This window comes from Pieris brassicae, chromosome 8 (assembly GCF_905147105.1).
Source record: "Pieris brassicae chromosome 8, ilPieBrab1.1, whole genome shotgun sequence".
Taxonomy (NCBI): Eukaryota; Metazoa; Arthropoda; class Insecta; order Lepidoptera; family Pieridae; genus Pieris; species Pieris brassicae.
The window spans coordinates 3,928,508-3,986,655 of NC_059672.1; the positions used below are offsets into that span (position 1 = coordinate 3,928,508).

A 58,148-nucleotide genomic window follows, 5' to 3' on the forward strand; every position below is an offset into this window, starting at 1 on the left:
TGTAAAAGCTATTTTAACAAAAGACAATAATATGATAATAGTGCATACTAGACATTTATGTAAGAATATTATTGCATTCGTCCTTCAATAACTGTTTTCCTTGAAAATTGTCCGACATATCGTACTGCAGTAGAACGCAACCCCTTCACCTCACCCTTAAGGCTGCGAGATGTGGATCACGTGGTCGATGTCATCGGAAAGTTAGGGGTCACCTCAGCCGCCCAGGATGGCGTAGTCAAATAGTCACAGTGCCCTTATAACAGGATGTAACTTTAAGGCTTCTATGTCATTACAATTCTGGTTCACGCACTTAACAATTATCATTATAGTCATCTATTTATTTTAGTGGAAAGTCTACTAAGTCGGACTACATTTTTGTTATAACAAAAGTATAATTATACTTAGTTTTCAATAACTTCCTTTCAGATTATTAGATATACCCTTACATTCGTAATCTAATCAATATACAGATTTTACTTTACAGCGAATATTCTGATACATTTTTAAATTCGTAACATCATTTAAGTATGTTCGACATTCAAAATACTCTATTACAATTAAATACTCTATTGGAAAATTCTTATGAAAGTATTTTTTTAATCAGGGCAGGAATTTTTGGCTTGATTATAAATAAAAACAAAACACTCTTGTATAATTTTAGAGAAGATTTATTTGTAGAATTTCAGTTATACAACATTTGACAAAGTTTTGTTTTGTAGCAGCAAAGTAATTTCATGTTTTGGAGTTCCGACTCGGGATAGTCAAACATACAATTGCCAATTGTAAAACATTCTTCTTCTGTAGATATTGATACGTTACTATATAACATTTTTTGTTCTAACGACAATAGTCCACAGCGCATGCGATGAAAGACTTTTTATGGATAATTTATTCACACCCTGGGTTATATTATTGCATTTTTTTTTGATATCCCTATTTGTTAGAAGATGGCATATAGCCTATGCCAGCCAGTGAAGATGCAGCTTTCTAATGGTGAAAGAATTTTTGATTCCCGTCCGACTGTTTTTTTAGTAAAGGGATCAATGAACTACCTATGAGATGGCAAAAGTGCATAGAAAACAATGGTTCATACTTTGATTAATTAAATATAAATATATTTAAAAATATTCGACTTTTTTTCCCTCGCATACAAAACGCCAATTTCATATGTAAGGACCTAATATTAACATTTAGGTAGTTAAGCTGTCATAAAAAATATTTTCTACAACATTGTTGTAACGTACAGAAATGATAAAATGTGTACAAATGCAGTTAATGACATCCTCTTTACCGTCATTTTATCTTGGAAAGGAAATTAATTTAGCGTAAGTGTCATAAAACTCAGACATAACTGTTAATTATTGCTTGTACAGAAGAGAAATATGTATTTAATTACAAGATGTTTTATTATAACTATGGTATACTTTCTTATCATAAAGCAAATGAGCGCGATAAAGTCAAAACCTAATGAACGGCCTAATATGAATTTACGATATGTGGTGTGTTTGATTTTGTGTTATTGGTACATTATATCTATATACATTGGCTAAAATATAAGGATCACAGAATATGTTAAGTGATACCGCCACATTGCCCGAAGGCCTGCAAGTGCGTTGCCGGCTTTTTAAGAAATGGTACGCTATTTTCTTGGAAGACCCTTAGTCGAATTGGTTCGGAAATACTCCAGTGGGCAGCTGGTTTGACGGAAATAATTATTTAAACCGGTAATCGAACCTCCTGACAGTAAGTGTTAACTAAAGAAAAATTGAAACGATATATATATATGTCGCAGCCAACTAGCTTAATTAGCCGTTCAATTAACAGCTTAGCCTTTTAACTAAACGGCGCCGTTTAACTAACGGCCTGAAAGATATTCAGCCGTAGCGTACATTTAATAAACTAGACGCCTAATGCTTAGGCCATTCGTACGATGTAGTCATTACTTGGCATCAATAAAGAAAATGAAACATGGCATTAAAAAATATTTCTTTTAAAATTAAATTGCTTAAGTCAAATTGTCGCTACACTCTTTAATTGTATTTGTTGTTTTTCATGATACTTTGGAAAACATCATCAAAGTTGTGGTTTGACGACGCCATATTGACAGTTTAAATTAACAGGCTAGGCAAGTAATGAAACGTCATCGATCCAAGTCATTTGACTAGCTGTTTTATCAAATGGCTACATATCATTCAGGCCGCTAGTTAAACGGCGCCGTTTAGCTAAAAAGCTAAGCTGTTAATTGAACGGCTAATTAAGCTAGTTGGCTGCGACATATATATACTTCGGAAACAACGTAAATGGCGAGAACGTTGAGGTATTTGCTACCGCGGCTAATAAATGGACTGTTCGGTCAGTTATTAGACAGCCTGACGTTAACCAACATAAACAGTAAATTAAAAAACTATTTTTATATGTATTTGTCGGGTTCCTAAACAAGACTGCTATGGTTTAATTTATACAAACACAGCGGTGTAACATATTACGATTTTATTAAATTAATCTGTAAAATAAATAAATTATAAAAAAGAAATTTGTTTAAAAAAATTATGGACAATGTTTGGATTAAATAAACTTACAACAGTAACAATATCACAATTGACTTATAGCCGTTATAGAGGTTTTTTTTTCAATAAATTTAAAAATACAACACACAAAAATACTCTCAGTTACGCATGCGTTGTGTTCGTGTTGTCTTCGCGAGTCATCTGAGCTTCTTAAAATAGGACGTAACGACAGTTAGTAGATCACACTCTTTGATGACAATTATGAAATAACACTATAAAAAATTCATTTAAAATCTACGTAATAATTAACTCGTGATATGCAATATAATTATTGTGCTTAAGAGTTGTTATGTTAATGCATTAAATTTTAATTATACCAAATTTTACTAATTAAATTATTCACACTTGATGAGTTTTTGAATAATTTATTGCTTTTATCAACCTGTGTTAAAAAATACAAACCTTAAGCTGAAACGGTGTAAGTTTTAAGACTCGTTAGTTAAGAAGTTTAGTAAAGAAACATTTTTGTTTAGAGGTACGTATTCCTTCTGTGTATTTCGAAATCTTAATATGTTTCTCTGCATATTATACGTTTGATGAGTGAGTCAGTATATTAATGTACTATAAATCTCTGTTAGTAAAAAAATAAAGTATGACTTGACTGACTATGAAAATTTTTCTATTTAATATTTTATTATTTAATAAATCTGACTTCAACTATGTAATTTCGTTTTATTTAAATTTTAGCTAATAATATTTTAAATCACACACTTGCGCGAGCTAGTTGCCATCAACTGATCTGGGTCCATCAGGTTAAACAAGTGAATCACTTGCACACTTGTTAAGAACAAGATTCCATGTTATAATGCCAAGTCCTTTCGAATGTAATCACCATGGCAAGCCTGATTTTGGATGAACTTGTTGAACTTGTGAACAATGTTTTGGTGCTATGACCAAACCTTTACCAAAGATTCTTTCTCGTATTTTCGCAATTATGTACGTGTCTGAAATATTCAAGTTTCGTTTACTAACTCATCATAAGCCGGGTAACTCGACACTTTGCACGGGCGTCAATAACAGGCTCCTACAGTCGCTTTGTACCTAACATTGTAATATTGTACACCAATTATCGTGCCATTTTTTAAGGAAATAATTATGTATTTGGTGGACGGAAAAATTGTAAACAATTTGAGTTTTTTATAAATAAATAACTACTTCTTTGTTTTAGTTGGTATTAAACAATTGATTCTTCAAATTTTGCATATTTGTTTCGAATTTAATGGTGGACTGTACCAAGCATTGTACAATCGATTTATAATAACCACAAAACGTTGATATAAAAACACTAAAAGGCAGTATCCGTCTAATAAAATAAAAGTTTACGATGAGCACCCAACTTTTACGGCATCTGTTTGTTTTATTTTTCATAAAAAAACAAAGGTGATTTATGATTTCTTGGCTAGGCTAAAATAGAAGATTTATTAAATACTAGCGGCTCGCACATCGTAAATGCGGACGCGGTATTTATTTTAACGTAGAGTTATTTTAAACTATTTTCTTAGATATTCATTGAAATCAAATGATGATTAGAATAAAATTCTGGTTTTTTTAATAATTTAATTTAATTTTAATTGCTTTGCCGTAGTTGTGAGATTTTATATAATTTTCCTTAATAAATATAATATAATATCTATCAATAGGGGTTTTCAATTCTATGAAGTTGTTACTATAATGAGCGAGTTTAACCGAACAAACTTTATAAATAAATTTGTTAATCGGCCTTTTTGTGTGATTTTTACGTGTTATGTTAAGTGTATTGTGCCGCATTGATGGGCACACCGGTCCAGCATATGCCTATTTAGCCGCCATTTGAATAAACCCATGTGAAACCCGTGTGTCTAGAGAAGGGAATTTAACTTCTTTTTTGACGTTCATAAGTGTTCTAGGTAAACACCTATATGAATAAAGTTATTTTGAGTTTGAGTTTAAAGTTTGCGGTTTTTACAAGAACCGTCGATCCAAATCAGTCGTCATTTAGTAGTGCGGTACCTGAGGATGTCAAGAACGAAGTTGTGTAGTTCCATGAAGCATTCTTCGGAGTGCAATCTATAGAAGACTGTAAGGCAACTATACTAGAAGGAAATAAATGTCTATGGACCTCCTCTTCATCGTTTATGTGTATGCATATAAATAAGCATACTCTTTTTTACCAGCTGTCCAGCATTTCCCTTAGGTACATTTGTAAAAAATGATCTGAAAAACTCGGTCAAAAACAGCTCCCTCAATTGAATTAACATTCATTCATTCAGTCACTCCATGGTCAAGTAATTAAACGGATGAAAACATTGAATGGAAATTATTATTTTTGTCATCTAAAATTTCGTTTTATTTAGCAAAAATATGAAGGTGAGGAAAATATAATTCAAAGTTACTCATAAAAGATGCCACACTCCAAGTGCGCCTATAGATTGGATGATTACAAGACCTGGGATGTACGCTTACGTATCGACCCAATATGAGTTTTCCTGAAAAACTTGCAAAGATACGTGATTGCAAACATTTTTTATAGCAAAATCGAAGTACCAGGGAGTGTTTCCATGGAAATATTTTTCTTTTGAATTGAAATATTGCGAGTTAAATTGAAAGGAAACGATAAAGGGTCACGTCCAACTATTCAGTTTCGTGTTCGAAAATGATATCGTTTTCCGAATGCTTTTCATGAAAATATTTCGCGCCTTTGTTACAGCTTTATTTGTGTAACACAACTCAAAGGTCTAAATTATTGGAGAATATTACCAAAGCCGTAATATATTTGACTTTAACGAAGGTGTTTCAGTAATCTGAGAGAAATATTACGTTATCAGAATGGTATATTCATTTAGTTATACACAATATTATTGAAGTGAAACTTCTTTATCGGCGTTGGAAAGAAAATTACCGTCACATTTTTCCGTTACGCGTTTTCTTGTCCCTACCATGGTTGATTCGAAGAGATTCGATGCCATTAATAACAAAAATATATAATAGTAATAATTCTTTTGTTTTTTGAATTCCAGTCGTCTAATTTTGTTTGCATTTTCCAGTCCGTACTGCTGCACATAGTATTGTCTTTTGTTAACATAGCTTTTACACATTAAGAAAACACTTTTTAAATGGATTGAATCTATGTATTATTATTATAAACTTTTAATTATTTACATAATTTTAAATTTAATTTTTTTTTTCGACGTCACGCATGCTTTACAGCGTGTGTGACCACGTAATAGTAATAAATCTCTTACAATTAAAGAAATTCTGTAATAATCTTAGTAGTAATGAGGTAAAATGAAATAATTGTATTATTTGTATTCATGTCTATGATAATAAAAGCCTTTTGTTAAACTTTATCTTATTTAACTTTATTTAACCAATTTCTGTAAATAATTAAATAGATAATTTTTCGACAAATAAGGTCATAAAGAAGTTTCACTTCGTACACTAGTACACGCACACATATTTTTTTTTTTATCACACATATTAACTTTCACATTCATACTATATCAGTTACAAATTCTAATAACTGTCTGCCAAATTGTGCTTAATACTTACCATTGTTAAATTAAATTGTGTACTATAAAACATTGATGTGATAGTTAAAAAAGTGTAAGACAGTTTACGATTATATAACGACAGGTTAAGCCATGAGTTAACTTTCGCAAGAGAAAAAGGAAACATGTCAGACATTTGTATGGTATTAAACTATTTAATGTTTCGAAGTTTTCATTTCAAATTCTCTATTTTGAACGAAGAACTACCGTAATATACTTCGGTATAATACAAACATAAACATTGTTAGAAGTAACGGCATCTTTATAATGCCGTAAACAACCGCGAAGTTGCCCAAAAGTGCTATTAAATTGAAAAAGTGCAGAATTTGAGACTCCATTTTTATATTAAACCGAAAGCTAAGGATTTTATCGTATTGTTATGTTTCGAGATTATTTCAGAAAATGAAATGAAATTATCTTTCTTGGTTATTCGTGAGGCGAATGTTATAATCGAAATAAATTGACATTAAGAATAAAATTTAGGTTGAAATCCAGTCTTATTATACATAGTCTTACATCAATACATTTTTGACGCACGGGAGTCAGATTTAGATTTACTGCTAATTATGACTCCCGAAGATTTCAAGGATTTTTACATACATGTCCCAACTATTTTTAATTTTATGATCTTTAAGGGTTAAATAACTATACATTAAATTATAACATTAAAAACTAACTAAATTAATAATAACATTAGCTTTGACAAATGCAATAATGCATAGAACATTAGAATATTGACTTTTCATGCATTTTATGATGATTTTATTCATTTATTGGTAGGTACACTAAACAATCAGTAAACTTTGAGCATTTGCCAAAGTTGTATCTTATATAACCACGGCTCATAACATTTAAAGGTTTGGAACCGATGATGTAATTTATACAAATTAGTTTTCTTTTGTTTATTATGTGCAAGCGAACTATTTTGCCAACGATGTTGCCAATATCTAACCGGAAATTACACGCTAATCATTGGCGCCCATAAACCTACGGCCATAATTAAAAAGCCTTAGCGGGTGTCGCTTAACTATGGGCATTATTCTATAAACACATATTGACCCATAAGCACTGTGTGCAACCAACACATGGACGTAAGGTAAATAATTGTTCCATTTTAACTGACATAAAACCTATCTTGAAAATAATTTTAACTATCAGCATCTTGTATTTGTATAACAAGATCAATCGAGATATTCTTCAATAACAAGATTTTTTAGTGTCTGTTTAAAAGAAAAAATTGTCGAAAGATTACATTCGACTAATTCTGTTAAATTAAGGTAACGCTGTGATACATAAGGTAAAACAGCGTAGGATCTTTTATTTATTATAAATATGTATACATTTTAGATCCAGGCACCAAAAACCAGTCAGAGGTCCTAGAACCTTGGTGTTTACTGCCTGAAGATACTCGTAATATCCAATTGTTTAAAAATAAAGACAAGAAAAGAAAAAAATACAGGAACACAGATTCAATAATATTATTCGGGTTTTATTAATTTATATGGATATAAAAGCGATAATTTGGAACATTTTTATCGGTTAGATTTTAGAAGAGGGAGGGAGGAGTTGTTTAAAAAATACAATTTATTCTCTAACGATTTGCCTTCAAACGTGCCTTTACCAAAGCAAATAATCATACTACTTTTTTAAAAACTCAACTTATAATTCTACGAAGATTACTACTTGTGTAGGTTATTGACGGCGAACATAAATGTTAGCATAGCTATATATCACGAAATTGTAATTGAAAAATGTCTATTTCGGCACAAAACTTGGAAATATGTGTATATCAGTTTACTTACCAGTTAGATTGTTTAAAACAGATTAAAGTTTTATTTACGTAAATATCGACGCCTACCATTGATCCTCTTCATGACCTCATCTTGCGGTATAAACACAGTCCGAGAGGCCATCTTAATTTCTTAGATTTATTACTAAACACAAAATTTTATTAAAAACATTTTTACGAAATGCCTGGCGATTGACTTAAAATTTTAATAATTAAAACAGGCATTCAATGAGTACAAGAGATTGTTTATAATAGACTACGCTATATCAAAATCCAAATAAGATTTTCACAAACGGGTGTCGTGTGTACTCTCCACTCGTGGCACAAAATTTGTGATTTATATTCGGAAACTTTTATTTTGATAATTCACTAGATTAAATCGCTATGGCAATATGGTAATAAAATTCTTACTGTTGCTCATAAGCGATGTTATCACTTTGGGAAAGCTATTCTCAATTTGAGGACTCCAATGTACGTTAATAATGGACAAGCGCGTTTATTTTAAAAACTTACTTGTACGATTAAGATAAATTATCCTAAGCATGGCTGTTATTAGAGTTAAAAATAGCCAATGCCCGTTAGACTCTAAACCAAGTATTACGTCATCTGATTTACTACAATTTATTCCCCCCCAGCCCCCTTAATTTTTAGTAGGAGTCCTCGAAAATGCATTTCATTTTCAAGCATAGACAATGCTGCTGTGTAAAAATTTAAATTATTATTACTAATAACGTAATCGGCAAATAAGAATATCATAGAACAAACCCCCCCCCCCCCCCCGCCCCTAGTGCTTACGTAATACTCGAACGGCCCCATGTCCAAAAGCAATAAAGGGTTTTCACCATATCTCACATACACATATAAAAAAACAACATAAGACAATTAATACTTTATTAATGGCGCGTTTACATATTCACGAGCTAATCTACAAAGGAAACACCATATAGCAATTGGTTTCAACAGTAAAACTCGTTAAGGAATGTAATTTTAGCGTTGGGGGAATATAATTTATATATTTCTAACATCGTATTTACATAATTTTCACACTGACAATAAATATTTCCATTGTTGTATGTACAGTGTACTTGTAATTCTAGATAACAATAACAATTAATATCTTCTTTTTAAGATTTAGCTCCAACCGCAGTCCCGCCGGCCTGCTTGTCGATCTGTTCTTTCTCCAATTGTTTGCCAAGGTATTCCCTGTGAAAATGATTTGTTTATACAGTGAAAACTCCATAAAGCGAAATCAATTCACTTTACGATACATATGATATACAATGATACACACTACATACCATTACACCCTATATAATTGAGTAATAAAGTATTTTTTAAGTTGCTAAAATTAGGAAAAAACTGCGCAGCTGTGTACATTATTTTATCAGTATTTATATAAACTGTTGTTGATTTGATTGATTGTTTGCATGTGTAGACTATTGTTGACTAAGAGTCATGGATTACCTATACGTATTTCTTCCCTCCATTTAACTCTATAACGCCATAAAATGCATTCCCTAAGTCATTATATATTTATTTATTTATTCATTTAAGAAACAAAACAGATAAATATCTAAAAGTATAAAACAAAAAAGACATAAAATTAACACTTTGGATGTATCCACAAAGTTTCACTGATAAAAAATAAGATATAAAGCAAAACAAAACATGACGGCAGAATGTTACTTAAGTGGACAATACAATACAAAATATTTAAGTAGACAATACAATACAAAGTTTATAAATTTAGGAGAAAGACAAACATACTAGTAGCCATAATAAAGAAGAAACATTCAAGGTTTAGGACTTTAATAGTGGTTTTAACCTATTCTCAAATGAATCAGTAAATGTTATACTGTATTATAATGAATTAAAGCTGATTTTACAAATTCACGACTTATTTTTGTATAAGAGGAGAATATTGCATATACCAACTTTGAGCAATAGATGAGGTAATCGTGAGTTTAGTGTACAGACTAAAATATTTATATAAAGTTTGCTGAAAATTGCCAAAAGATGGTGCTATTACACGTTTAGTTGCCGACTAAATTGCTTTACGAAAAAGGTAGAATATTACCTATAATAAATACCAATGTCAATATGATTGTGTATATGTCGCAGTAAAGTAGTTAAATCAGAGAGTTAATTGAATCTCTAGACAGTTAATTAAAGATTCAATCAAGTCGCTAGAATTTTGATTCGAAAACGTTTAACCATCTATCTGGCCGAAAGCCAGCGTGTTGATTAACAATGTAAAGCAAGACTCCGCCATGATTATTGTATTTGTTATTGTTATTTCGGTGTGATCGTGAAGAACTGAGAGCTTGGAAATTCCGTGTTTTGCTTTATTGTAAATGTATAGGTTAGTCTTCGCCCTTGGCGATCTAAAGGCATCTGTCGGGTTTTAGTGGCTTGAGTTTATTAAGTCTGAGTCCCACATTATACCTGCTGGAGTAAAATACCGCAGGTATATGCGTAAAAGCATTTCCTGACGTTAAAAAAAAAGGTTAGTCTTGTTGCCTAGGAACGTTTAGGAAACTCGTTAAACGTTTCGTTCGCTCACTTGTATAAAGGAACTTTAGCGACTTGATTGAATATCGATCTTTAATTATCTGTCTAGAGATTGAACCAACTCTCTGATTTAACTACTTTACTGCGACATATACATATATTACAACTGTTCATAATTATCATCATATCAATTAACCACTAACCAGTTGTGCACCATCAGTTTCTGTACAGCGAGCAGAGCTTCATAGCGGACATTGGGATCTTCGTGACTCAGGAGAAACATCACACGCTGTTTGCCTCCAAGTTGTTCCAAGACACTGAAACAAAAACACTATATATAGTCCGCTTTAGAAAAATAAGAAAAAAATTATCCATACATATTTTTTTTAAACAAATAAATTTATAGATATTGTGTTATTCCTAGTGGGCGCCTTTCAACGGCGGTTCAGCACTTAGAAGTGAAGAATTTATTATTTATTTATGTATTCACACTTATACTGGCCCGGTAAAATAAGTTTTTTTTTTTGTTAAAGACGCTTGTTAGAAAAAAACATTTCAAGAATCCTTTTCGGATTAAAGTTAAAATAAAAAAGTATTTTCTAAAGTCTAAGTAAATAAAATTTATGTCTTAGAATGAAATATGGTATACGCACTGTTTTCCCCTGGGATAGTGTCGCACGTATTCTCCCACATCGTAACAGGCCACGGCGAGCACCACTGGGTCCCGGCTCTTCTCCAAGAGATGCACCAGGGTACGGAGCAGCTCTTGGCCGCGCTCGTTCAGCCGGGCTGCGTTCTCGCGCCAGAACTTGGCGGACTTGTGCACCGGAGACCATTCCAGACTGTAATATTAATTAGGATATAAATATCTATTTTTCATTCATCATTTTTTTTTTTTTTTTTTTTAAGTAATTTGTAAAATATTGTATATATAATTGTTGAGTTTATTCCTTACTAACAAATATAGAAATTGCAGTAAGGAATCCCTTGTTTCTAATTATTAAAACTAATCATAAAAATCACTATAAGTTTTATTTGAAGGTATATATCTAAGTATATAAACAATTGCTTTCGTAGTTTGAGATATGCGTGATTCAGACATTTTTGGAGAGAATATATATATTAATATCTTTATTATTTAGGATATTATATGTTAAAAGTCTCACCGGCCACTCTTAACTTCCGTAGCATACTGGTCAAAGGAGCTAAGGTCCTGAACGGAAGCCTGGAGTCGCTCGTTGAGGAACTCTACATCATTCATGATGTCTTCATCGTCAGACCTCTTCTGCTCCAGGATGAACAGCTGCTTTAGCACCTTGCATTGCACCATTGCGATGCAGTGCTCTTTAGCCACCTAAAATATTACATAACTAAATAATTTAAATGGATAAAACTTTTCAAATATTGTGCTAAGTGAAACAAAACCAACACACGGGAGTATGGGGCCGTTCAAGTATTATGTAAGCAGATTTACTGCAATTTATCCCCCCTAGTATAAAAAAAACCTATAAAAAACATAAATCAATGGCGTTACAACCTTTTTAAGTCTTGGCCTCAGATTTCTGTATCTGTTTCATGATCATTTGTTAATCTAATAGGCAAGTAGGTGAGCAGCCTTCTGTGCCTGACGTACGCCGTCGACTTTTTGGGTCTAAGGCAAGCCGGTTTCTTCACCATGTTTTCCTTCACCGTTCGAGCTGATGTTAAATGCGCATATAGAAAGAAAATCCATTGGTGCACAGCAAGGGATCGAACCTACGACCTCAGGGATTAGAGTCGCACGCTGAAGCCACTAGGCCAACACTGCTCTACTAATAATAATAATAATAAATAAATAATAATATATATAATAAAAATAAAAACTAATAATGATAATAATAATCACTGAAAATCAAAGACCCCCTCCCTATAGTGCTTAAGTAATACTTGAACGGCCCCTATTCTCACTTTAATAGTGACTGTAAGTAGTGATATCGGAAACTTGTTATTGTTGAATCTTGAATCTTAAAATATTGTTATTATTGAATTAAATTAATTTTCAAGAGACAGTTGAAAAAAATCATTTTAGTCTTGAATACTTAATGACACACGATAACTTAATGTAAGTACATTGTTAAGTTATGAGCCTAATATGTCATACATTCAATACTCTTCTTTGTATTCAAATGAAAAAATTGTATTCAAACAAACTAGACATTTAATACATATAGTAATAAATGTCTAGTTTGTTTCCTTCACGGCACAATTAACTTCTTTTTTAAACTTGTTAAACAAATATAAAATGGCACACCTGATGATCTTCGGGCTTCTCAATCAGGTTCCTGAAGACGGCCAATACGATGCGTGTGACCTTCTCCTTCACGGAGTCGCTCAAGATATCAGCCAAGATCGGAATGGCATTGAACTTGTTCATCTTCTCGGCAAGAAGTGGGTTGAATGTCAAAACCCAGAGGCAGAATACAAGTTGGTATTGCACCTACGATGAAAATTATTATATTACTCTTTAAGTTGGCCTTTTTAGTAGCATTTCTTTTTTCGATTTAAAGAATATTATTTATAAATAAAGAAAATTATTAAGTGAAGACCTATTTAATATAATTTAAAATTAACCAATTTATCAAATTAGCTGATGCTAAGCATAGATAGGGCAATTTGCACAAGACATTAATTTTAATTTCTATTATCCATATAGCGTAATATTATATATATTAGTAATATTATATTAGCCATTCAAACATTACATTATTAATACTAATTTATCAGAATGTATGAAACGATAATTAACTAGATATTCAAATCATATGAAGTTATTATTCTTATTATGCATGTTAAACCATTATTAACCAAAACTCCTTAAGTTCCATTAATTCTAATAATTGCTATTTACATTAATTAATCAAACAAAAAGTATTTTAAGTGGAAGGTTGATTGCTTCAAAAAAATTAAAGATATGGTATCAACAATACCATAAACTATTTTTATATAGACTACTTTTTTAATATTGTTTATATAATATATAAAAAATGAATCTTAACAAAAGTTTATAAACTACTTAAAAAAAATAGATATTGTAATTTATCAGAAGCCATCTACTAAGTTTTTTCAGTGTTCAAGTGTACATATTTTTAGTAGATAAACATACCTGGAAGTTAACGCGAGAAGCCAAAATGGAGAGCAAAGTAGAAATGCCATCTACCGAGAGGAAAGCGAAACGGTATTCGTCCACACGAAGCATCATTTGGAGACAGCGCGCCACAGATTGAATGTAGTCGTTGTTCTGAAAATATTACATGAAAAATTAATCTTTATGTAAATTTTATTGTTTAATTATTGCGCAGAAGATGTTATTAAAACTTATAATAGATTTGATGTTACAATGATGGTCTAAGTAATTATAAATATAACAAATTTATAGCACATTACACAGAAGCATTATTTGATATACACAAAAAGCTAAGCCTGACAAATTTACTTATTTAATTTACATTATATGAGTAGAAAATGACAAAGAATAACATTTCATATACATTACTTATATGTTGCAGCGTCACACTATAAGATAATTTTTTTATACAATATTTACATATGTACAATATTCAGACATATATATTTCTTAGATAATTATTACGCAAAATTAGCATTTATTAGTATGACAGTTAAAATTGATAATGCAAGCCTACTAAGAGGTTGTTATTACACAGATTAGTTACACAGTTTTCAGCTCAATCTTCATGTTAGTGACTCATCTTTGTAGTTACATTCACGTCGGGCGTCAACACAGAATACCTTGTGGAGGCCATGTAGCAAATCCTCATGCGGTTTCAGAACATCAAAAGAGCTGTATAGGCTCGAATACTTTTCACTGTCAGCCTTGTCAATCTTCTCCTTGTGCTTATTGTGTTTATCGGAGAAATGTTGCTTTTCGTGCTCCAACATAACCTGCTCAGCATGCGCTAACTCGGCAGACATATTCTCCGCCTTGCCAGAAAACAAACCTCACGGTGATAAAATGCAAACCAATGCCTTATTATCCCAATGATGCATGATGCTTTTCAGATGCCAAGTACAGTGTGAATGTGCTGTTACGTGACTTAGGAAGGGCCAAGCTCGTTAAAAATTCGTTACATTTATAATAGTACACAAACGTTTTTGTGCAATTTGTATATAATACAAATCAACTCATAATTTATTAACAAATTTCTAGCATGCATGATATATCATATTATAACCATACCATTTTTTTAACATATTTCTGTATTAGTGATAAAAAGATAAAAAATATTGGAGATACTTATCACTTTTCACTGTCATGATCTAATCATAGAATAAACTTGTGAAGAAAATATCTTGCCAAAAGCTAATTATATTAATAAGAAAACCATGTTATAATAAATCGTAATACATTAAATGTTTAGATGAAAACATGTCAAGCCAATATGCATGCATTTAGAGACAACACTAATAAAAATATTTAATTACCAAACACTTATAACTTTCATTAATCATATTAAATACAAAAGATACTAGAAAGAGTTGCTAGTTTACATAACATATGCAATTTTTATACACCGGAATTTTCTCTTTCTAATAACTCCAATAATTTTTAAAGACCAGTGTAAACTCCATGTAGTGTCAAACACACAAAAAATCACACAACTTTGGTTGATGTTCCTTCATATCCATACCATAAAACACCAATTTCCTATAATGTCAGATAACATACTGCAGCAATATAGAGTTTACACTGAATAAAATATTACCAAAAACTTAGAAGCAATTTATTTTGAAGTAACTTACATTAGACTTGAGTTGGTCCTTCAACCAGGAAAGATAGAAGTGCAGGTCACTTTTCTCCATGAGCTGAGGGTGCCAGCATGCTAACTTTGCAATGATGCGTGCCGTCATGTGCTGCACAAACTCATCCTGGCGATTCAGCAGGTTCAAGAATGGTTGCCAGACATTACCATGTCTTGATTGACGGAAGATCTTCACTCTAGACTTGTCTTCCTAAAATAGGGATTGTTTTTACAAAAAAGTAATGTAGCAGTTAGATGCATTGCACAAATTAACATTTCTTTTAATAAGTTTTGATTTTACAATAATATTTATGTTTAGTTAGTTATGTAGTGTAAGTGTAAGCTTGTAAGATATTCGGTTCAAGGGTAGGGCTTGGTTCTGAGTCTTCATAAAACAACATTTGAATTTGTTTAGAAGCTAAAAATGGCAGATCACGAGACAAGTATAGAAATGTGTTTCCCCTTACTTCTTAAATAATTCACATATTAACAAGTATACTTGAACTTACAGATAAAATGTCATCAATCAGTACAAGCACATACTGAATAGTGTTATCTTTGCTGATGTGAGTTATTAGGTTTAAGAAGACATCAGCACAGGATTCTGGGTTCTTGTCTGGCAAATCCTTTTGCCCACGTTGATCCAAGTTAACAATGAAGTCATGATCACGCTGTGTGATCATCTGTGACCTGGAAATAAAAAAAAAACCATTAATTTTCACATATGAATTTGAGTATTAAGACTGGATAGAAGTCTTTAAACACTTACTGCAGATAAGATTGCCAATTAATTTGGCTTTGTCTAATCTCACTAGCCCTTATTTGTAGCACGCTAGTAGCAGCAATCATATCTGAAAATAATTCGTATATTCTATAATAAACCAAATAAACTGATTATTACTTACAAAAATACGAAATATGATATACGAAATAACTTACCAATTTTATCATCACCAAGTGTGGGAATAAGTTTGCTAACATTTTCATCAATAATGTTAGCCATTTTGGCTAATTTATTTTAAAAAGAAAATGCCACCCAGGGGAGAATTAAAATTTTACGGAGAACAGTTTTCCGAAAACACAAAAATGGAAAATCGAAAGCTCAGCTGAGAGGTCTTGTGACTTTTGAAAGTGAATTTGTCTCTGATTTAATTGTCTATGATTACACTAAAATATCGCTTACCTTCTCTTATGTATACTTGTCGAGCTGAAAAAAAGAGACAGAAATATATGATATTATGTTGTCACCACTGATTATTATAATATTTTATCTGAATGTTGTAAGTTTTAAATAAAATATATTGTAGTGACAAATAGTCAAAATATTAAAGAAATGCTCCTGTTACCCAAATTTATCTGTGGATTTTTTAAATATTATAATAAATAATAGAAAATTTATACTTGTAAGAAAGAGCCATCTGGCGAGGCAAATATTAATATTTTACAATATGTAATAAAAAATATAAAGTAATCGAGAGATGAGATATTTGTATGGTATTTATTGTTACCAACGTAAACAATAAATTGCCAAAGTAAAACATATGAAAAATGTCTAAATAGTGCTTACACCTTACAGACGGAACTATTTCATTGTGTGTTAGGTGAATTTGATTGTATATTATGTTGAAAATAAACCTAATAAAATGAGCAGAAAATAAAACAGCTAATGTGGCTGCAAGCAGTAGCAGGTACTTTCGGAAAGACATAAAAAGGTTACTTACGATTGTACTTTACTTCCTCCTTTTTTTGTATTGTTGTTTCCATTTTTTTAACTTTAACAATTTTGGGAACTAAACAAATGCTATAATTTAGTGTCGTAATTCATAATAAAAGTTTTAATATTTTTACAAATTGACTTTTGTTACAGATTCATATCCATTTGGACCTGTGACACATTGTGCTAAAAATAAAATTTGGGTACTGGCCAGTTTCTTTGTCATGAATAGTTTACAAACAGATGACCATTGTCAAATTTATGACCCAAATGGACAAATTCCCCTAGAAACTGAGTCATCACTACGATTACCTCTAGACAGTTCAATGAGAATAATTTTCACTGGCCATTACAATGGGTTTGGAGTTGAAGTAAGGGGTATAGAGGAAATGTCAATGTTGTACCATATGGGTTGTTTTGGCAAGGGATCTAAATCTCGATCAAAGCCAAAACCAATCAAAAATGATAGTAGTCCTTCTATTATTAGGAAAAGGCAGTATTTGAAAAGAATTTATTGGTATAAAAAGTTTGATTCCATTAATAAATATCCAGAAACTGATAGTTATTTTAAACATGTTGAAGATTTAAGGAAAAAGATAAAGAAAGATTCTCAACATCTCAAAAAGAATGTTATAGATTTGGTGTCCAGTGAAGATGAGGTTTGTGAAGATAACCAATATAATGCATTAGGCCCTCAATGTGATTTCAGCAACAAACAAGATATTGTAGTTATTGTTCCTAATAGTGACTCTGAGGATGATGATTATTTTGCTAACATGAAGCCTAAATGTTGTATTAACAAAATTAAACTAGAGGAAAAGTTAGTACTCACTAAACAAGAAGCTTTCTTTCTTGTGTATGGCTTGGGCTGCTTACAAGTATTCAATGAAAATAAATTACTAACTGTTAAAGACTGCTGGAATCTCTTTCTTGAGGGTGATACTAACTTTATTTCCAAGTACATTGTGTATCATTATTATAGATCTAAAGGTTATATTGTCAAGCCTGGCATAAAATTTGGAGGTGATTTTTGTAAGTATTCCAAGACCTATAATAACTTAAATTTAAAAAGTGTTACTTAATAATTTATAAAAGAGAATGAAAAAGTATATTTAAAATTTACAATTTTTTAGTAATCTATAAAGAAGGTCCAGGAATCAATCATTCAGACTACATTGTAGTTATAAAACATAACCATGTGGATTATAATAGCTGGCTGACTATTTTAGGGCATGTCAGAATGTCTGCTACTACTGTTAAGGTAATATTTTAATTACCGTCAATAAGAATTACTACTGTAATATATTATACATTAATATAGATTTTTTTCCATTAATTGTAATAATTTTACAGGAAATTCTGATCATAGAAGTGATTGAACCAAAAACAGAAAATCTTAACCTACCTAAAGAGTTAAATGCATATACTGTTAAGGAATTAATTCTATCACGAAATCTTCCCGTAACAATAAATGATGACAGAGACTAATAAATTTTATTTTTCTTATTTCAACATTGTACACATATTTTATGCCCTCTTTATTGGTTTTTTACTTCCTGTTCTTCGATATTCACTACGTTCTTTTAGATATTCTTCTGTGCATATTTTTTTGAACTCTTCATTTTTATACCAATTTCCTAAGCATGTTTTCATTGTATTGTTTTCATTTCGACACTTATAAACCATTAATATTGAAGAATTTTTGCAACATTCATTAAATTGTGAGACTTCTTCTACACACTTTTCAGCTTTTGCTTTTTCCCTCATAAGTTTTGGTATTAGGACTTCTGTTTCTACTTTCCTTAAACTAGTATCATTAGGATCACCTGCAGAAAATGGACGTTATAGTAGTCATAAATAGCTTAAATATACCATAACTATGTTTGGGTCTACTTACCCACACCTTTAGGTCCCGCTGAAAACTTAGATGGTAGTACAGAATGATCTGTTGTAGTTTGCATAGCGGCTACTTTTTATAATCTTTTACTTTTAAAAATAAAAGCCTCTCATTTAATTAGAATTAATAAAGGATACCTTTCCTGTCTTTTGAAAAAATAATCATTATCAAAAAATACGGAAACAATTCCTACACCAATTACAGTAATCAGCTGTGAAATTCACAGACTTGTCAACATATTTAGCAGAGTGAGACTGATAAAATATCGTGCACAGACATCTAAAGATTTATTTCTATAACTAACGGCCAGTGGAAATTATGCATTATCATACAATAATTTCAGGCAATGACATTTTCAAGTATTTCCGCTTTCAAGTCTTATTTTCCTTCATCTTTTGCCTTTTATTAATACAGTTAAGTATGAAAACGGTGCGAGAGAATGAGTGAAAGAGGAAGAAAGATAGCCTATGTTATGTTCATAATTCGTGTCAACTTCCTTCAAAAAAAAAAACATTCTTTCGAAATTTTTTTTGATGATTTTTGAATTTCATTTGATTATTGAAATGCAAACTTTTCTCCATGTAAGTGACTTACCTTACTCAAGTCTTTGTAACAGTCAATTTGATAACTTTTGACCTTATGTCTAGGGTTTCGGTTTGGTGGGAATACTTCGCAAGGTACAAGGTTTTGCCCTTTATGCCATACTGCTTTTCTGCTGCGCTCGAGTTAATCCGGAAGTCCACACATGGGCTCCCCTTTTATATTAAAAAAAGTGATATTTGATACACTCGATCATGTTGATCTTAATCGTAAAGAATTAAAAAAAAATTGACAAAATGTGACCCTGAAACGAGACAGTTACTCCGTCCGCTAATACAGTCATCTCGACCTTAAGGTCCACCGCCGCAGTCACCGAGAACGACATGACGGCCGATTTAGCGATACATACATTTAATATGGCCATTTGTCCACCGCACACCCGTCACCCTAGCGCCGTCACCCCGGCCGCAGAGCTTTCGAGTAGATCGGCGTGACCGCTAGAACTCGTCCCGGTTTTATGACGGGCCCATGTGCCGGCTATACAAAACACGTTTGTTCTTGTCCACACGTGTTGTTCACACTTGTTTCCGTGTTTTTCCCACGAAAATGTAAGTGCGTGCTCCTATTTCACCATGCCTCCGGCTGATAGAGGACGTATCTTTGTTATCGTAATAGCGGACGAATCCAAAATTCTTTGCATCACCTACGCCTTCGAACGTACAAAAGCAGAAGAAGCAATTATCGCCGGTTGAAACTAGCCATCCTCCTAATTTGTTTTATTTCTACTAAAAACAGATATATCGGCGCGGTGAACACACGATCGCCGTCACATCATTTTAAACTCGGCCCGAAATAATCTCGTTCTCGGTGACGTCCCGGTGACGGCGGGGGTGGACAAATGGTCTAACTCTCCCTTTAAGTCGGAGCAAAAGTAGGAAATTTCTTCCTTCACTGTTCACAGAAGTAACATTTTCTAAAATATCAGCAGCACAAAACATTTAAAATAAGAGATTGTGTTACTGACTACTTTTATAAGGAAACATTAATTCTAAAAAAATAATAGTATTCATTTTTAGGTAAAAACTTGTTTTATCCCATTTTTTTAATGGCCCGCACGGTTTGTGTTATCTCTTTTCTATACATGAGAATGGTCTAAGAAAACAAAGGACCACTAACTTAGTTCTCGTTCTTAGGGATCTGTGGAGAACATACGGTCTCCACAAACTAATTTTCTCTTTATTCAGTATTAATTTAACAGTTTTAGTTATCTGTATGTATATTGTCTATATTACTACCAAGTATCAAGTCAATTGTCAATAGTCATGTTTTAATTTTTAATTCATCATCCTTTCAAATCTCAATAGCTTATGTTGAAATAACTTTTAAACATTTGTGTGGAAACTGCAAATTCATATTATTTAAATTCTATTTTCAATATCAATCCAGATAATTTACAGAAAAGTAGGTTTTACCAATTATATATGTCAATTAATAAGGATTTCATTATTATATGTGCGGCTTTTAAAATGCCAACGCTGTGACTTGCAAATTTTATTTATTTTGTTGTTATTTCAGAATAATATTGAAACATGGATCGCTTGTTACGTCTTGGTGGTGGTATGGCGGGCCTGTCTCAACCACCGCCACCTACTGATGCTCCAGTTGTAGATACGGCTGAGCAGGTGTATATTTCCTCGCTGGCTCTCTTAAAAATGCTTAAACATGGCCGAGCTGGAGTGCCCATGGAAGTTATGGGTTTGATGCTAGGTAAATAGATATTTTTATTTATTTTTAAACTGTTTGTGTAACGCAGGCTTTATATTAGACGTGTTATTATGTTTACAGGCGAGTTCGTCGATGACTACACAGTACGCGTTATCGATGTATTTGCTATGCCTCAAACTGGAACTGGTGTTTCAGTAGAAGCAGTAGATCCAGTTTTTCAAGCAAAAATGTTGGATATGTTGAAACAAACTGGGCGACCTGAGATGGTTGTTGGATGGTAAGATTTAAATATATAATTAATTTCTTTATAAAACTGCTAAGTGTTATACCAACAGAATTATGAATGAAATTTAAACAAGTTTCTTTGTTGCATATTCGCTTAAAAATTAAATTGCATCATAAATTTAAAATTTATGATAGTTTCCTTAGTTTTTAAAAATTAAAGTTAGTTTGAAAAGATTTATTGAATGAAGTTGCACAATTTAAGTAATTTCCTTTTTTTAGGTACCATTCTCATCCTGGATTTGGTTGTTGGTTGTCTGGTGTTGATATAAACACACAGCAATCATTTGAAGCTCTTTCTGAGAGAGCTGTTGCTGTTGTTGTTGATCCTATTCAATCAGTAAAGGGAAAAGTAGTCATTGATGCATTCCGTCTTATTAACCCCAATATGATGGTTCTTGGACAGGAGCCCAGGCAAACAACCTCTAACCTCGGTCACTTACAAAAGCCTTCTGTGCAAGCTCTGATCCACGGACTTAACAGACATTATTACTCAATCAGTATAAACTATAGGAAGAATGAGTTGGAACAAAAAATGCTTTTAAACCTCCACAAAAAGTCTTGGATGGATGGTCTTACACTTTCAGATTATAAAGAGCATTGTAAAATCAATGAAACAACAGTAACAGACATGTTGGAACTTGCTAAGAACTACAACAAAGCTCTGGAGGATGAAGAAAAGATGACCCCAGAACAGTTGGCTATCAAGAATGTCGGCAAACAAGACCCTAAGAGACATTTAGAAGAGAAAGTTGATGTATTAATGGCAAACAACATTGTTCAATGCTTAGGTGCCATGCTTGATACAATGGTGTTCAAATGATTATTATAAGATATTTTGTATTTAAGATCTAAAGGCAAATAATGCATTGGCACAGTAAGGAATACACTATACAGCCTCATTTATTTTTATTTCTTTAATGTTTTTCACAGAATATTTACTTATGTATTAAAACTTAAGAACCTTACAGAAGTAAAATAAATTCAATTTTAAAATGGATTTTATTAATAGAAAAGCCTCTGAGGTGCTATTTGTCTAGAAATTGCAGTCAATTTTTCTTCCATATTTGGATAATTAGTCAAGTTAGAAAAATCTATATCGAAAAGTGGCTTTAATTGATTCTGAGAGTTCACAATTTCTTTTATAATCCTTTTGGTTTTTGCAAATGCTACTTCACTGTTGTCCGTGTTCACCTATAAAAAAGACGAAAAAACATTCTGTTTATTTTTGAACTGCAAGGTTAATAAAGTTTTATGGAGGTACTTGGGTCATTTTGTATTAGATTTTGTAAGAGAGGCCCTCTTCAATCGGCAGCTCATGTCTGAGCATCGTGGTCAGCAACAAAGCATATCTGCCACAGATGTTGCCAGAAGAACTGTGTCGACGGCATACCGTAAGTTAGCTATTCCCTATCCGCCCTCTAGAAAACATTTCTACTAATTGTCCATTGTCTTCCGAATAACGTATTCTCCATATATGTTAAAAGTGCAGATGACGGGATGCAACCCTGACGAACGCCTTTTTTGGTTTGGAACATATTGGAGTATTCATTCATTTACATGTACAAATTCTGTAATAAAGTTACGACATATTCAGGAACTGAGGTTATTTAATATTTCGGCTGTAACAGCATATTTAGCTGGTGATTTATTGCACTTGAGAGCCTTGATGACATGCTCAATTTCAGATGACAGAATATCAGGCTCTTCGGTTGCCCATGAGTTTCTCCTGCTAATCCCTTTGGCGTCATATAGCTCCGCGCAGCGATTCTTCCAGCGGTCTAACACTTGAGCCACATCAGTAATTAGGCATCCACCTGTACCTTCAATAGCACACGTTCTTGGTTTACGGGTTCCAGTCAGTTCTCTTACTTTTTGAAAAAGATATCTGGATAATGAAGTCGTTTTAAATGAGTGCTGTTCGATTTCGAGACAGATTTCCTTTAGTTCTTCATGTCTCTAAGATGTCTTTGGTGTTATAAAATCTTTCATTACCGGTTTCGCTATCTTTATTCACATCGATCTCCCTTTTGGGACACTCCCATTTGCAGTTGCTATCTCTCTCTTCACTTTAAAACTCACATTCTCTGAGCCATCGGCGTTTAGATGTTGCATATATGGAGCCTGCTAAGATTTACCTATTCTCTTAAAACGCACTTGGACAGTTGCCAAAAGGAGCTAATGATCAGATCCACAGTCAGCACCCGGGTAAGTGAATATTCTTTCTATGCATTTCGTTTTCTACTCTTCTCAGTTTGCCTGATTGATTAAGGCCGCGGAAATTCCACGTTCCGATGAGATGGGGAATTACGAATCGATTTGTATAGGTTAATTTCATCAATAGCTGAATTTATTATGTAAATTTATATATAAATTTATATAGTAATATTTCACACCCCCTCTCCCGGGAAGATGGCACCGGGAGTCATCCGGATCGCAAGACATACCGTTTACTTTTCTTAGACCTTTCATGCTGACTCTGTTGGGAAACTAGGAGTGGTGGTTTCTCGTTGCCTTCCAGTCCCAGACATTTTTGAAGTTATTTATAATTCAAGGCCACTGCTGCTTCTTCGTTTGGTTGCCCAGCTGTAGTTGTATACATATACCGCCGTTGCATGGTCGCCAGAACCTCGTCCGTTATATAGCAGGGTGAACCACCGCCAGTCCCGCTGTCGGCTATTCATAACGGCTACCAACGCGTGCATGTGAGATTAACGTTGGGCCGGTTAATATGTTATTTCCGTTCTCCCCTTATCCCCCAGTATTAGACCTAAATTAGTAAATTTTTCATACTGATGAGTTGACAGAATTTAATTACACAGAATAATACAAAATATATTATTTATACCCTTGATTACTTACGGTATTCCAAAAAAGACCAGGACATGTCCGATTTATCTCATCATAATCATCTTTAAGCGTTGTTGTAAATGTTTCTATTGGTATCTAAAAAGAGTAACTGTGATGAAGTTTAAATCATCAGTAAAAATTGATGTCAAGTACGTGATATAGCAGTATCATGGCTTCTTCAGACCTGATTTTTCTTAAATGTACATGCTAAAATCATTATCGGTAACCTAACCTCCTAGACTGAGAAAGACCACGCTGCCGGAATATCTCTGACGCAGTAAAGTTCCGTCAGACAAGTTAGTGTCTTGTTTTACATTATTAATCAACACGCTGACTTTCCGTCAGACACATAGTTAAACGTTTACGACGCTGCTTTATTTTAATCAAAATTCTAGGGACTTGATTGAATAACGATCTATAATTATCTGTCTAGAGATTCAATTAACTATCTGATATAACTACTTTACTGCGGCATCTCTATACTAAGCGCCATTTGCAACTAGCTAGTTAGTTATCAACGTCAGTGTGTCTAACAAAAATAATACGTATTGTTTTTGTAAAAGAATATTTATAATTGCTTGTTAATTGAAGTTGTATGAGGTATTTTTGAGAGGCCATGATGTTAGAGGGCTGGTTGTCTGAGATTATCAGCCTGTACCAACCTAATAAAATAAACGTTTCGCCAATTTTTTTTACGATTTATTATTTTTTTTCCTTATTTCCCATTTTTACAGTAACTTAATGCACAAAAAATTAAAACCTAAACCTATTTATATCTTATTATAAATAATGCAATTCTTGTGAATTCAGCCAGCGTACAACGAAGTACATCCGTCTCACAAGCAATTAAGATGCGCAAGACACGCGTCAACGGTGTTTCTCTGAGTAGATTCGTACGCGCCCGAGGCACTGCCAGCAATTGCGACCGCTTACCACTCCGAGTGTGCATATTTGGCACACGCAGCCCCAGTCCCTCCAACATTTCCGCATTATATATTTTACCTCTAAGGACCTCAACAAATCGATAGTAAGGTCACCCCTTATTGCCATATATACCATACCCAAGACAAACAAAGTTGGATACATCACTGTATACTGTATATAACACTCCATACATCCTCATGTATTTCGTAAATTTATTCTGAATACGCTCCACCATTAGAGAATATTTTTTGTCTTGTAGGGCCCAAATAATAGAGTTACATTCTTAGCATTCTAACAAGTGCATTATGCAATGCAAATATCGCTTTACATTTGAAAAACATTTGGCCATACGCAAAATAAACCCTTGATTCCTATAAGCTTTTGTACAAAATATTTTTATATAATATATATACCCGACGTTATATTATTACCTCCTTATAATTATCCAATTGAATTTTGAAGAAATCGCCTTCGTCTAACCTACTCTCACGCTTCTTTGCATTATCTGAAATAATGAAATGAACTTTAAATTTGTATATACATGATAAGGCAAATAGGTATCGAACCATCACTTTAGTAAAAAAGCAACATAGGAAATAGTATTGTCTTTTGTTGAAATAGCTTTTACACATTAAGAAAAACACTTTTTGAACGGATAACCAGCGTGCGTGGTCACGGAGACTGAAGACAAAAGGTGTTAAATATGAAAAGTATCACAGCTGAAAAGCACGCGAAACGTCGAAAAAAATTTAAAATTATGTATGTAATAATAATACATAGCTTTAATCCGTTCAAGAAGTGTTTTTCTTAACATAGGAAATGTTTTATTTTGTCTTACCTACATTCTTGGTTTACGGCCGCTTTCTATGTTCAATTCATTTTTTACTACTAGAGATAGACATTTCAATCCTCATATACATAAATATAGCAAACATTGGGTGATGATTAATTATAAACTTTAACAGTATAATTACGAATAATAATAAAGAATACCATAAAGAAACAATATGAAACAAGTAGAAATGCTCTATGTTTAACAATATAAAAGGTAAAAAACTTACGTGCTTCTGAAAATATTTCGCTCGCTTGTGCCAAACCATTTTCGGCGAGAAATGCCAACCATAAATCCGAAGCTTGTGAATCGTTTTCGCCATGGGATCGCCCCACGCTAGCGCTTATAGATTTCGTTAGTAAAACATTTTCCACTGAAGATATGTAAAAAATAGGTCAATTACAAAGAGGACGCTAGTAAAGAAGGTCCTATTAGTTAGTAGATTTAGTTTTTATTAATAAAGGGATATTCAATTATTTTTTTTGACTAGTGCTAGTAAGATAACGAATACATAGATGTCGCTATTTTAATTTTTATCAACAATTGTGTGGTTTATAAAAATAATTTACTTCCTGTTGCATAGCTTCGCGATTTAAAAGAGAGTGCCGAAGAGTTTATTGCCAGTTCTTCTCTTCCGTTCTACGCCTCTGATTTGAGAACTGGCAGTAAATGTAAAATTAGATTTCTGTTTTTGACGTTCATAAGTGTACATTGTGTCACCTATATGAATAAATGACTTTGAATTTTATTTAATTGTAAAATACTTCTCTATAATAATTCTCGTAATATCACTTCTGTTATTGTGTAGAGATTTTATTGCTAAATTCGTACTTTCCTTCTGAGCCACAGGTTCGACAAACAATCCTGATGGGTCCGATTCTTCAGTGTTCTCCGGTGACATAAATGCAACTGATTTTGAAGACTTTCTACTTCCAGCTGAAAGTAATGATTATTGAGAAGTATTCATTATGAGGTAACGAATAAGTTAATGATGTAAAAAGTTTTCTTATGCATTTCTGTGGCATGGGGATCAAGTAGCAGATTTTGCCTCTAATATGTAACTCAATTTAAGTGACATATATAGTGACAGACATGTATGAGTCATTCCCGACTATTATTTCGATAAACATTCGATCCATTTTAATTTCATAGAATAGCGTTATGAAGTGTCTAAACTTAAACACAGGCGTGACCCATTACCGCGAAAGGAATTTGTATATGAATGACATAAGCTCACGCTTAGGCATATGGCCATTTTCATATAAATTCGTATGGCGTGTCACGAATTCGTCGGCCTGATTTTCGCTCAATACCCAGGTAACAACAATAATCCTTTATCTAACCTTTCCAATTTCTATGATATCTTATGTTCTCAAAACTTTTTGGTCTATTAGTCTGTTTCTTAGGTCTTCTGAAACAAGAAAATTTCAAATAATTTATTTGTTTAAACCTTAAGCAACCATTAAAGCAACTTCACAGTGTTGGATACCTACGTTTTCTAAATTACAAGGTATAAAAATGATGTTTTTATAAGTAATCAGACTTAGATTATGTATTATAGAACCATTTTTAACAGAATGGTTTAATATAATATATGCTATAACTTTAGTATGCAATGTAAAGAACTTAAATACAATTCATGTATTTCAGTCATTTTCTGAACGAAAAGGGTTATTATTACGAAACAATCATTGCTAAACACTCCGAATCGAACTCTAAACCCGTGACCGGTGACCGTATGAAGTTAGTGGGTTTACGTACGTTTTGGGATGTCCACGTTCTGCCGATTGTGTGCCATAGACATCGCTCGTGTACTCATCAATAGGCTGGGATTCTTTATACAAAGAGTACATGCTGGAGCCCATAATACTGTTTTTATCCTGTTCACTCTTACAGGCATCTCCTATGGTTGAGCTACTCTACAATAAAAATGTTATAAATTCTAAATAAAGCGATTTTTCATTTTCATTAGATACATATGAGGGATTTTTTTTCAACTGTTATTATATTAATGCTTCACATATTGTGGCAATTGTTGTGTGAGAATTGACATGTGATTTAAAAGAAAACCTCAGTTCACAGATACATTTTACAGGTACATAGGTGTCGTTCCTCTAAAGTCTGTTTCGATTGGCACGAAAAATATAGTAATAAAATGATCGTGACCATTATTACATATTTAAAAAATTCTTTGTAACGCACTTCATACAGATGTACTCGGATAAGGTGAAATTTATCATACAAAACCCGGATTTCTGAACAACATTCACAAGTTTAGTTTTTTCTTATAAACGAACATTCGCGATAGTGGCCACACTTTCCGTGCTCTCACATAATGAGGTATACTCACTGGCGTCAACACAGTCAGTCTATTCACATTCTTGTTATATTTACGGGCGTGTCTGGGCTCGCTTTCCATCAAGAGGGAACACTCTGATTCGATTATGAATTCACTTTGGCTTTTGCCCTCGGGTATCGCCTAAATTGGGGAAATTTAATAGAAAAATTACAAAATACTGTTGATGGCAGACAGCGACATGAACTAGACAAACAACTTTGTGTGACGTCAGTTTTACATGCTACAACTACGACTGCTACGACATTGTATGAACGTATTAGAGTGGAAAATGTGTTTTTCAGTCACAAAGGGCTGATCGACAAAACTGTAAATTGTAATAATTAATAATTTCAATTGGAAATTTACCGATTAAGTTTTGATAAATGAAGTAGTCTTATACATAAGATATTAAAAAACACAGGCGCTGTAGCGCTACAAACTCTGCTCTTGGCCTCAGAATCCTGTATCTGCGTATTTATTCATTTTTAGTTTCATCAATAAAAATAAACTTAATTCATACCCAGTCCTGTCGCTACTCCTTCCATTTGACAGGTTAACGGTACTTGGCATAATAATTTCTACATAACTCTTACATTTTATAATTAAACTGATGTTGCACAATAAGAATATTTTCCGTTTCGAGCTGGACAGGTTGAGAAGATGTTGCTTAAGATTTTTAGTGATTGTATAAAGTTTAGAAACGATAGAGAACATTTTTTTAAAAGTAAGTTTTTAAAGGGCCTCTGACGGAGAAAAAGGGTTGAGTGAAGAATGAGCGTTTTTTGGGTAGCTTCTATGTAGGTTTGCGTCGGTGATCGGTGTTTGTTTCCAACTATTATATGTATAATTGTCTAACCGTTAAAATATTATTTTATTACAATTTTGAAGTTGAGAAGCGAAAAAAGTTTGCACAGAGTATCTTAAGAATGGCGCGTTGAGCACGCTTAATTTTTAGGATTGATTGAAAGAAAGAAAAGTTTATTAATGCACAGCCAGGCCTCAGACCTCTGACGAATGGAATGGAATGACGAATCTCGGTCAAGCCACTTGGCCAATACTGCTGTGTTGTACAATGATAACCATATAAATTGTTCAGATATGTCAGCGATCACAACGTGGAATTTTAAAGGCAAAACAAGTGATTCACCAAACCTGTAATATTTCATTAATGATTCCATTAATAATTATTCGTCCAGAAAGTAAAACTTGTAGAGTTGATATTTCCATCATATTAGTTGATATTATGTCATCAGTTGCTAAATCTCTCGCCCTAAAAAAATTCATACGATATCATCACGAAGCCGAACGTTCAGACATCTTACGTGTTAAGACTATTTTACAGTATTATAACAGATTTCTTTACAAAACATTAAAATAGATTAATGAGCCCAATTACAGAGACCTCTGTAACTTCCAGTAGCGAAAACTACATTTTTGTATGCAAGTTAGATTTAGTTCTCTCTATCGCGCTAGGGTCGTAACATTGGGTTCGGGTAGTAAAAATCCCATTATTGAGATTGGGATCGCTGTCGGTATCGCTGAAGAAGTTACATAGTAGGTGCCTGATGTTTTAACAATAAAAAAAAACTAATATCAATTGCAAAGATTACTCAAAGGTCCACTAGTTTGCATCTCAAGTAACATTCTCGTCTAGTGCTAGCAAATACGTCAAACTTCATACAGAAAGCAGGTTTTCAAACGGACCCGAGTGTTTATTACATTAAGCTTAAGTTTTGTTTTAAAAAGAATAATTTTTTCTGGGCAAAATTATAAAAATACAATGTTACATACATTTTCCGTTCAAGTTGCCTTGCAGCTAGCGACCGTTTATCCGAACAAGTCATTAATATCAAGTAGGGTTGCCAGCCTCGCAATTTCAGCATTAAAGCGCCTAGAAGGTCCATTGTGACAACCCTAACTTTGCCATCTCTTACAAATGCCTCCGCGCGACCTGTACAGGACGTTGTCCCACAATTTTGTGCTTAGTTAAACATTAAGTACGCTACTTTTAGCCATATTATACCCAGTTTGGAGCACTTTGGTACCGTTTTTATAGGTATCAATTAGATCTTACATGAATATATTTTTTGTCTATTACTATTATATAGTATTAGTCATCAGCCCGGTCATTCAAGAGTGTCCTGTTATATTTGCCAGATAGACACGTTAAAATTCAATTATCACAATTCTATGATTTTGAAGTCATTTATCGTGCCACAAGTAAAACTGTATTTAATATTAACTGTAACTAAGTGCAAAGATTCTTGACGTTGACTTCTAACATTAGTGTCATATGTCAATCGATGGCACGCTAACCGCCTTTATGTATATTTTAAATACAACTAGTAATTATTCGGCAAGACATGTTTTAAAAGGCTCCAACTGTTTCATAAGTTTGACAAATACTTATGTAGCAGCGCCTTTGGGGTTATGTGCTAACCTTAGATTTTTCATACAAAGATTTGATGCAGGTATATTGTCATTATTTTATCAAACAGATGTTAAAGCTACAGGGGCATTAGTCAAGATGCGTTACAAAAAATGACAGTTCGTGTCGACAAATTTTTCTCTTTCGACTTTCTACATACTACTACTACTGTTAACGCATCTTGACTAAGGCCCCAGTTTACAGAACTCTATGGTAGTGATGATAATTTGGGGATTTTCCCCAAAATTTAGGGGGATTAAAATGTCGTAGGAGGTTTTTAGGCGGTAAATTTATTAAGAGGGATTTTATAGAGTGACAAACTAAACCAAATAAAGCTCCAAGCTGGGCCATAACTCAAGTATCATAAATTAGAAAGAAATACTACAAGATCGATGTTTTATACTACTTGTATGCATTTTTTATACATATATAATATTAACTCTCAATTCGAGTGTACAACAAAACTTTAATTTTACGGGTTTTATTTATAGGTAATTGATTTGATCACTGCTCTAAGGATATGATTCAAAGTGAAGACAGCGCTAATTGTGACTACCGTAAGAAAATAAATATATCAATAATTTTACGTCGTAAGAACGTCTAAGCCTCAGATTTGAAGGGGAGACTTACTGCTAAGTATGAGTCTCATATGTTCAATATTGTTTTTATTATTTGACATAGTTCACGCCTTATCTTGACTCTAAATCTTATCCTTAGTACTAAAAACGGCAATTGCATTTAACAGTGTTGCCACTGTTTTCCAAATATCTTTTTCGTTTTCCTTGTAAAAAACATTTATTCCACACTATATCTCCAATCGAATCGCAAACTGTAGAAAAAGGTAGAAACGATAAAAAGCGAGACTGAATACTCCAGAGTCGAAGAATTAAGTTATTTGATTAGCTATCAACTCGAAGTTTAAGTTAAAACGGACCTAAAACTCGATTACGGAATACGTATTAATTCAGCGACGATAGTGCAGTATTTCAGCTCAATTTAAGTTTTTACAGTTCGTTGGGCTCTCTTAACTTTCAAATAATGATAAAATGTCCGTAACATCACGGTAAAAGTATAATTATATTTTTAAATTAACACTTATTTGCGTAATATAATTTAGGAATGTCGCATTTATCACAAATCTTATTTGCAATTTCTAAGTGGGAAAATCTTCTTAATAGAGATTATAACGTGAGTGTTTATTGGATACTTTCTAATGTTAAATATCCTTGTAAATTAGGTTGGACTCAAATTACTTTAATTCTTAAGTTAGGCTAGTTAAATGACGTTTTAGTGCAGAATATTTTAATAAAAAACTTACATTGTCTTAATAAGACGTTAAACATAAAATTAACCACTACATATTAAATTCATAAAACACTTACTTAGACCATATGACTCTCCATCCATCTCACTGTACGTTAGAAATTGGCCATCCAACAACATATCATCAAACTGTTTTCTCGTAACTTGCTTATAATGTTCCGAGAAATGGTAGAATGCTGTTGTGTGCATCATAGATAATTCTACATGCGAACTGCATTCTGCTGCTATGCGACGAGCCAACGAGCCTACGAAATAAACTTTTGGGAATTGGAATCTAACAAGCGTGAACCTGTCCTAGACAGTTGGGTTCCATATTACTTATCTTATGGGGCAAATTTCTCCCATACTTTAACATTTCGTCTATTAAATCTATATGTTGGTGACTATGTAAACTCATTATTACATTATTTTTACGGCAAGTTTTAGTGTACAAGGAACTGGTATCATTACGCCATGCTTCACTTGAAAAATTGTAATAAAATATTAGGAGATCAATAGTTAATATTTTTTTTGTATTACGAATGTATTTTTACTTGATTTTGTAGTCTATATAAATACGCGGATGGAAACTAAGTTCTAGTTTAGTTGTTTATAACGTCTACAGAACAACATACTCGGAGACCGACTTTATATACTTTAAATACACCTTGGGGCATAGTGAAGATGTTGGTGTTGTCGACACAAACTGCCATGTTCATACAAATTGAGTTTTCGAATTTCTACGTACGCTACTCTTACGTCATATTGGCTAAATCCCCTTGAATAATAGTACATAATAGATATACGCGTGCAACTCGGCTATACAATTGGGCGATTAGGTAAAATCAAATAAGCATAGGACAGCGGAAGTTCTTTTATTTTTCGTTTAGATATATAGAGAACATATTTATATTTCTATTAATTAATGGCTTAATTCAGGGGTTAATGGATAACTTGAATACTCAGTACCAACATAACAATGACGTTATGACATCTATCAGACGCTTACATAGAAACCTTATTCTACAAATATTGAAAAAAAAAGTACTGATAAAGTGTTCTATTAAAAAAACATCGGTTTTTAGGATTGTGAAATGAATGTTATTTAAAGCATAATGGTATATTGCTATGGACCATTAAAATTTAGTAGTGAAGTTAAAATAACGCAACAGTATCGGCTACATTGTTTATTGAGTTATCAGGCGATAAATTATAGTTACGGTCACTGTTCGGCGTGATGCCAAACACTATCTTAAAGCTGTATCAGAACCCCGGGTGTCCAAGTCTATCTTTGAAAAGATATAAAGCTTTATGCTAACCTGGCAAGGTTGCTTCTGAATTTCAATTCTAAATTTAAAATACCTTTTATCTGTGGTTTTGGTGGCATGTAAATATAGTTATTAAGTATTTTTTATTCTATAATACATATGTTTCGTTTCCCAGATTAACCAGCCTCTGTCCTCATTTTCCTCACACTACCTCTAACCTAAATTATATGAATTAGTTATGACGTAAATGATATGTTATCATTCGTTAGGCATTTTTATTTGTGGGTTGAAACTCTAAAAATTTGTATGCTGTGTGACAAGTTTTTTTACTTGCTAGGAAGAAGGTGCTATATTACTGTTATTTTGTAGTGAAGTACTTTGTCTATTGTCTGTGGTTGTGCACTCCTCGCTGACTATGAATACATTAGATTAAGACAATTTTAAACATTTTCTTATATCCAATCTCATTTATTATTATCTATTTTTTGTGTTAAGATTTAATAATAAACACTTGTATTCGCTAATATTTCTTTTTTCTTCTTTATATTTCGTTATAGGAGCTTACCTTTACCAACGGCTTCGTAGCCAACCAAAACTATCAAGGGAACATCGGTGGTGTCAGCTGGAGGGTTGTAAGGTGACACCCGTGAACGAGACAGCTGTTCTATGTATAACAGCCGCAACAGGCGACGAGAGGCGAACGTAATCACATTGGGATTCATGTTCATCTTACGTGTCCTCTGAAAATCAAATTGTCTATACATTTTCCTTATATTATTACCAGCTGTTTCTAGCCATTTCCGTTCCGCGTCAATAAATACCCGTTCAGATTATACGCTCGCAGGATTATTGAACATTATTTTGTTGCAAGGTTAGTATTAATTAAACGATGTCAAGGGCCTCTACTGGAGAAGGGGTTCCGATCAATGGTACTAAATGAAGTTGCGACATACATAAATACACAAAAAACTAAAAAAAATCTTTCGCAAATAGTGGCCACTAGTCAACTGCTAGTGGTCTGGTTCTATAAACTTTTATTTAATAATAATAATTATCAATGGCGCCATAATCTTTTTAGGTCTGGGCCTCAGATTTCTGTATCTGTTTCATGATCATGGAGGTTAATGGAATAGGCAAGTAGGTGATCAGCCTTCTGTGCCTGACACACGCCGTCGACTATTTGGGTCTAAGCCAAGCCGGTTTCCTCACGATATTTTCCTTCACCGTTCGAGCTGATGTTAAATGCGCACATAGAAAGAAAATCCATTGGTGCACAGCCGGGGATCGAACCTCAGGCATGAGAGACCCACGCTGGAGCCACTAGGCCAACACTGCTCATAAACTTTTAATTAACTTAAAAATAACCGTGGTGCTACAAATGTTGGTCTTGCCCTCAATTTTAACGTGTCTGTGTCAAGATCCTTTGTTTATTCCAATAGGCAAGTAGGTGATCAGCCTTTTCGCCTGACCAACGGTCAAAGTTCACGCTAAATCTTACCCTAAACTTAATAGGATGCACCATTCTTTAGATATTTAAATGATTAACTAAAATTTATTTAACGACTAAGTTAAAATCAATTAGTGCAAACGTATAATATATAAGTTTTCACAGCTACCTGTTCAATAGGATCGAGTTCTATGTCATCTAAGCAAAGCAAAAGAGGAAATGTATTGATGACAACATCTTTATAGCCAGGTACAGAGCAGATGGGGTTGGACCGGAAGTCAAGGAGGGTCAGGCGGCGCAACTTGTTCATGTATACTGCCAGTTCCAATAAGGAACTTAGTCTGTTATTTCTAGCGTGAATTTCCCGGAGTCTATGGAAAAGATTTAGGAACAATATCTAAAAAATATTGAATTATCAAAATGATTTTGCAGTTTTCTAACCTGGTACATCCCGAGAAAAGCTTCATAGACGTTAGGCTGTTTTCATTAATGTTCAAGTATTCCAAGTGGAGTAACGTCCAAAGTCCAGAGTTATCGTCGAATTCAAAATCAGAAATATTATTGTAGGAAAGATCCATCCATGTCAAGCGGAGATGATTTAAGTTTTCGATTTTCTGTATATGGTTGAAGGACAGGTCTAGTCGGCGAAGATATCTATGTTGAAATTTGTACTTTTTAATGAATAGCATATTGTAGGAAAAAGAAGAATAATTATTATAATAGATTGCTGACACTAGCTATGCAACGTTATTATTTAGCCGTTGTCAATTTTATTTATTTATTGTTCAGCTAATAGGAGTATACATACCGGCAAACTTCTCGAGCATTAAACAAGGGAGTGGGGGAAAGTTTGCGCATCGTACACAGCGCGGGGCACAAACGACAACTGATATACCAATCACGCGATCGACGCGTCACTCTAACCCCCTCCCAATACTACCTAAAAATCGCTTCTAAAGGCAATGATATTTGCTAAAGATGTTTGCCGGTATCTATAACTGATAGCTAAGTATCTTGCTTACAATATATATAAAAGAAATTAAAATAAGATACAAAAGCCAAATTTTAATTTAATTATTTAAATGAAGGCGAATACCACGAAACTGCGTCAAGGAAACAAAACTAAATATATCAATCGTCAACTTATGTTCATGTTGACACAAAAGAAATACCGAGACTAACGCTGAACGCGTAGGATTTTAACAGACTCAGCCTCAAACTGCTTTGATGTAAAATGAAATGGAGCTACCAGAGCATTCTGCATGGACACAACCAATATTATATTTCTTATAATTATATTATATCAATTGTGACTCATTTTATGTACTTTTTTATGCACTTCCGGTACTTCTGTAGGCGTTTCTTTTTTATTGTTCTTACTAGGGTTGCCTGGGAGAAATCGCTTGTTAGCGATAAGGCCGCCCGTTGCCTAATAACTTATGTAGCCTGCTTTTTTATATGTATGTTTCCGTATAAGGTAACGAAGTATAAACCAATGAATAAATAATCTATATACAAGTTACTTAATATGTTACCTAAGTGTTTCCAATCCAGTTATAGCTTTTATATTGTTATGAGACAGGTCAATGACCGTTATTGACCAGAAAGCTTGTAAATCACGTATTTTCATAACATAATTATATCTATACTGCACTTCGGTTAAAAACCATTGGGCTGAAAAAATATTATTTATAATAAAGTATTGGTAAAAACTTAATCCTTATATACATTAAATTTACATACGTGTTTCATAATCCAATACAGATTTAAAATTATTGAAGGATACATTAAGGAATTGTATATAAGGAAGAAAGGAGAGGACGCTAAGGTCTTCTAAAATATTGGACGATAAATCCAAATAAACCAAATATTTGTAATGTTTCAATACGTCGATGTTGGTAAGAAACTGCAATACAAAGTGAGATTAACATCTTACAATAATTTTAACTACTAGTAATATATATTTTTATACATATTATATATTGTGATTTCACAAAAAAATACTTTAATATTTCTAAAGCGAATTGTATTACGTAAAACTGATGACGCACTTATATCATTAGTATATTATGGTAGTATAGTACATACTACATACTGTACTAACATGGATTTTAAATTTGGGCGCCTCATTAACCGCAGCATACAAAGCTACAGGTGTGTAGATGTGCAGAGAAAGATCGATGAAACGATGTATGACAACTTAGAAGGTGGCAACTCTGTGGCAACCACAAAGTGGCACAGTGCAGAGAGGAAAAGCGGGATTTGGGGGAGGCCTTTTCTAAGAAAGGGCACACAGATACACTAGAACATAATTGAAATGTGTTTAAATGTAAATGTATGTGAATTAAAGGCTATTATTAGTCATCTCTAAAATATTTAACAATTTCCCGCGTTCGTGGAAAAATACTGTGTAGTTTTAAATTGATGACACTGCAGTGGGAAATTATTGTTTATTAATGTATCTTAATAATAACTATTAATAACTATTGCGTATCATACGTTCATAATATTCTAAGAGTCTTAACTAAGTATGAGTCCCAAATTGAAGAAAGTTATTGGGTTTTGATATACTAGCATATTTAGTGCTAATCCTTGACTGAATTTATTTTATACGGAAAGAAAAATTCTGCATCAACGCACTAGGGATGCTCTTGGATAATTATAAAATATTGATACGTCTGTTTAAATTACAATTTGTTAAAAATAACAAAGTTCTAAGCCTCGTTACGTCATAGTCGCTCAGACATAACTAGAAAATCTATTTGTCTATAGCTTAGACGTTTTAGTGTCCACATATTCTCCTCAAGCCTTAATATGCACAATAATTAATTTCAGAGTTAGAACTTAAGGTTCTTAAAACTATTTATAAACTTCTACCTAATTAAGCTAATAAAGCAATGTATTGTTTCAAAACTTACATTGGACGACAAATCCAATTTAATACAAACGTAGTCGCCTAAAATAGGCGATCGTTTTAAATAGCTTAAGCAACCGCAAACAAGGTCCCTTGTAAGCACACCACCCTCAATATCGGGAATATCATCTATATGCCTCACGCGTACAAGAGGCGAATACATCTCGTCATATAACTCCGGAAAGTTGTAGAAACAACCCCACAGCTTGTCCTCGTTCATAAGCGTTGTCACGTTTAATGGAAACTGTGGATTATATAAAAATATCTACTCTGGGCTTTTAATTGTTAAAGTGAATTTATTTGATAACCGGATACAAAAAATATCACAAAGCAAGACATATATATTAAGGATATATAAACCCTATTTCACGACTCATAAAATTATCAGTATCTATGCTTGCTATACGGCATAGTTGATAAAAAAGGAAAATACTGATTAAAAAAAAATGGTATTGTAAAAGACAATAAATGTAATATGGCACGCAAAACTGGTAAAATGTTAGACACATATTTGATATTAATACGAAGTAATTTTTCATATCATTATTTTTACTAATTAAAGGGACGGAGAGTTTCGAATTCGAAAAAAACGAACTGTTTTGAAAACTATCGAAATATAAAATCAAGTAATGTCTAAACAAAGACACGCTGAAATTGTAATTGTAAAACATTAATTTCTTTACATTTAACAAAGTTACGAGTTTTAAAAATAAATTTTTAAATGAAAGTTTTAGTCCGAGATGTTTGATTTTCAAAATTATTTCATTTTCACGTCACATAAAAATACAGATTATAAGGGCGTGTTTAGAGTTAAACTCAATTGGCTTTAAGAAAGTAAGTTATTGTTCTTCTTGATACAATATTAATGAGCAGAAGACCCGGAGGACTATTTTTTTTTGTAAGGAATCTCGCTGTTGGCCTTTACAGTTCAGCTCGCGCTATTTTAGCGAGCATAGCTCGCGGGGTGGTCAATCGCCGAAAGGGCAGGACTGGAGCAGATGTAGGCAATAAGCCTTCCCCGGTGAAGGTGGTTTGTTACCCTAAGATACCCTTTGGCTAATTTTATTATTGGCTGCGCTTTTAATTTGTCATTGGCTATCGTGATTGGATTGTCCGGATCCGTTAAAACATGTTCATTCGGGCCTTTTTGTCGGGAATATGTAATAATTGATGCTTTTACGCACCAACGGGTTGGGATGGTGTTTAGCCTTGTCGAAGTGGCGTGTGGATGCCAAATACATCCATTGGTCTATGGTAGGGAGCTCCAAGTCGTGGTGGAGGTCGACGTTTCTCACGTAGAATGGCGCACCAGTCGCGATTCTCATGAATCACGACTGAAGCACCTTTAGCCAGTGGATATGGGCGGGGAACAATGCGCAAAGACTACACTAGCGTATGTCATTCACGGTCGGATGCAGTGCCACAAGCTTGGTGAGACTTCGCATAAAATAGGAGCCGCGCTCTTCTATGTTGCGTTGCGTGTACGCGTCTTAGTGTAACATTGTTTATGCCAACGCGAATCTATCTATCTACAATACAAAATACTCATAAGAAAAAAGTTATAAAAAAATTCTTATTTTACATAAATCTTCTTTTGTCCCAACAATAATCCCAAAAAACAATGGAACATTATCAAAACAGGGTCCTAATTAAAATATTTTAACGAAAAAACTTTTGGGAATTTTTCTTACCTGTTCAATTAGTTCGCTTTCCTCGTCTTTATTCTGAAACTTGGACGGATCAAATACCGGCACCGATATTTTCTTTAATGGTAAAGAAAAACTTTTGAATCGTTGATCTAAAATAAAATAAATGTTCATTCGTTGATGGTCCGTCGCGGCCAACGACAACAGACAACGGTTGCGTAGTCTGTGGTAGCTTTCAAAAAAATAATTGGTGTTAGTTGTCAAACCCTATCTATTAAGATAGCTAAAAGATAATCAGATATTGTCTTTGTTTGCCTTTTTAAATTGTCAAAATAGTGTTAGTAAATATATATGATGCAGAATCTACCTGGAAATAGAACGGGCTGTTAAGGGATCTAATACAATTCTTATTTACGTCGTTTTCTTTAGCAACAAAAGTATAAAAAAGTACTCAAATTATATTGTTTAGATTGGCTCTTTGTTATCTAAAAATAAAACACAGAACGTTAATCTGCACGGTGAAGTGGAAACTTGGGAATGCATACCTAGCGTTCATTCACGGTTCAATAACAGTAGTTAGAAATTACCAATTATATTGGTAATATAAATAAATACACATTTCAGTCTTAGTACATAATTTTTTGTCATTACGTATTTCATTAAATTTATTTTACTACACGATTAACAGCAATATTAGCGCAAGCCTTTCACAACTCTTAATATGTTAATAAGTAGTTTTAATGTATGTTTAGATAATTATCATCAATAAGCAAATGGGGCTTCGTAAAACATTACGTGAAAATATAACTCTCGAAACTTGGGTTGTAAACGGACGAATGAACATACAAAATTTAATTACGTCAATCTAATTAGTTGAAACTCGATAGCCGGGATCCTGACAAACAGCTTTAATCATATAAACTACTGCGATACGGCATGTTCTCGCCAATATGGATGGCTAATTGCCAAAATTGTAGTGCCTTCGTAGCTCAGTCATAACTACGGTTTATTTGATGTTGTGTATTTGATTTATACAAGAGTGCTAGAGAGTTAGACTTACAGCTAACTTTAATGAAATAAACACACATTATAGCCGTAAAACTCGTGGTCTGTGTTAACCAGATAGATAATGAAACAAAGAGAAACGCGACTATTCATTTAGACTATCCAACGTATTCTTTGTATGGAGTTTGTGTAACCTTTGTTTATACTATTTAAAAATATGTGAAGAATTCCCGATTTTATAATTTTAATTAGTAACATTTTAACTATATATATAATATTAGCTTAACCGCTCACAGATTCGTCCGCGCCGATTTCGTGTATTGAAACGTTTTCGTGTTTGAAAAATGTTTACATTTACTCATACAGGAACCATATTTACATATTTATATTTATTGCATATGATACATTTCTCATATTTATTTTAGGTTGTACATTAAACCGTAAGAGTCACTAAGACCACTGTTTCTTAAATCAAATTTAATAAATATTACTCATGATAACTTTTGAATTGTTCGCAAGGAGTAATACAAAAATAAACTTATTGATGGAGGAAGATGATTGTATTGTACACATTGTATATGTGGCCAAGTTTGTAGCGGTGTTATTGCACTTAACACGATGTATCATGAAATAACTGTAAGTAAGACGGACTTTTTGCTGATATTGATGTCTTCTATAAAACTGTAGCCATCACTTTGCTCTATTGTTAATAGTTTCCGCATCAAACGCGATACAGGGATTGTTATTGGTATTTTTTTACAACTTCGATATTGTAACCCAAGAATATCGAAGTTTTATACAAAACTTTCACCCTAACTTTTTAAAGCATATTCCCTCTTATATATCCGCTTCTCTAAGTTTCCGAATCTGTCCGAATTTTTGAGCCTATGAGCAAAAATATCCTCTCATAGCACACATAACAAACTAATGCATTAACAAGATTTTTCAACGAACTTCCAAACGCTCCAGCTACATATTTTTCACGGCTAGCGTTATTATTTCCTTAAATAATACAATACATTCGGGGGCTATTCATATCTCACTTACTTCTTTTATATGGACGCGTGAAATGGGTCTGAAAGGATTCGCTTTGACAATCTAGTCGTTATTAGACTAGGCGTTGCCTCACACCTTTCCACTAAGCCATTATATAGCCAATATGCAATTCTAGTTTGAAGCGACACTTTCCTTTAAAGCATACGGTTTACGTTATAATTGGGACACGTTCGCTCATTTAAAAATAAAAATGTGTTATTTTAAAATCGAAGTTAACTTTTAATGAAAGAATGAAAAAAATCTTTATTGCGGTTTTATTTATCAAAGATGATGTATCTTTTAAGCAAAATAACATTAGTGGTAACTATTTAGCGATCCTTATATATTATACTAGCGAGCTACGCAGCCCGTACTCTTCACTCTTACATATTCTTAAAAAAAATGAATGAATCATTCTAGATATTGCTGAAAAACGCAATAAATTCCGTGTGTTTTTAAACTTATCGCGAAAAGACAGACACAAGATCTGTCTGTTTTTTATGTGGAGGACTTGTTTTTATATAATATAAAAGTAACACATATGTAGCTGACGTTTTTGTATTTAACTAACCTCTAGAACTCAGTCATATACCTATTAACGTTAAGGCAGCGTTCGTAATAAACATTCTCGTTCGACCGTTCTCCAACTGACTTTGCAAATCCGTCTATCACAAAAAAGATTCTGAATTTGTCGAGTTATATCACAATAGCCTATGTCACTCATTTGAATTTTGAATTTATATTGGTAACATAGATTACCCCCTAAAACGTCGCAAACTTTTCCTGTATAATATTATTATGGTATAATTTGCATATTTTTGTATTTTAACACACATTCCGTTTCATAATTTATACTATATAATATATACTATGTTACAGGTATGTATTACATGGTTACAGAGTAGCGACCTTTGACAATTTATTTTGGAAGTCTAACCATCTCTTATTGGCAGCATTATAACAGGTGCTGTATTCATTTCTGTCAACTGAATTTTTTTTTTTATTTAAAAAAAAAGACAATTTAGGCATGATAAAATAATATTATTAAATCGCTAGTTCGGGTTATGTTTATATAAGTTTTTATTTACCTCTAGACATTATCTCATCAATAGCCATCGTAGACATATAGTTTATTCTGGAGACCTCTGTCCATGTCTTCAGTAAACTCCCGAAAGGTATAAATCTCATTGAGCTCGACATCTTCCTTTCGTCAAGTGTTGAGCTTTCTGAACTCATCTTTACCTTAGTTTTAGACTTTAATAATGTTTAAATTATACTCCAAAAATAATGTCTAACATTGAGTTTGACAAAGTCAGAAGCTGTCAGATATTTCTACCTTTAATTGTCTTTGCCTATAGTCTTTGATATAGTCGAAATTCAGAGATAGCAGAGTGTTCTAATTAACAAAGTAAAAAAATATCATCTCTAAATTATCATGCTAGAATAAAGGAATAAATAAGTAAGAATGGAATAGATTTTTATTAAATCAAGTTATAAATAATTACAAACGATACCTAAAAATATATAGATATAGATACAGATGACACAGACAAATAACCAATTACACAGACAATAAGGAACTTTTAACTGTAAACAACTGTAACTGTAAACATTATAACTATGTGGCACTAAGTAGGTACACCATTTTTCTAAATATGTACAATACATATGAATTATTACTTTAATATTAACGTTCAGTAAGAGTGTTATCTATTATGTGGTGAGTCAGAAATACGCAATTGAAATGCGTGGTGGTTGTTGATGTTTTGATTGGTTGACAACAGCTGAACCTATGCTACGCGCTAATAACTACATAACTTTTTGGGAGCCCATAACTATAGCTTGCGCTCTTCCGAAAACTATATCCTTGAAATCCCAACTAATAACTACTCCTGTATTGGCGAATCCTTTAAGGTCTCTGCAGTTAGGCTTTGGAATTCACTTCCCCTCCCTATACGCATGGCTCCTTCTCTATTTTCCTTTAAATTTCTTCCGTACAAACATTACCTGTCCAAATCGTATCTCTAACTTTTGTACTAACTACTAACTGACGTGAGACTGATCTTAAATTATCGTGATTCATTTGCACTTTTGCATGTTTCCTGTTTCCACTTTTTATGTTTATGTTATGAGTTTAGTTTGTTGTTTTGTTCCTGTTTAGTTTTGTCTTAATAATATTTTTAATATGTATTTTTGCACATCACTTGCCTACCTTATCTAATTAAATGCATATTTTTTCTCTTCTCACAGCCTTGAAGATATCGCTCGAAAGCGATAAGGCCGCCAGTTGTCCTCCTTTTCATTTAATTATGTTTAATTTTTATATTGTAATGCAACGAAGTGTAAATGAATAAATAAATAACTATACAGTATATATACAATGACGCCACATTACTATACGTCATCAAAAATAACGATCTATGTCACACAATATACTGAGTCTACGGCTAACAGTGTGTAGCCGTAGTCTCGGTATTTGGTATGTATAAATACTGTCGTGACTTCATTAACTCAACGCCTGAATAACAAGGCAGTTGAAGTTTAAAAAAAAAGTTTTGGAAGAATAGACACTGAAAAACTATTTATAAGCCAGACGAAATACCTACCTATAATTGACATACCAATTTGTAGTGCCTACTGACCTTCGTTTCATTTTCACGTGTAACAAGAGTTTTAGATTTGCTGTCAATTCACAAAAACAAATGACAATCGAATGCAATATACTACATTAGGTTATCCAAGAGTTCTTAAATAGGAATTAAAAAAAAAGTTTTCATTAGCAATGTTTCTAACTGGCCGGTTCTAAACATTTTCAGTGTTACCCACGTATATTGCATCTGTAATATTCGGGGACCTGAAAAAACCTTGTTAACATTGATTCACAGTTCACAATACACACAAAAATAATGACTACGTTGATTTATAACTCATAACCATAAATACATTTGAATTACGGAACACTTACTTTGTTTAATGCTAATGGACTAGTAACTGAAACAATGGCGGAAAAGGTAATTTATATGATTTGATAATTACAATGATCAAACAAAAACAATACGATTACGATATGAATTTTAAGCTTCTTATAAAAATAACTGACCAATAATAACTAACCTTTTTGAAATCGTTTTGTTAATATTCCTTTATTTCCTTTTAGTTAGCAGTTGGCGGGAGGTAGCACAGCGCCGGAAGATTCTTATTTCGTAGGCTAAGAAACTTTGTGGTTCTCAGTGCCAGCTAGTACTTTAATTATATTATAAGAGTATGATATTTAATTATATTTAACTTTTATAAATGTTCTACTTTACTGTGAGTATGATTAATTAACGAGATTACACAACACGTATTTAAACGTCGCGACACATTTGTAAACATGCGTGATTGATTTACTGACATGTGTTTAATTACATTATATTAAACATACAAATAACGGTTAATGATTTGTATGGCTTACGCCTAGGCGGACAGATAATGATAATTACTGATGCTATACCTGTATATGCGCAATTTTGCGTTTCTGAAGGCAGTTTTGCCTGCCTAAAATATTTCTGAACTAATTCGACATAGGGTCATTTAAGAAAAGAGCGTACCAATTCTTAAAAGGCCGGCAACATACTTGTGTGGCAATGTGGGCGGCGGTATCAGATGAACCTCATGACCGTTTGCCGCCTATTACATAGAAAACATAATAAACTCAGTTATTTTGCTACTTCGATGTATAAAGTAAAATATTATGTTTAAAAAACTTTTTCTCATTACAAAAAATTACAGATTTTTACAAGATAAACTACATAATACGAACGAGTTGCACGTAAGCAAGAGTGCAGTAAATGTAAAATTAGAAGCATTTAATGTATAATTCTTTTGTATTGATGTTCATTAGTGTACATTGTGTTACCTGTATGAATAAATGATTTTTGACTTTGACAGAAGAATACGTTTCTTTTACCGTACGACCTAGTAGACACACATAATTATTAAGGACTTGAAGGAGGCTTCGCCACTTTGAGAAGAAGCGAGAAATTAATAAGACAGAGCTTTTGTATAAACTTAATTTATTTTATAATTAATATTACCTTACTTTTAACGCTTTTATACATTTTGTTCATACGTGTTAATTTTTGCGGTGATAACAATACAAACATTGCAGATTGTTCTGGTTTATTGCGTGTTTTAGATTGGGGTTGTTTGCTTTCGGACATACCCTTTATTATTCTCCATGTTTATGGCTTTGCTGAAATTGGCAGTGCTTTATGGCTCCTATTTTAACGCCGATAAGTGCTTAAGATAACACAGAAGGAAAGGAGTTTTTAACTTAATGGAAGAAGGAAGTAGTTAAGAACAGTGTTGGTCTAGTGGCTTGAGCGCTTCTCAACCCTGAGGTCGAGCGTTTGATCGGCTGTGCACCAATGTATGTTTCTAAGTGTGAGTTTGACAAGAAAGATATTGTGAGGATACCGCCATCACATATCCTAGGATATGCCGCTTTCCTTAAAATTTTCCACAACGTCAAGCACAGCAGGCTAATGAACTATTAGAAAACAACAAATAATCACGAAACAGATACAGAAACCTGAGGCCCAGACCTAAAAGGTTGTAAGTAGACGCAGACTTTTGCGACATCCTAATATTAGTACCGTGAGCAACAGATGTTAACAATAATAATGAAAAGTGACAGCACATAGGGTATGGTTGGCGCTATATCTAGCAACTAAAACTTGACAGACGTACGTAGTAGTTTTAGTAATCGATTGACATAAATAATAATTTATTTTGAGAATATGGTACAAAACTGTTATGATGGTAATTGTACCACGTTACATTGCTAAAGTTCGCATATCCTGCCGCACAATGGCGTGCTGGTGTCTTTATAATTAACTATTACTTCGTGAAAGATTAATTGAAGTGAAACTTCAAAAAAAAAATTACGGTCATATTTTTCGGTTACGCGCCATCTTTTTCTTGTCCCTACCACGGTTGATTTGAAGCCATTAATAACAAAAATGTATAATAACGATAACAATGATACTAATAATTCTATTTAAATTAATGAAATTCAGTAATAATCATAGTAGTAATAAGGTAAAATGAAATATCTGTATTTATGTCTATGATAATAAAAGCCTTTTGTTATTGCATATAGTAGACCTTTTTTAGAAAAATAAGGTCATAAAGACTTTTCACTTCTTACTTGTGCACACTAGTACACCCACACATGTTTTTTTGATTCCAGAACTTTGCTAAGAGCGATAAAGTATGGCACGAATATTATTTGACATGCGGAATAAATTAGCTTCAGAGTAATTTCCGTTTCAAAAATCGTCTAATATATAAATGCTATTAAATAAAGTATAAACTTCCTGTAACGTTCCTCGATTTAACGATGAACTCCCTAAAGTGTCGAAATCAATTGGCTTTGGTTGGTTTAGCTGGTCTTCCATACAATTATATACTCTACATTACACCCACACTCAATAACGACAACAATTGAGTAATAATGTAAACTTTTTGAGTTGCTAAAATTAGTAAAAACTGCGCAGCTGTGTACGTTCTTTTGTCGCTTTATTATCCCAGCCCGCAATAAACTCGACTGTCGGCATCATGCATACTTTCTCAGAAATTCGTTCTTTTGTTTATAAATTGGGATTGCTTGCACGTGTAGACTGTTGTTGACCACGAATAACAAGTGAAGAAAGAATCATGGATTATCAATAAGTTTTCCTTCTCTCCATTTGACGACAAATATCGATAACGCCATAAAATGCACAGGCCTTTCAGTGGCGTTATATAGAGTTTACATTGTATTTAGAAATTTTTAATTTAAGAATTTTGGTTTTATTTTTCCATGTACTGTTTTATTGCCTTTCCTATATTTCTCGACCAAACTGTATATTTAGAACATACTAACAGGTAATAGCCTCATCTGATGTTTAGTAATACCGTTGTCCACGCTCAAATTTCCAAATTAGTCGCGAGTCTTCTTTCTCTTCTAGCCTATTAAGTATCTGTACGCTCCAGAAGGACATAAGTCGAATTAGTTTTAAAACATTCCGATGGATAATAATTAAGTGCCTTATCGATAAAAGCTTAGATGGTTTCTCTCAACTCTAATTTCAAGTCAAATCTGAAGGCAGCTTTCATCAACAAGTACGTATTTAAATTTTAAATTTGTTAAGTGCGATCGTAAATATCATTATAAAGTCATTAAAAGTTCGCCAACTTTTAACTGATTGAGATGCTTTCAAAGTAAAATGGTAATAGGTAAAAGTTTAAAAAAGTATAAGTCTTCTGATCCCACTTCGACAAAGTCAATTCAAACGTATCCAAAGTTAACTATGACTCTTTTATGTCAAATTACAATACATTTTTGACATACGAGAATCGCTGATCGCTCAGTATCGTTACTGAATTTAAAGACCTGTATTCACTTTGAATAGTGTTTAGTGCAGGTGATTAGTGATTAGGAGAAAACAAGTGTGGGCAGCGACTGATCATTGCAGGTGATTAGGTGGCTGCGTAGTAACGTGATTAGAAGTGTGAACGAGAACGAGTGAACTGCAAGTAGCCATGTCCCGTGCGCCTCCCTTCCCCTCACTCGCAGCCAGGCCAGGCAGCAGGACTCTTTGGCCAACCTGAGAGCAAAGTAATAATATTCCGTCGTATCAGGCAGCAGGACTCTTCAAAGTAATATACCGTCGTATCTTTAGCAGCCAATTCCTTAAAGAATTGGTATCTTGCGCCATGATTGAGGCTTCTATTAATCCATTTCCGAACCCATTTTTTCATTGGTCTTGCAAGGTCAGCTTCCTAAACTTCCTCGGTTACAGATAGCACCGCGTTTAATACTCCTTCCAATTGCAAACGCGCTTCTCGATGTTCGTCCAAACTTGCTAATCGACAACTGTACTTTACTCAACAGAGCTACTAAACAAGAATTGGACACTACTTGCACTACACACCTGCACTAATCATCCTCAATTACTAATCACTTACACTTGCACTAGTCTAAATGAATACAGGCTTTAACTTTAAGATATCCTCCCATATGACAATTCAAAAGGCCACGTGTCTATTAGAATTTATCAAAACTATTGTTGGTCGTCAAAGAGAGACAACAAGTTTTCTTTGAATGAGTTCAGGTGTCATAAGTCTGATTACATAAAACAATTTAAATATAGAAAACTTTTGAAAGTTGTTTGTAGCGCCTTTGGGCGGGTCACAAGTGGACGACGTTGAGAGTTAACTCTCGTTAAAGATTTAATTTGGCGCCTATTAGATAGTACTGGTGACCAGAGCTGGTGCTATCCTCATTCAACGAATATGTATAGCAATAAAGAGAGGAAATGCGCCAGTAATGATACACAGCCACAGGGACCAAACTTATTTCTAATACTTTAGTTTCAATTTATACATTTTTAATTATTGTAAATTTTAAATATTTTACTAAAGAATATTTGTATTAAATTTATACTGAGTTTCTTTTAAAATGTACACGGACATCAGTGTCATAAGTAACTGATTAATATGCGAGCCATGTCTATCTGTCCGTCCCAGTTTACTAAAAGCGCTGTTCGTCTGAAATTTTCATGTGTTGGCAAATGAAAGTTCAAATTGTTAAGCCTGCACGAATAGTATAAATTAATGTACAGTTATCTCTATTTTTATTACAATATAAACGTATAACGTAAACTTGCGACGATCACACAGGTATAACAGTTGATTTTTCGTTCCATATTTGCAAAAAGCATATGCTTATAGGGCAGGAAAAATCGTGAGATCCCACATATCTCAGAATCATAACATTTATGACGTTAAGCACTGACGTCTGATTACAAAAGAATATTAATAAAATATATGTTGAAATGCCTTGCGTAGTTACAGGACATATATATCAATAACGTAACATAAAAACATATTAATATATCAAATACAAAATTGGTGTATATATTACTAATTGCTTAAACGCTCGAATATTGGATTACGTTAATCAAAAAGGCCAGGCTACTTGGTTTATGATATAACAAGTGAATAGTATTACTTTAAGAGTTTTATATCTTATTAAACGGCTTTATTGATAAGGTATCTTTTATAGAATTAGGCAGTTAATTGCAAAAAGTCTTTTGACTCCCACCATCAATCAAAAATCATTCATATAGACATTGTGTATAATTCTGAACGTCAATTAAAACTTCATTAAAAAAATTCAAGCTTGCAAATTTACATTTACTGCCCGTATTCAAATATCATACAACTTAAATGTCTCTTGGGTTTCTGAGTTCTTCGCCTCTTGGCTGCAACTCCAGAGTCGCACCTGGTAGATAGTAGCAGTGACCCTAGAGCTGGTGGTTTCCTTGCTCAACGAATAAGTAACGAGAAAATGCTGCCAGGTTTACTGCCACACGGAGCAAACTTTTTAAATTTGTTTAATTTTTCAATGTAGGTTAAGAATATTGTATATTTGTGTGTTGGAAACATACGTAAATTTTATATTACTAATTGCACAGGAACAAATGAGCTCAGAATTGTGGATCGCACGAAAACACAAAACCCATGAAAAGTTAATTTTTGAGCCTTACAAATATTTAGTGAGAAAAGTTTTACACGTATTCAATATTTTACAACAAGAGTACTTCATTTAAAATGTATCATGAATCTGCGCAAATGTTGCAAGGAGTATTCTCTGAAGACATTTCGTGTAAAATAGCGCATTTTCACGGTAACTTAGCTGTTAAATTATTTATTTTACGTAGACCTTAAGAGTACCTTATAAGTGTTTGTAACAGTATTATAATAATCATTTAAAGTCCTTGATCTTCCCCTAGGGCTTCCAATTTTACAATTATTGATTCGAAGGAAATTTAATCCAGCATATATATTGTGTCGGAGCAATGGCGCTGGTATCAGCTGCCACTTTCATTATAATTTAATAGCATCAATGTCAAATTAGCTTAAAATCGTTATATGGTTTATTTTAATCGCCAATATTAATAGATCTACAAATTAACGACTATTTGATAGTCTGTAGTAAAACATGGTGTTTATTATTTATGTTGAAGCAATGGTGTTAGTGTCCGCTGCCATTGTCATTATTATTTAATAAATGGTTAAAAACCGTTAATACGAATGGTTTATTAAATTCGTGATATAAATTTAAATTTATATAACCAAACCAGGGATTGAAAAAGTTGTCGTTCTGAAGTAAAAATCTCAGTTCCAATTTTCAAACGGAACGAAAGTGTAAAGATATTCCTAATTACATCGTTATATACCATTCAATTATTACAAAGTTAGAAGACAGGAATACAAACATTTTTCTTGTAACACTTAACTTGAATGTAAACAATAATTATGGCCCCTAAATACATATATATATATTGAAGTCTGTATTTTTAAAATAATACAAACACCTTTTGTACAATAAAGCCCAATATTGTTTAGTATACAAGTGGTATAACTATTAAACTGGCTATTAAAAAAAAACTGTTTATGTATGTTAGATATATTGTATAACAATTAGTGGCGCTGCACCTCAATATATTTATGTATTAACCTGCTCGTTTTATTCAGTAATTAACAATTTAGGTCTCAGGGTCGATGTTGACTTTGTCCAAGATATACTAGTTTTCCACAATGTTCTACGAAATACAGGAAATTATTAGTTCTTACAGAAGAAAAATCAATTAGTAGAAGAGGTTATAAATTGCACGCTTTGTTAGTGTGAATGTGAGTCAATAAAGTTTAGCAAATGGCTTTTATTATCATAGACATGAATACAAATAATACAAATATTTTATTTTACCTTATTACCACTAAGATTATTACAGAATTTCATTAATTGTAATAGAATTATTACTATCATTGTTATCGTTATTATATATATTTTAGTTATTAATTTCTTTAAATTTGTTCGACATGGTAGGGACAAGAAAAGGATGGCGTAACGGAAAAATGTGACGCGTAACCGAAAAATGTGACGTTACATTTTGTTCCAACGATGAAAAAGAAGTTTCCCTTTAGTACATTTTTCAATATTCCCTTGTAAGTTTAATAAAGACGCTAAAAGATTTCAAGAAGTTTTAGCGGGTTGCGAAAGGCGGTCGCTCTGACGGGAAGTAGTTCTTAACTTCAACAGATTGCTGAAAGGATTTGTGTTGTGTTCCGCTCGCTGCCAAGACCTTACATCTAAAACCTATGTGAAGTTTACAAATCTATTACTAAGTTTGTATACAGGATAGAAGCACAATATTATCCACATAAAACTGGTAATCAATATTTACGTAATCATTAACGATATGATATGTTTTGGCATGTGTGTGTCTATTAACATTGTGTAAAACAAAAAACATGGCGAAGAGTGGCAGAGACTTTATTGCTAGTTCTTCTCTTACAATCTACGAATATGATATGAAATGTGGCAGTAAATGTAAAATTAGAAGCATTGAGTTACCTACATCAATAAACGATTTTGTTTTGAATAATAATTGATGTTCTAGGTTTCTTCGCGACATTTCCCTTCATTATAAAAACGCACTGGTGCCTGAGTTCAAAGGCACAATCGCGGGGCTAAAAATCGCAAGTTTATACTCAGTTCCGCATCCACCAAATTCTCAAGATTTGGCCCCAAGCGTCTTTTTCCTGTTCTTAGACTACAAGATATTGCTCGTGACACGTGGACAGAAATTCTGATAAAAAGGTAAATACGGAAACTGCCTATTTGATGCTAAAAACAAATCTTAGTATAACAATGGTATCGAGAAAATTGTATTACCACTATAATCGATGTATCGCTCTCGAAGGAAACAATATTGAATAATCTAATCAAATCGCGATTATGTGTGGTAAAGTGGGGAGTTCAATGTTACTTAATGATGACCGAGATTATTGACGTCGACAGGCATCTTGATGGCGGTAGGTTCCGACCTTTACACTCAAATGCAAAGTCCACTTTGAAGTGTTGTTAAACAATTCAAATGTATCATTCAACGCTTTACTTGATTACTTACACCAAAAACTATTAATGTAAAACAGGTTCGTAAATAAATTTAGGATAATATTTTGGTGTATGTAACTTCTTTCAAACTATCGGGATTGATCAGGAAAAGTATGTACTATGTTCATACGAATCTTGCCAATACGGACGGGAAAATATTAGTAAAAAACAGGGCTTTTAAATGCGTTTTACAAAGAAACAAAGCATACAAATGCGAAGCAATTTGTGCGGGGGCTGACAAATGAGGTGTCGTGTGGACTGGGACCGTACCGGGGAGATTCTTTTATCTTTCGAGTGTTAAAACGACCACAATAGATATTTGCAACAAATAAATGGATTTTCTTTTATGTCCCTTTTGAGAGAACTCTCTCATTAATGTGGTTTCCTGTAATTCGAGAATAAATTAGGTCCTTTGTGCCTTTATATTTATTATTATTCCTATCAATCCCATATATCTAATGCAAATTTGCTTAACACTTAACAAGTGGCCACAATTTGGGTAAAACGTCATGAGAAAATGCGAGGTGTTCCATTACTTTGATACGTACATGTGTCGTCGATATCTCTTACCGAAATCAAGTATTAATATTTTATATCGAATAATCATTTTATTGTAAATATTGTATATAAATAGTAGTCTTTTTTTTCTTAATAGCTCGGTTTTCTCACGATGTTTCAGTCACCGTACGAACGAGTGTTAACTGCGCATATTAAAATCCCATTATGCATTGACGAACGCACGTCTCCTGGCTTAAGAAGTCACTCACTACTGATTTTAAAAACCCATTTAGTCTTTAGTTTCGCTTTTAAAGTAACATTGATACAGGGTTTCAGTTACAAACGAGCAATCCAATGCGTATAATTCAAAACGCGACGATAAAAAATGTTCGTAAAACAACTAGCGGCCGTGAACAGTCAGTGCCTAACCATTAATTCGATGTTGCCGCTCTATTTTTTATAAGCAATTTATTGTAACAAAGTCTCGGTATTCCCTAACTTCTAAAACGATTACGATCTCAACTTCTATGTTAAGTTTTTGTGGCTTAATAGCAATACGACATACGGATATTGATATAATTATGATACTGAACTACATGGAAATTGCATACAAAAACGTTGTGTTGAATATTATTTTATTTATTGAAGAGAAACTTCTGCATCTGCGCTGGAAATAAAAATTCCGTCACATTTTACGGTTACGCGCCAATTTTTTCTTGTCCCTACTACGCTTGTTTCGAAGAGATTCGAAGCCATTAATAACAAAAATAACGATAACAACTATAGTAATTATTATTTTACAATTAATCAAATTTTGTAATAATCTTAGTAGTAATATGGAATAATTGTATTATTTGTATTCATGTCTATGATAATAAAAGCCTTTTGTTAAGCTTTATCTAATTTAACTTTATTTAACGTTACATATAGTAGATATTTTTTCGAAAATAAGGTCATAAAGAAGTTTCACTTCTTACGTGTGTAGTGTGTGTGTGTTACTAGTACACGAACACATTTTTTTTACAAAAGTTTGCCAACGCTCGGCACACTGGTACATAAGAACAATCAAATACAATATTTAATGTGACAATGACAATCATACTGATGATTTTTTTGACGAACTTTTTCTAAGTAGAAAAAGTTCGATTAATAAATTACAAAAACTAAGGGAAAATTGATTTCAAAGTGGTAAAATTAAAGAAACAGTAATGCATAAATTGCATTGATCATATTATATATGTCTAGAAACCGAATACCCTTGCTAAATCGGGGTTCGAACACGTGAACTTATTTACTTACCTTTATCACTAGTATAAATTTGAATCAAATATCGTACATTTCTATTATCACTTATTAAAATTGGTATTTAAAAATGTATGGTGACCTTTAAAATAAACAAACATAAATTATTATGACACTTGGTACGTGCATGTCAAGTTAGTAATGAAAATAATCAATTGTAGTGGTATAAAGTAATGAATTTCGACACTGGAAACAAACTTGACACCGTTAACATGTCGAAACCGGAAGTGCGTGTGAATTCGTTTTTTAAAAATCGCTCCTATTGCGTGGATCCTATTTCAAAATTTTTCATCATAACGGAAATGATTTTGGGTCTTAATCATCTTGCTTTATTTGGGAATATAAAAAGCATAATTATTAAAATCGGATATGCGTACTCCATCTTCGTTTTGGTTGTTTTCAATTACTTCATGTTTGTGAACAATGTTTGGTCCGTCCCTCTAACTGCGTATAACTGTTCGTACTTTTTAACGATAGTTGAGTGTTCGCTGTTGTGGAAACGATTACGCAATTACTTCAAACAGCTCTCCTTGTTTGATACAGTAGCCGATTGCGAGATAATATTATCACGTACTTCAAAATATAATTTAGTACAGTGTATATTTTCAGTATCGTGTTGCCTAAGTATTTTAACTCTTGAACAGATATGTTATGGTTTGAACTGGTCCGGTATAGTTTTTTTGCCAATGAGACTCCTTCACATTATGCGATTTTATTTTAGCGCCCATTTATTTTATTCACTTGTTATTCGTATGCAGTTAGTTAATTTTTTATTTGAAAGCACCTTTCCGAATGGAGAAACGGTTAGACTGCTTGATAAAGCTGTCAAATTTAAATTCCACAAATACTTTGAATTAACAAGGCTGATAGACTATTTTAACATGATAATAAAAGCATATGATACATTGAACCATGCTATTAAATGGCAGGTTAGTTGTTTTATTAATTTATTTAAAACATCATGTGTGTGTACTTATGTACACGCAATATAAGTTATACTTAGAAGTTAGAAGATAAACATCTTTTAAAATTTTATTTTTCGCCTTATTCTATATTTGTAGAAGAAACGACACTAACAATAGAAAAAAGGTATTTTACACATTGAAAGTTTTATTATAACGCACTATCTACTTAAATAAAGTTTATTTAAATATCACATAACAATTATTTCAACATAAAGAAATTGACTTTTTTATTTTGAAATGTTGACTATGATAACTTCAGAGTGTCGGCTTTTGTTGACGGTCTGATATTTTAAACATTATAGTAGAATTGACAGAAATAGAAGTATTAGTACTTTAGTTAAATTATTATGATTGGACTCTCGTTTTAATCATTAAAACTATAAATTAAATTAAGTGAAAAATGCGCAGGGCGATAGAGAATGTAAAATCAAAGACAAATTACATATTGTGTTGTGTGTCTGTAACATGTCTGCAGTGTCGAAACGCGCCATGTTAGATTCTTACCCCCCGCATCTGAGAAGAATAAGACGGAGAACTACAAACGGAAGGATGGGTGAAACGAAACGATTATCTAATCAAATTGCATATCCACACATGTTGGACTAGAAATGCCGTTGACCAATCACAATCAAAGCTTCGTCTACACATCCTCGCCTGATTTTTTTTTTCTCGACTATGTCTGAACCAGTAATGACAACTGTAATTTCAAATTTGCATTAAAAGACATTCAAGTAAAATAAAATATTTCGATCTTTGAGAATTACAGCATTTTGATATTTCAGTTATCGCCACGCTTGGAGTTTATATTTGGTTTAGTTTGTTGCTTAGGTTCTAGGCTTAATATAAATACTTTTATAAAGTCACCCCTAACAATCCCCCACAATAATAGTACCTCCTAAAATCACCCCAAGACCACTTTAATAGCAAATATATAAATCCAGCAAAATTTGGGGCAAAACTACTAACACATAGCACGCTTTGTAATAATGTTAGAAAATGTTTCAGTTGCTGTCCATGTTTATCGAGCTTTTTATAATTGCTATGACGGATCTGTATTTCATCACCATGGAGTTGTTAACAAAAAAGGTTTGGTAAATTGCAATTATTATATTAGCGTATATAATGTATTAATAAATATTATGATACCGCCCCGCCACCCATGGATACTCACAATGCCAGAGGGCTCGCGAGTTTGTGGCGGCCATTTAAGAATTTGTACGCTTTTTTCTTGAAGGACCCCAAGGCCAATTGGTTTGAGAATACTTCCGTAGCCAGCTGGTTCCACATAGTGGTGGTGCTAAAAAAAACTGCCTTAAAAAGCACACAGTTGTGGAACGACTATCAAAACGACAAATATTATATGTGTTTAATCAACGCACAGTACGAACAGAAAAAAAATGTAATATTTATAGAAACGTTTATATTTTTAATAAGTTTTATTAATATGTATATTATGGTAACAAAGTATAAATAAATCAATATTTTCTATTTCAGTTCGATGTTGACGGTACACTTATGGTAGCTAGCATTTTGACGGTTCAACTTATTCCAATGTTATCCGTATGTATGAGTGGAGATAGATTACACAAAGAAGTGTTATGGCTCCGGGAGATGCTTGCTTGTAGACTCTACGAAGGGAAATTAGGTATGTTTTGTATCTAAAATTTATTCCTTGTATATACGAGTAAAATTTACGATTCTCCGAGTATTTCTATAACTGAAGAACGCGTTTTAGCAAAAACTCATCGATATTCAGATTGAGTATTCCGATAAACAAACTGGGCCCGGATAACCATAGTATCCCCTCCCCTCCTCCCCTTACACTTTGAAATCAATTTATTGTTGTTTTCTTTATATATTTTTTTATTTTATGTGCTTGTTACATTAAATCTTGTTTTTGTTTTTTCTTGAGTGCCAATTTATCACTGTGCGAAGCTTTTAATAAATAAATAAACTGGACAGAACGTGTACGAGTTAAGTGATACGCTCAAAGTTTATTTACACATATTGGTATTACAATTATAAACGTCAAGTACATTGACTATCGCTTTCAAATCAAACCCGTAGAGTGGGTGAGAAAAACTTTCACGGAGCTCTCTGCTACTGTTATTTATCTATATACGGTCTAAGACCGGGTTCCTCATTATCTTTACCTCCACAAAAGTATATTGGTGTAAAGCCCGATCTCGAAACTTAGGGAATGGCAGATTTCTGTATTGCAAATTGGGCCCCACATGGAATACTGTTCTCACCTCCGAACCAATTCGTCTTAGGGTCCTTCAAGAAAAGAGCGTTTTCTTCGAGCCATTTCTTAAAAAGCCGGCAACGCGAGCCCTCTGGCATTAAGAGTGTCCATGGGCGGCGGTATCACTTAACATCAGGTGAGCCTCCTGCCCGTTTGCCCCCTGTTCTATAAAAAAAATATGTTTCATGATCATTTGTTCATCTAATAATAAGCAAGTAGGTGATCAGCCTGTTGTGCCTAGCACACTTTTTGGCTCTAAGGCAAGCCGGTTTCCGTACGATGTTTTCCTTCACCGTTCGAGCGAATGTTAAATGCGCAGATAAAATGAAATTCCATTGGTGCACAGCCGGGAATCGCACTTACGACCTCGAGGATGGGAGTCGCACGCTGAAGCCACTAGGCTCACACTACTGGTATTTTAAATACATATCCTTAAAATATATTTATTATTACTTATTATTACAGAAAAGAGAGAGCGGCGTCCTGCACAGGCCCTACTCACACTAACAGAAGCTCGGAATCTGTCATTCTCACTTTTCCACACGTTCAACGTGGATATATCACTACCGTTCAAAATGTTTAGTTTGCTTATAACCTATCTAATTATACTACTACAGTTCGAAAAAGTTAAAAATAACTTACAGGAAAAGCCCATACTACTTGATTAATCTGATTTTAAAGTTATGCAATAATTTCTATAATAATATAATAATAATTTACTTTCAAGAATATGGTACAATTTTTTTAATGGTTGTATAATCTAAAGTTCGTATATTCTTCCACACATTATGGCGTGCAAATTTATTTTAAC

At 33.1% G+C, this 58,148-nt stretch overlaps 6 protein-coding genes across 9 annotated transcripts; 3 read left to right on the forward strand and 3 right to left on the reverse strand.

The window, feature by feature from the left end:
* Nucleotides 1-8,760: 8,760 nt before the first annotated feature.
* Nucleotides 8,761-17,082, reverse strand: LOC123712832 (V-type proton ATPase subunit H). Of its 4 annotated transcripts, XM_045666118.1 has the most exons (12): nucleotides 16,912-17,082; nucleotides 16,374-16,397; nucleotides 15,960-16,041; nucleotides 15,700-15,880; nucleotides 15,192-15,401; nucleotides 14,181-14,372; nucleotides 13,537-13,671; nucleotides 12,685-12,870; nucleotides 11,561-11,748; nucleotides 11,048-11,236; nucleotides 10,598-10,711; nucleotides 8,761-9,086 (listed from the first exon to the last, which is right to left on the reverse strand). In XM_045666118.1, exons 1-12 carry the CDS (start codon nucleotides 16,952-16,954, stop codon nucleotides 9,008-9,010), a joined length of 1,623 nt encoding a protein of 540 aa, XP_045522074.1. In that variant the 5' UTR covers nucleotides 16,955-17,082; the 3' UTR covers nucleotides 8,761-9,007. The 4 variants fall into 4 exon arrangements, with proteins under 4 accessions (XP_045522074.1, XP_045522076.1, XP_045522075.1 ...); XM_045666120.1 differs by lacking the exon at nucleotides 14,181-14,372; XM_045666119.1 differs by lacking the exons at nucleotides 16,374-16,397; nucleotides 16,912-17,082 and adding an exon at nucleotides 16,130-16,323.
* On the forward strand, nucleotides 16,567-18,410 carry LOC123712833 (tRNA-splicing endonuclease subunit SEN2). The gene is made up of 4 exons (XM_045666122.1): nucleotides 16,567-16,878; nucleotides 17,058-17,936; nucleotides 18,038-18,165; nucleotides 18,258-18,410. The coding sequence occupies exons 1-4, from the start codon at nucleotides 16,857-16,859 to the stop codon at nucleotides 18,390-18,392; spliced, it is 1,164 nt and encodes a 387-aa protein (XP_045522078.1). The 5' UTR covers nucleotides 16,567-16,856; the 3' UTR covers nucleotides 18,393-18,410.
* Nucleotides 18,385-19,097, reverse strand: LOC123712834 (COX assembly mitochondrial protein homolog). Its single transcript, XM_045666123.1, has 2 exons — nucleotides 18,802-19,097; nucleotides 18,385-18,730 (listed from the first exon to the last, which is right to left on the reverse strand). The coding sequence occupies exons 1-2, from the start codon at nucleotides 18,863-18,865 to the stop codon at nucleotides 18,432-18,434; spliced, it is 363 nt and encodes a 120-aa protein (XP_045522079.1). The 5' UTR covers nucleotides 18,866-19,097; the 3' UTR covers nucleotides 18,385-18,431.
* A 1,568-nt stretch (nucleotides 19,098-20,665) lies between these two features.
* LOC123713196 (26S proteasome non-ATPase regulatory subunit 14) lies at nucleotides 20,666-22,250 on the forward strand. Its single transcript, XM_045666756.1, has 4 exons — nucleotides 20,666-20,802; nucleotides 20,917-21,108; nucleotides 21,187-21,343; nucleotides 21,571-22,250. Exons 2-4 carry the CDS (start codon nucleotides 20,931-20,933, stop codon nucleotides 22,169-22,171), a joined length of 936 nt encoding a protein of 311 aa, XP_045522712.1. The 5' UTR covers nucleotides 20,666-20,802; nucleotides 20,917-20,930; the 3' UTR covers nucleotides 22,172-22,250.
* Nucleotides 22,251-22,252: 2 nt separating this feature from the next.
* LOC123713195 lies at nucleotides 22,253-42,595 on the reverse strand. Its single transcript, XM_045666755.1, has 19 exons — nucleotides 42,426-42,595; nucleotides 39,343-39,449; nucleotides 37,656-37,895; nucleotides 36,481-36,643; nucleotides 36,273-36,411; nucleotides 35,179-35,391; nucleotides 34,907-35,108; nucleotides 33,856-34,030; nucleotides 32,103-32,288; nucleotides 30,084-30,243; nucleotides 29,445-29,562; nucleotides 28,305-28,433; nucleotides 27,716-27,873; nucleotides 27,298-27,365; nucleotides 26,786-26,890; nucleotides 26,184-26,327; nucleotides 25,554-25,627; nucleotides 24,211-24,294; nucleotides 22,253-22,542 (listed from the first exon to the last, which is right to left on the reverse strand). Exons 1-19 carry the CDS (start codon nucleotides 42,571-42,573, stop codon nucleotides 22,354-22,356), a joined length of 2,802 nt encoding a protein of 933 aa, XP_045522711.1. The 5' UTR covers nucleotides 42,574-42,595; the 3' UTR covers nucleotides 22,253-22,353.
* Nucleotides 42,596-55,003: 12,408 nt separating this feature from the next.
* Nucleotides 55,004-58,016, forward strand: LOC123713532 (putative gustatory receptor 28b). The gene is made up of 4 exons (XM_045667244.1): nucleotides 55,004-55,056; nucleotides 56,098-56,178; nucleotides 56,587-56,737; nucleotides 57,803-58,016. The coding sequence occupies exons 1-4, from the start codon at nucleotides 55,009-55,011 to the stop codon at nucleotides 58,003-58,005; spliced, it is 483 nt and encodes a 160-aa protein (XP_045523200.1). The 5' UTR covers nucleotides 55,004-55,008; the 3' UTR covers nucleotides 58,006-58,016.
* The last annotated feature ends 132 nt before the right edge of the window (nucleotides 58,017-58,148 follow it).

Coding starts and splice junctions, on each gene's coding strand:
- LOC123712832 (XM_045666118.1), bottom strand. CDS start 16,954: ATGGAAACAACAATACAAAAAAAGGAGGAAGTAAAGTACAATC. Junction 14,373..15,191: donor AGGACCAACTCAAGTCTAAT/GTAAGTTACTTC, acceptor TTTTCTGGCAAG/GCGGAGAATATGTCTGCCGA. Junction 11,237..11,560: donor ACGGAAGTTAAGAGTGGCCG/GTGAGACTTTTA, acceptor TTAATATTACAG/TCTGGAATGGTCTCCGGTGC.
- LOC123713532 (XM_045667244.1), top strand. CDS start 55,009: ATGATAATAAAAGCATATGATACATTGAACCATGCTATTAAATGGCAG. Junction 55,057..56,097: donor ACCATGCTATTAAATGGCAG/GTTAGTTGTTTT, acceptor AAAATGTTTCAG/TTGCTGTCCATGTTTATCGA. Junction 56,179..56,586: donor TGGAGTTGTTAACAAAAAAG/GTTTGGTAAATT, acceptor TTTCTATTTCAG/TTCGATGTTGACGGTACACT.
- LOC123713195 (XM_045666755.1), bottom strand. CDS start 42,573: ATGAGTTCAGAAAGCTCAACACTTGACGAAAGGAAGATGTCGAGCTCA. Junction 35,109..35,178: donor CTTTTCTCGGGATGTACCAG/GTTAGAAAACTG, acceptor TCTTTTCCATAG/ACTCCGGGAAATTCACGCTA. Junction 24,295..25,553: donor AATTGGATAATTATAAGGAG/GTAATAATATAA, acceptor TACTCTTTTTAG/ATACCAATAGAAACATTTAC.
- LOC123712834 (XM_045666123.1), bottom strand. CDS start 18,865: ATGCAAACTACAACAGATCATTCTGTACTACCATCTAAGTTTTCAGCG. Junction 18,731..18,801: donor AGCGGGACCTAAAGGTGTGG/GTAAGTAGACCC, acceptor CATTTTCTGCAG/GTGATCCTAATGATACTAGT.
- LOC123713196 (XM_045666756.1), top strand. CDS start 20,931: ATGGATCGCTTGTTACGTCTTGGTGGTGGTATGGCGGGCCTGTCTCAA. Junction 21,109..21,186: donor AGTTATGGGTTTGATGCTAG/GTAAATAGATAT, acceptor TTATGTTTACAG/GCGAGTTCGTCGATGACTAC. Junction 21,344..21,570: donor CCTGAGATGGTTGTTGGATG/GTAAGATTTAAA, acceptor TCCTTTTTTTAG/GTACCATTCTCATCCTGGAT.
- LOC123712833 (XM_045666122.1), top strand. CDS start 16,857: ATGTGGCTGCAAGCAGTAGCAG. Junction 16,879..17,057: donor GTGGCTGCAAGCAGTAGCAG/GTACTTTCGGAA, acceptor CTTTTGTTACAG/ATTCATATCCATTTGGACCT. Junction 17,937..18,037: donor AAAATTTGGAGGTGATTTTT/GTAAGTATTCCA, acceptor ACAATTTTTTAG/TAATCTATAAAGAAGGTCCA.